Raw genomic sequence first — 71,776 nt, forward strand, 5'->3', positions numbered from 1 at the left:
ATTTTATGCTGTCCCTAATTTCCCTCGTTATCCACGGTTGAGTCACCTTTTTAGGTTTATTTTTATGCCAAACCGGTATAAACATGTTCTGGAATTCTTCCATTCTATCTTTGAATGCTTGCCATTGTCTATCCACTGTCAATCCCCCCAGAAACACCACCCAATCAATCTTACCCAATTCCCGTCTCATACCCTTGTAATTCCCTTTATTTAAGTTCTGGACCTTAGTCTCTGATTCAATTTCCTCACTCTCCATCTCGACTGAGAGCTCGATCATATTATGATCGCTCTGACCCAAGGGGCCTCGTACAAGAAGATTGGGTCCTTGGGACCCATGCAGACACGCAATTTATCAGTTTTCTTTGAATTGACGCAGACCATGGAATTTACCCAGTCAGTCGGTTCCTCAATCTTCTTTATGACAGCTAGTCTCTCCATGCGGTCTAGCTCTTTCCTCAGTTTTTCACGGAGAGCCACTGTAACTCTCCTGGGTGTGTGAATCACAGGTTGTGCATCCTCTCTCAGTTTTGATGGAGTATGTAAAGGGCAGTGCTCCAAAACCTTGAAATACATCTGCATGTTTGTGTGCTATAGTCTCATGAGTCAGATTTGTACTATCTTGGGGGGCACTCTGCACACAGTTCAGTTCATTGATAGTATAGACTCACTTTACCAAGCCCAAATCCACACAGGCCTTATCCCCCAACAGTGAATCATTTCCTTCAGGCACTATAACAAAGGTCAAAGGGTGAATGTAATTTTTTACCTTAACATTCAGCCTACACGTTCCTTTTGTTTCAATGCTTTGTCCATTGTATGCCTTCAAAGACACTGTCTTGTTCAGTATTTTAGGTCGCACCTTGAGATTCTGTGCATCACTCCAACTTATGAGGTTTGCCTTAGCACCTGTATCTAGCTTAAAGGGAACAATGGTGCCATTTACCAGCAAGGGAGCTATCCAAACTTCAGTCTTTGGTCCTACAGAGTGCACTTCATTAGCATTTTTGCCCTTTTTTGACTCATTTTGCACCATTCCAACAAACAAAGTCTCTGCTCCTGTCTCTTCAGTCTCAATAGCATGCACTGTCTTTTTACCTTCAGTTTTCTCTTCCCAAAAACACATCTTGGCAAAGTGATTCCTGCCTTTACATGTTGCACAGTTCTTCCCATAAGCAGGACACTGTCTGGCTACGTGTTTATTACCACACCGTCTGCATTCGTAAGGCATCATCGTCTTGAACTCCGTGGGCCCACTTGTGTCCCTTTTGTGTACCACATCCACCGGCAGGTTTTTCAGCCCCAGGGCGCTCCCGCCCGCTGCTGTGCTGCTCCCTTCGAAAGTTTTCATGTGCATGGCTGAGAGTTCACTAGCATGACATATTTTCACTGCTGCATCCAAATTTAGGTCATTGTCTCTAAGCATTCTCTCCCTCACCTTCTTGTCGAGTATTCCAAAAACGACTTGATCACGTATCATCGATTCCTTCAGGTCCCTAAAGTTACATGTTTGTGCTTTTATTTTCAAGTCCGTCAAAAAAACATCAAAGGATTCTCCTTGCTTTTGCACGCGGGAGCAAAACACGAATCTCTCATACGTTTCATTCTTTTTTGGAGTGCAGTATTCATCGAACCATTCTATCACCTTGTCCAGATCATTTTTATCATCTTTGGCTGCAAACGTAAATGTGTTAAACAGCTCGATTGCCTGCGAGCCAGCCACTGTTAGCAACAAAGCTACTTTACGTGTTCCAGAGCTAGTCGAAGCGTCAATCACTGTGAGGTAGAGAAGAAAGCATTGCTTGAAGACACGCCAATTTTCATCCACATTTCATTCTAGTTGCAGGCTAGCCGGAGGTTTTATTCCTTCCATTGTTGTAGTATGTCCTTATCGTGAGTTCTATAAATCCTGGTACCATGTAATGTTATCTTAATAACGTAATTACGAGTCTCCCAAGCAGTTGTAGTGGAGTGCCATTTATTCAGTCCTGACTCTGTGTCTCCTAGTACAGTACTTCAAGCATGGCCAAGATGGCGTCGGATCCTGCCCCCGGATATGACGTCAGCCGTCAACCAGCTGTCAATCAAACCCCGCTGTCTTTACGACAGCTACGGTTATCCGTACAGGGGCCACAGTCAGCACAGAGCTGGGGCTGGAATCTGGGAGAGGGGTCACAGTCAGCACAGAGCTGGGGCTGGAATCTGGGAGAGGGGCCACAGTCAGCGCAGAGCTGGGGCTGGAATCTGGGAGAGGGGCCACAGTCAGCACAGAGCTGGGGCTGGACTCTGGGAGAGGGGCCTCAGTCAGCACAGAGCTGGGGCTGGAATCTGGGAGAGGGGCCACAGTCAGCACAGAGCTGGGGCTGGAACCTGGGAGCGGGGCTACAGTCAGCACAGAGCTGGGGCTGGAATCTGGGAGAGGGGCCACAGTCAGCTGGCCTGGCAAAGGGCCAGTCACTGATTAAATGGTAGGGATAAGGGGGCACTAACCTAACATCATATCGATATATCTGTAACTTAAGTAGATAGAATTTTAAGCGGAATGATGGGGCCGATTGCTGCAGTTTCTGTGCCATGTGGGAACTCTTCATGTGTCCCAGATAACCGCGGGTGCAGGAAGTGCCTCCAGTGGCTGGAGCTCGAGCTCGGGGTTTCTGAGCTTGAGGAGCGGCTGGCGGCTGAGAATTTCCTGGGGTGCACGTTGCAGGAGGTGGTCACCCCGCAGCTACGGAGAGTTCATGGGAATTGTAACTGGGTGGCCGTCTGGCAGGGTAGGAAGAGGCAGGCAGTGCAGGAATTCTCCGGGAGCGTGGCACTCTCAAACCGGTTTTCAGTGAGGGTGACAACACCTCGGGGGAATGCACTCTAGAACGCATCCACTGCACTGTGGGGCAAATGACTGCACAGGGGGAGCACAGCAAAGTGTAGAAATGCAGTGGTCATAGGGGATTCGATAGGGGGTTAGACAGGCGTTTTTGCAACCCCGGATGTGAGTCCCGCCCAGTGTGTTGCCTCCTTGGTGCCAGGGTAAAGGACATCATGGAGAGGGTGCAGAACATTTTGACGGGGGGTGGGGAGTTGAACAGCTCGGAGTCATGGTCCATATGGGAACCAATGACACAGGAAAGAAAAGGGTTGCGGTCCTGCAGTCAGTGTTTCAGGAACTCAGGAGGAAATTTAAGAGCAGGACCTCAAAGGTAGCAATCTCTGGATTACTCCCAGTGCCATGCGCTAGTGAGTACAGCACTAGTCGGATAAGACAGGTTGACACGTGGCTGGAGAAATGAAGCAGGAAGGGGGACTTCCAGATTCCTGGGGCATTGGAACCAGTTCTGGGGCAGGAGGGACCTGTCCAAGGTGGACGGGTTGCACCTCAACAGAGCTGGGACCAACGTCCTCAAGGGAAGGTTAACTGGCGCTGTGGGGGAGTGTTTAAACTAATTTGGCAGGGGGTGGGCTCCAGGATGAAATATTAGAGAGGAGAAACAAGGTGCACAGAGGACATGGAGAGGCAAATAGCACTAGATTAAAGAATAGTTCAGAAATGGGAGGGATCAAACAGGGGGGGGACATATGCGAAGCAGTCTAAGATGGGTTTGGAGTGCTTGTGCGTAAATGCACGGAGCGTGGAAAATAAGGTTGGTGAGCCACAGGCACAAGTCACCACATGGGACAATGAAATAGTGGGAAGAACAGAGACCTGGCTCAAAGAAGGGGGGGATTGGGAACTTTATATTTCTGGCTACAAGGTATTCAGGAAAGAGAAGGAAGGAAAAAAAAGGAGGAGGTGGCAATACTGATCAATGAAACTATTATAGCACTGGAGAGGGATGATGTAGTTGAGAGAGTGAAAGACAGAATCTATTTGGTTTGAATTAAGGAACAATAGAGGAGCTATTACGCTACAGGGTGTATATTATAGGCCACCAAATAATGGGAAGGAGATAGAGGAGCAAATTTGCAGGCAAATTACAGAAAGATACACGAACTAGAGAGTAGTGATAATGGAGGACTTCAATTATCCTAATATAGTCTGGGATAGCAACAGTCTAAAGGGCAAAGAGGGGGAGTGTGGTAAACCACTAATCTGCCTGTACAGAACATGTCTGGGCATGCCTCAGCTGGCTCCGCCCCTGGCTCCACCCCTAAGCCCAGGTATAAAGGTGATTGACCTCCAGTCCCCCTGGTTTTAAGGATCGGTCTACCAGCAGAGGCATGCTCGTATTCTTTTGTTAATAAAAGCCTACTTGTTATAAGTTTAACTCTTAGTCTTCTGGAGTTATTGATGGCGCATCAATTTTATTAACAAAAGGTTTTGAAATGGAGCAAATCCTGAAACCGGAACGCCTGGAACTGGACCCTCAAACGGCGGATGCATCAAATAACTTCGAGCACTGGCTGAGCTGCTTCGAAGCATTCCTGCAGGCCTCCAGCACTACCGTCAGGACCGAAGCCGACAAACTGCTAGTACTGAACTCACGGGTGAGCCACCAAGTATATTCGATTATCCGAGACGCTGTATCCTACACGGCCGCTATCACGATACTAAAAGAACAATATACTAAGCCAGTCAACGAGGTCTACGCTAGACACCTCCTGGCTACCCGCAAACAGTGACCCGGGGAATCGGGTGACGAATACCTACGGGCACTGAGAGTCCTCGGCCGGGACTGCAAGTACAAATCGGTGACGGCCGCGGAAAATACTGATGACCTAATCAGAGACGCCTACGTCGCCGGCATCAGGTCCAGCTACACTCGACAGAGACTGCTAGAGCAAAGTGGGCTCAACCTGCAGAAGGCTGTGGCCCTTGCTAACTCGCTGGACGTGGCCCTCCGAAACATGGATGCCTACCCCCCTGACCATACGGCCCTCCCCGCCCCGTGGATGTCGCGGGGGCCGCCATCTTGGGACACGGTAAGGCCACAAGCCTGCGCCACGCCACCACCGCCACGGCCCCCCTGCAGCCCAACTACAGCTGCGATGTCCAGAGGCTCAAAGTGCTATTTTCTGTGGCCAGGCCAAGCACCCCAGACAACACTGCCCGGCGAAGGACGCGATCTGCTCCAAATGCGGAAAGAAGGGGCACTATGCCAAAGTGTGCAGGGCGAAACCGACCAACTTCAGTAGCGCCGCGTGTGAGCCGTGCAGGTCGCCATCTTGGACACCACCAGCCGCGTGTGAGCCGTGCGGGCCGCCATCTTGGACATCACCAGCCGCGTGTGAGCGGTGCGGGCCGCCATCTTGGACGTCACTTTGGGACCAGGCCCCTGATTCCCCCACTGCCTCGCGCGAGTACAACAGCGACCCACCGACCTCAACGATGGCCTCCATCATCCTGGACCAATCCAGGCCTCACCAACTGGCCAGGTCCACGATGGACATCAAGGTAAACGGTCACGCAACAAACTGCCTATTTGACTGCGGGAGCACGGAGAGCTTTATCCACCCCGACACGGTGCGACGCTACTCCCTATCAGTCATGCCCACGCGCCACCGGGTCTCTATGGCCTCCAAGTCCCAAACGGCGGACGTCGGCGGCTACTGTGTAGCGACCCTGACAGTAATGGGCACAGAGTACAAAGACTTTAAACTCCTTGTCCTGCCACAGCTCTGCGCTGCTGTGCTACTGGGACTGGATTTCCAGTGCCACCTAGAGAGTGTCACGATGGCGTACGGCGGGCCCCTGCCCCCACTTACAGTCTGCAGCCGGCAAAATTTAAAACAACCGCCGCGCACAATATGCAGCCTATCCACCCTGAAAGTCAGCCCCCCCCACCGTTGTTTGCTAATCTCGCCCACGACTGCAAGCCCATCGCAACAAAAAGCAGGCGGTACAGTGCCGGGGATAGAAGCTTCATTAAAATAGTAGTAGAGAGACTCCTGCGGGAGGGGATTATCGAGGGCAGCACCAGCCCATGGCGAGCCCAAGTAGTGGTCATGAAGACCGGTGAGAAACAGCGCCTGGTCATTGACTACAGTCAAACAATCAATAGGTATACCCAATTAGATGCATACCCCCTTCCCCGCATATCTGATATGGTCAATTAGATTGCACAGTACCGGGTATTCTCTACCATTGACCTGAAGTCGGCATACCACCAACTCCCTATCAGGCCTGAAGACCACCAGTATACTGCCTTCGAGGCAAACGGCCGCCTCTACCACTTCCTCAGAGTCCCCTTCGGCGTCACCAACGGGGTCTCAGTCTTCCAAAGGGAGATGGACCGGATGGTTGACCAGAACGCGCTGCACGCCACTTTTCCCTACCTGGACAATGTCACCATCTGCGGCCATGACCAGCAGGGCCATGACGCCAATCTAGAAAAATTCCTCCGAACAGCCCAGCGCTTAAATTTGACATACAACAAAGAAAAGTGTATGTTTCGCACCACCCGCCTCACTATCCTTGGCTGTGTAGTGGAAAACGGAGTCATCGGCCCCGACCCCGACCGAATGCGCCCCCTTCTGGAACTACCCCTGCCTCACTGCCTCAAAGCCCTGAAGAGATGTCTGGGGTTTTTCTCTTATTACGCCCAATGGGTGCCCAATTACGCGGACAAAGCCCGGCCCCTTATCAAGTCAACCTCCTTCCCCCTGGCGGCAGAGGCCCGTGCAGCCTTCACCCGCATGAAAGAGGACATTGCAAAGGCTACAATGCACGCCGTGGACGAGTCCATCCCTTTCCAAGTGGAGAGCGATGCGTCTGACTTCGCCCTGGCCGCAACCCTTAACCAGGCGGGGAGACCCGTGGCCTTCTTTTCACGAACCCTCCAGGGCCCCGAAATTAGACACTCCTCAGTCGAAAAGGAGGCCCAGGCTATAGTGGAGGCTGTACGGCATTGGAGGCATTACCTGGCCGGTAAACGCTTCACCCTGCTCACTGACCAACGATCAGTAGCATTTATGTTCAATAACAAGCAGAGGGGCAAAATCAAAAACGACAAGATATTGCGGTGGAGGATCGAATTATCCACCAACAATTATGATATCTTATACCGGCCCAGGAAACTTAATGAGCCCCCGGACGCCCTATCCCGTGGAACATGTGCCAACGCACAGGTCGATAGGCTACGGGCCCTCCACAACGATCTCTGCCACCCGGGGGTCACCAGGTTTTTCCACTTCATTAAGGCCCGCAACCTGCCTTACTCCATCGAGGAGGTCAGGACCATGACCAGGAACTGCCAAGTCTGTGCCGAATGCAAACCGCACTTTTATAGGCCAGACAGGGCACACCTGATAAAAGCCACCCGCCCCTTGGAGCGCCTAAGCGTAGATTTTAAAGGGCCCCTCCCCTCCTCTGACCGCAACACGTACTTCTTCAACATCATTGACGAGTACTCCCGTTTCCCGTTCGCTATCCCCTGCCCGGACATGACCAGCGCCACAGTCATCAAATGTCTCAATTACCTCTTCGCCATATTCGGTTTCCCCAGCTACATCCATAGTGACAGGGGCTCGTCGTTCATGAGCGACGAGCTGCGCCAGTACCTGCTCGAAAAAGGGATAGCCACGAGCAGGACCACCAGCTACAACCCCCGGGGTAACGGACAAGTAGAAAGGGAGAACGCGACAGTGTGGCAAACCGCCATGCTAGCCTTAAAGTCCAGAGGCCTCCCAACCTCCCGCTGGCAAGAAGTCCTCCCCGATACACTTCACTCCATATGGTCACTACTCTGTACTGCCACGAACGCCACCCCTCACGAGAAAATGTTCGTCTTCCCTAGGAAATCCACCTCGGGGACATCGCTACCGCCATGGCTGACGTCTCCAGGGCCCGTCTTGCTCAGGAAGCACGTGAGGAGCCATAAAACAGACCCCCTGGTCGAAAGGGTCCACCTCCTCCACGCCAACCCACAATATGCATACGTGGCGTATCCTGACGGGCGGGAGGACACGGTCTCCATACGAGACCTCGCACCCTCAGGTGCCACCGAAAACACCATTACCCACTACCATTACTCACAACACACCCCTAGAAGGGAATCCACATCTAACCCAAGTAGACGGCATGCCAGGGCCCTGTGACCCACCCTTATACACCCACCGACCCCGCACCCATGAAGACGACACGCCGGTGCTCCGGCCCACGCGGGAAACGGCTGCGGGAAAAGAACCGCCGAAGCCGGCACCACGACGATCACTACGGCAGACAAGACCCCCGGAGAGACTTGCCTATACAAACTTCTGAGACACTTCACCCCGCCGGACTCATTTTAAACAAGGGGTGAATGTGGTAAACCACTAATCTGCCTGTACAGAACATGTCTAGGCATGCCTCAGCTGGCTCCGCCCCTGGCTCCACCCCTAAGCCCAGGTATAAAGGTGATTGACCTCCAGTCCCCCTGGCTTTAAGGATCGGTCTACCAGCAGAGGCATGCTCGTATTCTTTTGTTAATAAAAGCCTACTTGTTATAAGTTTAACTCTTAGTCTTCTGGAGTTATTGATGGCGCATCAGGGAGGAATTCCTGAAATGCAAACAAGATCATTTTCTTCAACACTGTTTCCAGCCCAACGAGGAAGGAAGCAGAGCTGGATCTAGTTCTGGGGAATAAAGTGGGGCAAATGGAGCTTGTTTCAGTGGGGGAACATTTGGGGAACAGTGATCAGAACATCATCAGGTTAAAAATAGTTATGGAAAAGGAAAGTGTAAAAATATTTAGCTGGCGGAGGGCTAACTTCAGTGAGTTGAAAAGGGATCTGGCCCAGGTGGATTGGAATCAAAAGTTGGTAGGCAAAACAGTAATTGAACAATGGGAGGGCTTCAAAGAGGAGATGGTTTGTGTACAGAGTAGACACATTGCCATGAGGGGGAAAGAAAGGGCATCCAAAGCTAGAGCTCCCTGGATGGCTAAAGATATAGAGGTTAAAATAAGACAGAAAAAGGAGGCTTATGACAATTCTAAGGTTCATAAGATATGAAGTAATTAAAATGTATAATTAATATCATTAAGTTTTAGACATAGGACCTTGTTAAGGATGCATTCAAAGTAACTTGAGCTTGTTACAAAAACAGGAACTGTTATCTTCAGAAAACATGTTACTGAACAAATCATCTGGCCAGAGACAAAAGCGGTTGTTGACTAAGCCAAGGCCGCAGGCATAGAAGGTCCCGGAACCAACTGATAACAGAAATGTGATTAATGTCATGCTTTATATTTGCCATTCAGACGTTGATAGCTTTGCACCCGCCCCTAGGGCAGGGGTATGAATTTTTTGTATAATTGTGAATGTTGCTAGGGTATCGGTGGAGTCGAATCTGAGAAGGGTCTCAGAAGGTTCTCCCCAGGCTCTCCCCGGCCTGTGAAAATTAAAGGATCATTTTGAACCATCACTCGAAGTCTGTCATCTGTACCCAACTAAGCGTCGACCTTATATATCACTTGGTCCGCCTTTGGCTTACATCAATTGGCGTAGTCGGCAGGATCACACACCCTTGCCGGTCCATGAGTTAGATAGGGTGAATACATTTTAAATTACCACCCATAAATTAGAAAGCTCAGACTCGGAGACTAGGGTCCTCAATTTAAATAAAGGAAACTATGATGGTCTGAGGAGCGAGTTGGGTAGGATTGATTGGGGAATGGCACTCAAAGGGTTGACGGTGGATAGGCAATAGCAAACATTCAAAGACCGAATGGATGAACTACAGAATTTGTTCATCCCAGTTTGGCATTAAAATAAAACAAAAAAGGTGACCCAACCGTGGCTAACAAGGGAAATTAGGGATAGCATAAGGTCCAAGGAGAGGGCATATAAATTGGCCAGAAAAAGCAATAATCCTGAGGATTGGGAGCAGTTTAGGATTCAACAAAGGAGGACAAAGGGATTAATTAAGAAAGGGAAAATAGAATATGAGAGTAAGCTTGCAGAGAACATAAAAACTGACTGTAAAAGCTTTTATAGATATGTGAAGAGAAAAAGATTGGTGAAGTCAAGCGTAGGTCCCTTGCAGTCAGAATCGGGGGAATTTATAATGGGGAACAAAGAAATGGCAGACCAACTAATTATATATTTTGGTTCTGTCTTCACAAAGGAGGACACAAATAACCTCCCAGAGATGCCGGGGAACATAGGGTCTGATGAAAGGGTGGAACTGAAAGAAATCAGTATTTGTAGGGAAATGGTGTTAGGAAAATTGATGGGACTGAAGGCCGATAAATCCCCAGGGCCTGATAATCTACATCCCAGGGTACTTAAGGAAGTGGCCCTAGAAATAGTAGATGCATTGCTGGTCATCTTCCAGAACTCGATAGACTCTGGAACGGTACCCATGGATTGGCGGGTAGGTAATGTCACCCCACTATCCAAAGAAGGTGGTAGAGAAAAGGTGGGGAATTATAGACCAGTAAGCTTGACATCGGTAGTGGGGAAAATGCTAGAGTCCATTATAAAAGATGTAATAGCAGAGCACTTGGAAAGCAGTGACTGGATCGGACAAAGTCAACATGGATTTACAAAAGGTAAATCATGCTTGACTAATCTACTGGAATTTTTTGAGGATATAACTGGTAAAATAGATAAGGGAGAACCAGTGGATGTGGTGTATTTGGACTTTCAGAAGGCTTTCGATAAGGCCCCGCATAAGAGATTAGCGTGCAAAATTAAGGCACATGGGATTGGGGGCAAGGTATTGACTTGGATAAAGAACTGGTTGCCGGACAGAAAGCAAAGAGTTGGAATAAATGGGTCGTTTTCCGAGTGGCTGGCAGTGACTAGTGGGGTACCGCAAGGATCGGTCCTAGGACCCCAGCTGTTCACAATATATATTAATGATCTGGACGAGGGAATTGGATGTAATATCTCCAAATTTGCAGATGACACAAAGCTGGGTGGGAGGGTATGCTGTGAGGAGGATGTCGTGAAACTCCAGCATGATTTGGACAGGTTGGGTGATTGGGCAGAAACATGCCAAATGCACTATAATGTGGATAAATGTGAGGTTATCCACTTTGGTGGCAATAACAGGAAGACAGATTATTATTTGAATGATAATAGATTGGGAGAAGGGGAAGTGCAAAGAGACCTGGGTGTTCTTGTACACCAGTCGTGGAAGGTAAGCATGCAGGTGCAGCAGGCGATTAAGAAGGCAAATGGTATGTTGGCCTTCGTAGCAAGAGGGTTCGAGTACAAGAACAAGGATGTCTTGCTGCAGTTGTACAGGGCCTTGGTGAGACCACACCTTGAGTATTGTGTGCAGTTTTGGTCACCTTACCTGAGGAAGGACGTTCTTGCCATGGAAGGAGTGCAGCGAAGATTCACCAGGCTGATACCTGGGATGGCAGGAATGACATATGAGGAGAGATTGTGTCAATTGGGCTTATACTCACTGGAGTTTAGAAGATTGAGAGGGGATCTCATCGAAACCTATAAAATTCTGTCAGGCCTGGACAGGCTAGATGCAGGAAGGATGTTTCTGATGGCTGGGGAGTCCAGAACCAGGGGTCATAGTCTAAGGATAAGGGGTAAGCCATTTAGGACTGAAATGAGGAGGAATTTCTTCACCCAGAGAGTGGTGAACCTATGGAATTCTCTGCCACAGAGGGCGGTGGAGGCCAGTTCATTAAGTATATTCAAGAAAGAGTTGGATATATTTCTTAAGGGTAAAGGGATCAAGGGATATGGGGAGAAGGCAGGGACCGGGTGCTGAATTTGGATGATCGGCCATGATCTCATTGAATGGCGGAGCAGGCTCGAAGGGCCAAATGGCCTACTCCTGCTCCTATCTTCTATGTTTCTATGTTTCTATACTGTGAGATCGGATAAAGCTGTGGCGTTGCCACATTGGGGAAACACTGTGTGTATGTAGATAAACCTGTTTTATCCCCTTTTAACTGCTGTATTCCCCTCCCCCCACAAGACAGTTGCAAGCTGAGAGGAATAAGGCACGTTCAGACTTGCCTGCTGTTGAGAGAAGGAAAACCAATCAGGTTCCAGCAGGTGACCAATCCGTGAGTCATCACAGGTTCGCGGGCTTCACGAATTCAGTACTGTATTGTGAGAGTTGGAGTAAAGACCTATTTCTTGTAGCTCGCTGTGTTGCCTATTTCTTTATGCGGGAGACCGTAGTCCCCCACATTGGTGACCCCGAATGTCGGCGGCCGAAGCCCCCGACTCACGCAGCCCTACAGAGGCCAGCAACGACCCGATGGCAACCAGCAGCAGCCTGATGTCGGCCGGCGCCGCGTCCTTGAAGCTGTGCACCTTCTGGGAACACCAAGCACCAGCTTGGTTCGCGCACTCGGAGGCCCAATTCTCCCTTCGCAGGGTTCAAGACGATGAAGAAAGGTACCTCCACGTAGTCTCAGCACTAGCAAGCTCTACCGCCGCTGAAGTTCTCGACCTGCTGGGGAACCCACCACAGACCGGCAAGTACTCAACCATTAAGGGCCGCTTGCTGCAGGCTTACGGCCTGTCCAGGGAGGAGAGGGCCCACAGGCTTCTCTCACTACCAGGCCTCGGCGATTCTACCCCGACCCAGTTGTTGAGCCGGATGCTTGCGCTCCTGGGCTCTGAACCGCAGTGCTTCTTGTTTCGGGCCCTTTTCCTCAGCCTGCTTCCTCAGCAGGTACAGACTGCCCTCGTGGGGTCCCCAATCACGGACTGCGGACAACTGGCAGCCGCCGCGGACAAAGTCTTCGCCATCGCCCAACTCGGCTGTGCAGCTGCGAGGCTCCCCGACACCACCGAGCACGCGCCGCCACGCCAGGCCGCAGAACTATGCTACTACCACGCGCGTTTCGGCCACAAGGCCCAACGCTGCAGAGCACCCTGCTCTTTTGATCAAACCAAGATGGCCACCCGGCCCAACGCACCAGCTCCGCGCCGCCGCCTAGGCCCGCTCGACCGCACCCCCGCCGCCACAATGGCCATCGGCACTGCAGGTAAACTGCTGTACATAACCGACTCTCTTTCAGGGCGCAGATTCCTTTGTGACACAGGAGCCCAATGCAGCATAATTCCTGCCTCCCAGCTCGACATCCAGGCAGGCCGCAGCGGCCCACCCCTCGTGGCGGCAAATGGCGCAGCCATCACTACTTTCGGAAAGCGACGGGCTGAGGTTTGTTTCAACGGCCAGCAATTTACGTGGGATTTCGTGACGGCCTCGGTGGCACATCCCTTGTTGGGCGCCGATTTTGTTTGCACCCACGGACTCCTGGTCGACGTTCGTGACAGGCGCCTGATCGACGCAGCAACTTTCGCTTCACTGGCCTGCCAGCAGAGCAACAGCCCGGCGCTCGTCGGGTCCTGCTCCGCCCCGGCGCATGACGACTACGCCCGCCTACTCGCAGATTTCCCGAGGCTCACACAACCGACCTTCTCAGCTGCGGCAGCCAAGCATGGGGTCGAGCACCACATCGCCACTACGGGACCACCAGTGTTCGCTCGAGCCAGATGCCTGGACCCAGCCAAGATGGCGGTGGCCAAGGAAGAATTCGCCACGATGGAAAAACTGGGCATCATCCGCCGCTCGAACAGCCCTTTGTCGTCCCCCCTCCACATTGTGCCCAAGCCGGGCGGTGGCTGGCGCCCCTGCGGTGACTACAGACGGCTCAACGACGCCACCACGCCCGATAGATACCCCATTCCGCACATCTAAGACTTCTCGGCACACCTAGCAGGAAAGTCCATCTTTTCCAAGGTCGACCTGATTCACGGCTACCATCAGGTCCCCGTCCACCATGCAGACGTCCAGAAGACGGTGGTCATCACCCCCTTCGGACTGTTCGAGTTCCTGCGCATGCCCTTCGGGCTTAAGAACGCCACACAGGCCTTCCAACGGCTCATGGACTCCGTCCTACGGGACCTGAGCTTCCTGTTCGTCTATCTGGACGATATCCTCATGGCCAGCACCAGCAAGGCCGAGCACATCGCGCATTTGCGCTCCCTTTTCCAGCGCCTCAGCCAACACGGGCTAATCATCAACCCGGCCAAATGCCAGTTTGGAGCAGCCCAAATTGACTTTCTCGGCCACAGAATCTCGCCAAGGGGAGCCATTCCCCTACCTTCCAAGGTGCAGGCGGTGGCGGACTTTCCCCAGCCCACCTCGGTCAAGGCGCTGCAGGAATTTTTGGGGATGGTCAATTTCTATCACCTGTTCGTGCCCAAGGCCGCCGCACTCATGCGCCCCCTCTACGAAGCCACCAGGGGCAAAACGGGCAAAAAGCAACTCACCTGGTCCAGTGAGATGGCGACAGCCTTCCACCAGACCAAAAGCGCCTTGGCCAACGCCACACTACTGGCCCACCCCATCCCGGGTGCCAAGACCGCCCTCACCACGGACGCCTCGGATTACACCGTTGGCGCCGTCCAGCAACAGTGGGTCGAAGGCGCGTGGCAGCCACTGGCATTTTTCAGCCGACAGCTGCGCAAGAATGAGCAGGCCTACAGCACGTTCGACAGAGAGCTCCTGGCCCTATTCCTGGCAATCCGGCACTTCTGTTTCCTCCTGGAAGGCCGGCACTTCTGTTTCCTCCTGGAAGGCCAGCCGTTCACCGCATTCGTGGACCACAAGCCGCTCACTTTCGCCATGGCCAAAGTAACCGAACCCTGGTCCGCGCGCCAACAGCGCCAACTCAACTTCATCTCGGAGTTCACCACGGACATCCGCCACGTCGCCGGCAAGGACAATTTGGTGGCCGACTGCCTCTCAAGACCCTCGCTCCACGCAGTGCACCTGGGCGTCGACTACGCCAGCATGGCGAGAGACCAGGCTGCCGATGCGGAGATCCAGGCCGTCAGGACGTCAACTACCAGCCTCACCCTGGCTGCCATCCACATCCACGCAGCCGGCACAACCCTCCTGTGCGACATCTCAGTCCCCTCGCCTAGGCCGGTCGTCCCATCCACCTGGCGCAAGCGAGTTTTCGACATCATCCACGGCCTCTCACATCCAGGGATGCGTGCATCTCAGAAACTTATGTCCGCCAAGTTCATCTGGCCTGGACTCCACAAGGATGTGAGAGACTGGACCAACACATGCGTGGCGTGTCAGTGCGCTAAGGTCCAGCAGCACACCAAGGCGCCATTGGAGTGTTTCCCGGTGTCCGAGAGGCGTTTCGACCACGTCCACGTCGATCTGTTAGGCCCCTTGCCGCCGTCGCATGGTTTTACACACCTGCTCACGACCGTCGACCGCACCACCAGATGGCCCGAGGTGGTTCCCCTCGCCTCCACCACCACGAACGACGTCGCGCGAGCATTCGTCTCGACATGCGTGGCCCGGTTCGGCGTGCCGACCGACATATCCTCGGACAGAGGCCCCCAGTTCACCTCCCACTTGTGGAATGCCATCATCGCTGGCCTCAGCACCAAGTTGCACAGGACAACAGCTTACCACCCGCAGGCCAACGGGCTCTGCGAGCGCTTTCATCATTCTTTGAAAGCCTCCCTCCACGCCAGCCTGGCCGACACCAGCTGGATCGACAAACTACCCTGGGTTCTCCTGGGATTGCGCACCGCACCCAAAGAGGACCTCTGCGCCTCCGTGGCCGAGATGGTCTACGGCCAACCGCTCAGAGTACCAGGCGACTTCCTCCCCCTGACAACGGAGCCGTGGTCGGCCGCCAGACAGCTTTCCCTGCACCAGGACACGGCCCAGCAATTCCATCCAGTGCCCACTTCGCAACACGGCCCGCAGCCGTCCTACGTGCCTCGAGACTTACGACATGCGGAGTTTGTCTTTGTGCACCGGGACGCGCACAGAGGCCCGCTGCAGGCACCATACACCGGCCCCTTCCCAGTATTGGAGACGGGGGACAAAGCTTTTCTTATCGACGTCGGCGGGAAGCCGGACCTTATTTCAGTAGTCCACCTCAAACCAGTGCACCTGGACCTCAGCTTCCCGTTTCGGCCGGCTCTTCCCCCACGGCGGGGCAGGCCTCCCGCGTTGGCGGCGGCCCCACAAGAGAACCAAGACACGCCAGAACCTTACTTCCCGGCCGCCGCCCCACCTTCGCCGGCAGCCCGTCCAGCCAGCCCACCGGCAGACCAGCCGCCAGACCAGCCGACAAACCAACCGGCTGACCTCCCAGACAGCCCTCCTCACACGCCAGATGGCTACTACAGCCGCTACGGCCGCTTGGTCAAACCTCCGCAAAAACTGACTTTTACAGTTAATGAGGATTCTGGGGGGGGGGGGCGTTGCCACATTGGGGAAACACTGTGTGTATGTAAATAAACCTGTATAATCCCCTTTTAACTGCTGTATTCCCCTCCCCCCACAAGACAGTTGCAAGCTGAGAGGAATAAGGCACGTTCAGACTTGCCTGCTGCTGAGAGAAGGAAAACCAATCAGGTTCCAGCAGGTGACCAATCCGTGAGTCATCACAGGTTCGCGGGCTTCATGAATTCAGTACTGTATTGTGAGAGTTGGAGTAAAGACCTATTTCTTGTAGCTCGCTGTGTTGCCTATTTCTTTACGCGGGAGACCGTAGTCCCCCACAAGGCTGTGATTAAAAGAACTAAAAAAGAGACAGACTCGAGAAAGGGGTTTGGTCCAGTTAGCCGGGAAGGCGGCAAAATCCTCTAATCCGGGAAGGCGGCAAAATCTTCTAAGCCGGATAGGCGGCAAAACCCTTTAAATAGGCACGAAGTAAAAATAAGAATTCTTAGAAGTACAGACAGAAGGGAAACTACCCATGGAAGGTAGAAATCCAGAATGTCAAAGAAAGGCTCAAACATAAAGGAGGAGGGACCTTCCCCTTGGGGAGATCCCGACTCCGTCACCCGCTATTTAGCGGACAAAAATCAGAAACTCATTGGAACTATGAAAAAGAAAGGATGGGATCCCGCAGACAGTGCAGAGAGCCAAAGGGCTTGGTGGAGGGGACAAACCAAAGATAAAGAGAGAAAAGGGGGAATGGTAATCTTAGCTTGTTACCAGAAACAAAGTAAGGAGTTGAAACAGAAGGAAGAGGAAGAAAGGGAAGAGAAAGAAGTAACAACTCCCAAACCAAGAGGGAAGGGGCACCCGGTGGCAGCGGCCGGCTCCAGCAGTACGCCCGTATACCCAAAACTACCAGAAGAAGGTAATATAGATGGGGGTGGGTTAGAAAAGGAAACAGCAAAATACACTGGAGAGAGGGACTGGCTGGAGCCACCGCCCTGGCCAAAAGAAAATAATCTCTCACCACCTTACAATCCAGCACACCGCGAAGTGAAAGCGGCCCCAATAAAGACTGAAGTAACCCCGGAACACCTGCAGTCCCGGCAGTTCCAGCGGTCCCAGCAGGGCCTGGCGGACAACTAGCGGCAGTTCCGGCAGTTCCAGTGATTCCGCAAGGGCCCCAAGTAATTCGAACTACGTATCAACCTTTTAAACCCTTAGAGAGACAAATGTTGGTGGATAAATTACCCCAATTACAGGTACGAGAAAATAACTACCCGTTTTGGCAAAAAATGAGGGAATTAAGAATAAGTCACAATCTGCACAATAAAGATGTGGATCAGTTAGTGCAAGCAAAAATTCCGAATGATCACTGGGAACAATTAGGTCAGAATTTTAAAGACGGAACCTAGTGTCGAACGTTGACTATTACACACAACCAGTCGGAAATTGACTATGACCCCTTTAAATTTGCAGTGGAGGGAGTGATGGGGCAAGCTCCAGTAGATTGGGCAGCTATAACCAATATAACTCAAGACAAGGGAGAATCTGCTGTAGACTACAGCAAACGGAAATGGGGAAGATTTGTGGGATGCTCCGGCATTATTAACCCCACAAGGGATAATCAGTGTTTTCTACAATCATTTAAGGCCAGATTAGGTCCCGCACATCAAGCAGCTATACAATTAGGAATCATTACAATGAACACCTATGATGATTTAATTAGGTGGGCGACTGAAGTAGATAACATGCAAAAGGCTAAGATAGCTGCAGCCGAAGAGTTGGAAGGACAGGAGGAAGCAGTAAGGATAGCAAGCTGCTATGCTTGCGGTGGAGAGGGACATTTCGCTAAAGAATGCAAACAGAAGCAGGGAGGGGTTGTACGACCAGCATCGGATCCAAGACCAACCTGCCACAATTGTAACAAGCCAGGACATAAGAAAGCGGACTGTTGGAATAAAGGAGGAGGGAGAGAAGGTCAGGGGCCGAGACAAAAGGGGGGTCCCCAAAGAGGACAGCCAGGAGGAAATAGGGCAAAGGGGAACTTCAAAAGATGGATGAGGGAAGAGAAAGGAGAGCAGGAGGATAGAGATAGAGAGAGGCAATGCCAGAGGGAGTATAGGGAATATAGCAACTGGACAAATACCCGGGGTGAGAGGCGACACGGGTATGATTCAGGGGACGGGGAAGAAGGTGATGTGTGCACTACGAGGCAAATGACAGACATGATGAAAAATACCCGAGGTGAGAGGCGATATGGGTCTGATTCAGAGACGGGGAAGAAGGCGATGTGTGCACTACGAGGCAAAGGAGAGACATGATGAAATATACCCGGGGTGAGAGGCGATATGGGTCTGATTCAGAGACGGGGAAGAAGGTGATGTGTGCACTATGAGGCAAATGAGAGACCTGATGAAATATACCCGGGGTGAGAGGCGATATGGGTCTGATTCAGAGATGGGGAAGAAGGTGATGTGTGCACTATGAGGCAAATGACAGACATGCTGAAATATACCCGAGGTGAGAGGCGATATGGGTCTGATTCAGAGACGGGGAAGAAGGTGATGTGTGCAACACGAGGCAAAGGAGAGACATGATGAAATATACCCGGGGTGAGAGGCGATATGGGTCTGATTCAGAGATGGGGAAGAAGGTGATGTGTGCACTATGAGGCAAATGACAGACATGATGAAATATACTCGAGGTGAGAGGCGATATGGGTCTGATTCAGAGACGGGGAAGAAGGTGATGTGTGCACTACGAGGCAAAGGAGATACATGATGAAATATACCCGAGGTGAGAGGCGATATGGGTCTGATTCAAAGATGGGGGAGAAGGTGATGTGTGCAACACGAGGCAAAGGAGAGACATGATGAAATATACCCGAGGTGAGAGGCGATATGGGTCTGATTCAAAGACGGGGAAGAAGGCGATGTGTGCACCATGAGGCAAAGGAGAGACACGATGAAGAATACCCGAGGTGAGAGGCGATATGGGTCTGATTCCGAGATGGGGAAGAAGGTGATGTGTGCACTACGAGGCAAAGGAGAGACATGATGAAATATACCCGAGGTGAGAGGCGATATGGGTCTGATTCAGAGATGGGGGAGAAGGCGATGTGTGCACCATGAGGCAAAGGAGAGACATGATGAAATATACCCGAGGTGAGAGGCGATATGGGTCTGATTCAGAGATGGGGGAGAAGGTGATGTGTGCACCATGAGGCAAAGGAGAGACATGATGAAATATACCCGAGGTGAGAGGCGATATGGGTCTGATTCAGAGGACGGGGAAGAAGGTGATGTGTGCACCATGAGGCAAAGGAGAGACATGATGAAATATACCCGAGGTGAGAGGCGATATGGGTCTGATTCAGAGGACGGGGAAGCAGACGATGTGTGCACCATGAGGCAAAGGAGAGACATGATGAAATATACCCGAGGTGAGAGGCGATATGCGTCTGATTCAGAGACGGGGAAGAAGGTGATGTGTGCACCATGAGGCAAAGGAGAGACATGATGAAATATACCCGAGGTGAGAGGCGATATGCGTCTGATTCAGAGACGGGGAAGAAGGTGATGTGTGCACCATGAGGCAAAGGAGAGACATGATGAAATATACCCGAGGTGAGAGGCGATATGCGTCTGATTCAGAGACGGGGAAGAAGGTGATGTGTGCACCATGAGGCAAAGGAGAGACACGGTGAAGAATACCCGGGGTGAGAGGCGATATGGGTCTGATTCAGAGGACGGGGAAGAAGGCGATGTGTGCACCATGAGGCAAAGGAGAGACATGATGAAATATACCCGAGGTGAGAGGCGGTATGCGTCTGATTCAGAGACGGGGTAGAAGGTGATGTGTGCACTACGAGGCAAAGGACAGACATGATGAAATATACCCGAGGTGAGAGGCGACATGGGTCTGATTCAGAGACGGGGGAGAAGGTGATGTGTGCACTACGAGGCAAAGGACAGACATGATGAAATATACCCGAGGTGAGAGACGACATGGATCTGATTCAGAGGACGGGGAAGAAGGCAATGTGTGCACCATGAGGCAAAGGAGAGACACGATGAAGAATACCCGAGGTCAGAGGCGATATGGGTCTGATTCAGAGGATGGGGAAGAAGGCGATGTGTGCACCATGAGGCAAAGGAGAGACATGATGAAGAATACCCGAGGTGAGAGGCGATATGGGTCTGATTCAAAGGATGGGGAAGAAGGCGATGTGTGCACCATGAGGCAAAGGAGAGATACAATGAAGAATACTCGAGGTGAGAGGCGATATGGGTCTGATTCAGAGGACGGGGAAGAAGGCGATGTGTGGACCATGAGGCAAAGGAGAGACACGATGAAGAATACCCGATGTGAGAGGCGATATGGGTCTGATTCAGAGACGGGAAAGAAGGCGATGTGTGCACTACGAGGCAAATGACAGACATGAGGAAGAAGTTGAATATTAAATTAAAGATAGCGGCCCTCGGGGAGAATGGTGAGGAGGATCGAAGGATGTTTGTTAACGCATTGTTAGGGGGCCGGCAGTGCAAAATGTTAATAGACACCGGAGCCTCAATCTCACTGACATATTTGCCCTCGCCCCAAACTAAACTTTCAATTAATGTGGCGGGAATAGGGGGCAGAAGACTTAAGGCTTATAAGAGCGAAACAATTTTATTAGAAATTGGCTATCTAATAATACCTACAGATTTGTGGGTATGCGAGAATACTGAAGGAACAATCCTAGGGATAGACTTACTGCGGGAAGTAGGAGCTTTAATCGACCCTAAAGCGAATAAAGTGATCTGGCCACCAGATCATAAGTCGAACAAACAAATGGCCCCGGGAAACAAAACAGATCGGGTAGGAGCAATTAAGATTATAGACCCGGAATGGGATAAGAAGGGACTACGGGCGATCCCATGCAGAGAGTATCTTGGGGTGTGGGCAACACATAAACAAGATTGTGGATTAGTCCAAACCCCTCCGGTAAAAATACCGGGACCAATGCATCGCCCAATATCCTTTAAAGGAGGAAGCCAAAGCAGCAGTATGGGACATCGTGTTGGAATTAACCAAACAGGGAATCTTACAAGAAACTGTATCCGAAACTAATTCCCCGGTATGGCCAGTAAGGAAACCAGCTGCATCATATCGATTGACAATAGATTATACGGCACTAAATAAGGTGACCCCAAAGGAATGCCCGATAGTAGCAAGCCCTGCTACAATTTTTAATAGGCTAAACCCAGAACACAAAATGCTATATGCCATAGTCTGTGTCTTCAAATATGTCTGGAGACAGAGCCACAGACCAAGAAATGAACCAGATGTACAGCATTTTGAACTGATAGAACGGATAGAAACACAGAAGATAGGAGCAGGAGTAGGCCATTCGGCCCCTCGAGCCTGCTCCGCCATTCAATGAGATCATGGCTGATCATCCAGATTCAGTACCCTGTCCCTGCCTTCTCCCCATATCCCTTGATCCCTTTAGCCTTAAGAAATACATCCAACTCCTTCTTGAATATATTTAATGAATTGGCCTCAACTGCCCTCTGTGGCAGAGAATTCCACAGGATCACCACTCTTTGGTGAAGAAATTCCTCCTCATCTCTGTCCTAAATGGCTTACCCCTTATCCTTAGACTGTGACCCCTGGGGATCTCATTGAAAATTATAAAATTCTAACAAGACTAGATAGACTAGATGCAGGAAGGATGTTCCCGATGGTCGGGGAGTCCAGAACCAGGGGTCACAGTCTAAGGATAAGGGGTAAGCCATTTAGGACAGAGATGAGGAGGAATTTCTTCACCCAGAGAGTGGTGAACCTGTGGAATTCTCTACCACAGAAGGCAGTAGAGGCCAATTCATTAAATATATTCAAGGAGTTGGATATATTTCTTAAAGCTAAAGGGATCAAGGGATATGGGGAGAAGGCAGGGACTGGGTACTGAATTTGGATGATCAGTCATGGTCTCATTGAATGCCAGAGCAGGCTCGAGGGGCCGAATGGCCTGCTCCTGCTCCTATCTTCTATGTTTCTATGTTTAAGATCAGCTCTCATACTTCTAAACTCCAATGAGTATAGGCCCAACCTGCTCAACCTTTTCTCATAAGACAACCCCTTCATCCCAGGAATCAACCGAGTGAAGCTTCTCTGAACTGCATCCAATGTAAGTATATTGTTCCTTAAATAAGGAGAGCAAAACCGTACGCAGTTCTCCAGTTGTGGTCTCACCACGCCCTGTACAGTGGTTCCCAGCAGTTACTTTTCTTCAGTAATGTTCTCATTATCACTAAACTACCCTGCCTGCTGTTAATTATGTTATTTCTTATAGTTTCACAGTCATAGGTATAAACATCACACATTATAATATAATCTATTCTATTACTCACTCTGCTTTAAGCTTATATTGTGGTTAATAACAGACAAAACCTGTTCTTTCCCCTGATCTGATTACAGTTTCCAACCAGTCGATTCAGTGAATGGAATGTATTATCAGTGTTGCCATGGCGACCTGCCTGCAGTGAAATGCCTGTTTAAGTTTCTAACTCAGACTAAACTTCTCTTTCCCATAATACACATTATATCAGACATTTGATGTCAATGTATTTTAGCCATGTTATGTTAATATCTCTAAAATCTACAGGGAGATCAGATACACAAATCTTTAAAAGTTGGAGGGCAAGTTTATGAAGTGGTTTAAAAATGTTAACCAAGGTTTTTTATAAATGGGGCGTAGAAAACAAAATCATCGGTTCGGCTGCAGTTAGAATAAGTTTTGGGCATCTTACAGCAGGAAGGATGCCGGGGCCACAGAGAGGCTGCAGAATAAACTCACTGAGGTTATACCACGGATGAGAGGCTTTAGTTATCAGAGAATCCTAGAATGAAACAGCACAAAAGGTGGCCATTTGACCCATCATGCTTGTGCCAGCTCTTTGGGAGAGCTATCCAATTAGTCCCACTCCCTTGCTCTTTCCCCATATCCCGGTAAATATTTTCCTTTCAAATATTTATCCAATTCCCTTTTGAAAGTTACTCTTGAATCTGCTTCCACCACCCTTTCAGGCAGTGCATTTCAGATCATAATAACTCGCTGGGTAAAGAAATGTTTCCTCATGATGGCCTGTCTGCAGTGAAGCACCTGTTTGAGTTTCTAACTGAGGTGAACTTCTCTTTCCCAGGAGGAGAGACAAGAGAAACTGGGGCACTTCTCATTAGAACAAAGCAGGGTGAGAGGAGATGTGACCGAGGTATTTAAACTTGATCAACGAAACCGACCAAAATATCAGAGACACTCCCTGTCCCTCAGGACCTGTGTCCAGGGGAGAAGCTTATCAGATCATCTTTGGGTTAAATGTTGTGCTCGTGGAGCTGAGCCCCAATTGTCAGCATCAAACACTCTCCAGTCGGGTACAGCACGGGTTAGATACAGAGTAAACCCATCAGCCGCTCCCCGACACAGATACCGAGGGACAGGGAGTGTCTGGGACAATGACATTTCTCACTCAATAAGGTATAAATTGATCCTGTACCTCTCCCCATTAATCCTGGGCTCCACACGAGACGAATCCTGCTCCTGTTTCCCTCCCTGTAACAGCACTGAGCTAAACCCAGCCCATAATGAGCAGGGCTCAGGGAGGTTGGTTGCTAGGCATTGCAGTGATGTCATAAAGCAGGGCCATTCAGCCCAGCTGGTCATCTCCTTGTCCCTTTTAAGGTGGAGAGCTGGGACACCCTGTCTCCAAACACATCCCACCTGTTCATACTGAGAATCCCCGGGGAAGGCCCAAGGCCCAGAGTGTGGAACACAACCAAGGGGGAAAGAGGAGGAGAGAAGGGGAGGTAAATCAAGGAGTCGGGACTGAGGTACACCAAGCTTCAGTTTCAGAGCCTGTAGTCTTCAGGAGGGGAAGAGTGAGTTCAGTAGATTTAGGATCCAGGGAGAGAACAAGGAGCAGATGGGAAGACTGGTGTTGATTCCAGCACAGTGAGGATGTAGGGGGAGGGAGATTGTGTCGGGCCGTGTATTAGGGGTGTAGGAGGGACAAGAGAGGAAAGGTCAGAGGAGCAATTACTGCAGCAGTGCCCATAAATAGTGAGAGAGAAGGTGGGGGTTCGAGTGGACCAGGGACAGTCTGTTAAACTCTCTGTTTGCTGTGACCAGTTTTCCTTCAGTTAAAAATGGCCTCCTGTAGCCCAGTGACACAAACAGCCCATTAAACTCCACCAATGGCCTTTGGTCTGGTGAGGTCTCCCTTTGTGAAACATCGGCTGTTGTTAAAGCTTTTCATTCTGACACGCTCACACTGAGAAATGAGCTGCAGAACTGCCGACACCGTCAGCTTTAAGGAGACATTTCCCTTTGGAGATCGGATTGCCCATTGAGTTTGATTAAATTGATGTTAAAGTAACAAGGCTGCTTTGCCCTGTGACAATAACAGATTATCAGAATATTTCCCATAGGTTAAAATCCAATATTACAGGGACTCACTGCCCTGGAGGGTTGAAGTGGACCCTGTGATATAATAGAATTTTCTGTCCTGTCAGACTTGGACATCTTGTAGATCCATCTTCTAACAAGTTGTGGCAACTCAGTTCTCAGATGGATTCCACTCAGTTTGTAACAAGTCCTCAATCAGCTCGTCTTATTGTCGAGATAGCAAGGACTCGACACACTGCGTGTGTGGGAAACAAAGCTCATTTATTTGACGTCGATACAGATTAAACTCCAGCCCAGTTATAGGGGTTACTAACATCAGCTGAAACAAACCCCAACTGTCAGAATGAACATGGTTCAGTCCTGGATGTGATTAACAGCAGCAATAACAGCAGAATCCAACCCCCGCAGTCACATGTGAACTCGCTGGTGTCTCAGCAGGTTGGATGATAGACTGAATCCCTCCCCACACACGGAGCAGTTGAACGGTCTCTCTCCAGTGTGAGTGTGTTGGTGTGTCCGCAGGTTGGATGATAGACTGAATCCCTTCCCACACACAGAGCAGGTGAATGGCCTCTCCCCAGTGTGAGTGTGTTGGTGTGTCAACAGGTTGGATGATAGACTGAATCTCTTCCCACACACAGAGCAGGTGAACGGCCTCTCCCCAGTGTGAGTGTGCTGGTGTGTCAGCAGGTTGGATGATATACTGAACCCCTCCCCACACACGGAGCAGGTGAACGGCCTCTCCACTGTGTGAGTGTCCTGGTGTTTCAGCAGGTTGGATGATAGACTGAATCCCTTCCCACACATGGCGCAGGTGAATGGCCTCTCCCCAGTGTGAACTCACTGGTGTCTCAGCAGGTTGGATGATAGACTGAATCCCTTCCCACACACAGAGCAGGTGAACGGCCTCTCCCCAGTGTGAACTCGCTGGTGTGTCAGCAGGTTGGATGATAGACTGAATCCCTTCCCACACACAGAGCAGGTGAACGGCTTCTCCCCAGTGTGAGTGTGTTGGTCTGTCAGCAGATACTTTGCACTTTCAAGAAATCAAACAGGCGCTTCACTGCAGACAGATCGCCATGGCAACACTGATAGAACATTCCACTGAATCGACTGGTTGGAAACTCTAATCAGATCGGGAGAAACAACAGAGTTTGCCGTTATTAACCACAATATAAGCTTAAACCAGAGTGAGTAATACATTAGATTATAATGTGTGATGAAAGGTTCTGACGGAAGGGCAGTGACCTGAACCGTGAACTCTGTTTCTCTCTCCACAGATGCTGCTTGACCTGAGGATTTCCAGCATTTTCTCTCTTTATTTCAGATTTCCAGCATCCGCAGTATTTTGGATTTTGTATTTGGATGGATCTTTCAGAGAGCCGCACAGGCACGATGAGCCGAATGGCCTCCTTCTCTGCTGTATCATTCTAGGATTCTGTGACGTGTCGGTTAATGCAATTTAAGAAGCATCAAAGGGTTTGTGTCAGAATTTAACTGAGTATCGAGCCAACATGTCCAGGTTATGTAAACTGGGCCTGTTCACACTGGAAAGAGAAGGTCGAGAGGTGATAGGATTGCTCTTTTTAGGATTCTAAAGGGACTGGATAATGTAGAGCATGACAAGTTATTTCACCCTGTCCAGAACAGTAGAACCAGAGGAAACGGCCTGCGCTTGAAGGGGGTAAATTCAAATCCAATCTGTGGAAACAATATTTCAGTGAGTGAGTGGTCAATCTATGGGACAGGCTCCCTAGGGAGACGGTAGAAGCAGTTAGTGTTGATTCATTCAAATGTAAATTGGACCAATTTCATTCATAGAATAAGATTTTGGGACACAGTGTGTGAGCAATTTGAGACATGACGTGTGGTCAGTGTAGAATGCTCGGGAGGAAGAGGTGACTGGTCCGATGGCTCCTAAAGCTCTCCACCACTGGGGTTTTCCTCACCTCATGTCTGGGTCTGTTGTAGACTCATTGATAGAGATTGATCGCTGTGATTAGTCAACAACTCCATTACCATTGTATCATGGGACTCCCAGGATGGTTGAAGGCCAATTAGATCAGAACCAAAATAATCCAGAGTAAGAAAGGAGAAACGGCCCAAAAATGGAGCAGTCAGCAACAGGACATCAATTAGTCTCCTCTTATCATGGAGACAGCACAGACTCGACACAAAGTGTGTTTGAAACAAAGCTGATTTATTAGACATTTATACAAAATAATAACCCCTATAACTGGGATGGAGTTTATTAACATCAGCAGAAACAAACCCCAACTGTCAGAATGAACATGGTTCAGTCCCGGATGTGATTAACAGCAGCAATAACAGCAGAATCCAACCCCTGCAGTCACTTGTGAACTTGCTGGTGTGTCAGCAGGTTGCATGACTGACTGAATCCCTTCCCACAGATGGAGCATGTGAACAGTCTCTCCCCAGTGTGAACTCGCTGGTGTATCAGTAGGCTGGATGAACAAGTGAATCCCTTCCCACACACAGAGCAAGTGAACGGTCTCTCCCCAGTATGTGTGCGTTGGTGTCTCAACAGATCCTTTTTGCATTTAAAACTCTTCTCGCAGTCAAAACATTTAAATGGTCGCTTATCAGAGTGAACAAGTTGATGTTCAATAAAGCTGCATGAATAAGTGAATCCCTTCCCACAAATCAGGCAAGTGAACGGTCTCTCATTTGTGTGAACTCGCTGGTGTGTTACCAGGTGGGAGGACTGAGCAAATCCCTTCCCACACACGGAGCAGGTGAACGGACTCTCTCCAGTGTGAACTCGCTGATGTGTCTGGAGGCTGGATGACTGAGTGAATCCCTTCTCACACACGGAGCAGGTGAACGGTCTATCCCCAGTGTGAACTCGTTGATGTGTCTGGAGGCTGGATGACTGAGTGAATCCCTTCCCACACACGGAGCAGGTGAATGGTCTCTCCCCAGTGTGAGTGCGCCAATGAATTTCCAGCTCAGACAGGTAAGTGAGTCCCTTCCCACAGTCCCCACATTTCCACGGTTTCTCCATGGTGCGGGTGTCCTTGTGTTTCTCCAGGTTGGACGACTGGTTGAAGTCTTGTCCACACACAGAACACGTGTACGGTTTCTCCCCGCTGTGAATGGTGCGATGTTTTTTCAGGCTGTGTAACTGGTTAAAGCTCTTTCCACAGTCAGTATAGGAGGAGGGTGAGCCATGTGGCACAGAGCTGGAGAATCTACTAAACGGAGGGGCTTGCTAAATAGGGTGGTAAGTGGAATTTGGTGAGAATGGGAATTGGATGCTGAGGGGGAAGGAGGTGCTCAGTAATTTAAACCAAGGAGCAACAGTAAATAATAAATAATCACACCGGAGAACACAGAAAAAGTGACATCATAATCAACACACATCAGAGCAAATTAACCTGAGTATAATCGGTAAGAGCAGCGATGTCCCTTTGTGTGTTTAGTCTCTTTAGTAGTTAGTGTTAAGCTTGACTTAGTAAGGATTTATTAGTGCAAGTAACTGTAAGTCAAAGGAAAACGAGGTAAGTGATTAAATTCTAACTGCTTTTAAAGACGCTCATAACTGATAAATAGCGAAGTAATTAATCACAGTTCAAGAAGTAAACTACAGATAACAAAAAATAAATTCATTCATTTATTAATAAAGACCAGGCAGTGTGTGGGGATTGTAGGATGTGGGAGTTTGTGAACAACGAGACTGTCCCAGACTGGTTAGAATGTGGAACTTGCTGCCGCAGGAAGTGGTAAATAGCGCAGATGATTTCAAAAGGAAAGGAGACGAGTCCAGGAGAGAGAAGGGAATAGAAAGATATGCTGAAAGGCTGAGATGAGGCAGACAGAATGGGAGGAGACTCGTGTGGAGGATTAGCAGCAGCACCAGAGACTAGTGGGGCCGAATGGCCTGTATCTGGGCTGTATATTCCATGTAATTCGATCACTAAAGTCAATGAAACTTTAACCCTGTGATTCCAGGCCCCAGACAGCTGGAGCCACGCATGCTGGGATCCTCAGGAGCAACACTCGGATACACTCACAGCGCAGGCCCACCATTACAATTATACACAGCTTCAGAAAATCAATACATTCACAGCGCAGGCCCACCATTACAATTTTACACAGCTTCAGAAAATAAATACACTCACAGCACAGGCCGACCATTACAATTTTACACAGCTTCAGAAAATAAATACACTCACAGCACAGGCCCACCATTACAATTTTACACAGCTTCAGAAAATAAATACACTCACAGCACAGGCCCACTATTACAATTATACACAGCTTCAGAAAATAAATACACTCACAGCGCAGGGCCAGCATTACAATTATACACAGCTTCAGAAAATCAATACACTCACAGCGCAGGCCCACCATTACAATTATACACAGCTTCAGAAAAATCAATACTGAACTGAAACAGTTTATTATTCAGTTCAACAAATTGAGTGGCTGATTAGCACGAGTTAGATACAGAGTAAAGCTCCCTCTACACTGTCCCATCAAACACTCCCAGGGCAGGTAGAGCACGGGTTAGATACAGAGTAAAGCTCCCTCTACACTGCCCCATCAAACACTCCCAGGACAGGTACAGCACGGGTTAGATATAGAGTAAAGCTCCCTCTACACTGTCCCATCAAACACTCCCAGGGCAGGCACAGCATGGGTTAGATACAGAGTAAAGCTCGATCTACAGGGTACCTCTCCTCCCCTGAAGGTGCTGACTCTGGCTGGGTTCAGTTCTACACTCACTGGTTCCCCTCTCTCTCCTCCCCTGAAGGTGCTGACTCTGGTTGGGTTCAGTTCTACACTCACTGGTTCTCCTCCCTCTCCTCCCCTGAAGGTGCTGACTCTGGTTGGGTTCAGTTCTACACTCACTGGTTCCCCTCTCTCTCCTCCGCTGAAGGTGCTGAGTCTGGCTGGGTTCAGTTCTACTCACTGGTTCCCCTCCCCTGAAGGTGCTGACTCTGGCTGGGTTCAGTTCTACACTCACTGGTTTCCCTCCCTCTCCTCCCCTGAAGGTGCTGACTCTGGCTGGGTTCAGTTGTACAATCACTGGTTCCTCTCCCTCTCCTGAATATTCAGTTTTAGATTCGGGCCTGGGGCCGTACTCGGTGTTTGTAAAGCCCGTGTCCTCCCTAGATCCCAGGGCTCGGTGAAAGGTAATAACGGATATGTGGCAAAGGCAGTTATGTGGAGTTCACTCACAGATCAGCCGTGATCGCACTGAATGGCGGAACAGGCTCGAGGGGCTAAATGGCCTCCTTCTGTTCGTATAACTGACAGAATGATCATGGTTCTGTCCTGGATGTGATTAACAGCAGCAATAACAGCAGAATCCAACCCCTGCAGTCACTTGTGAACTCGCTGGTGTTTCAGCAGGTTGCATGATAGACTGAATCCCTTCCCACACTCAGAGCAGGTAAAAGGCCTCTCCCCAGTGTGAACTCGCTGGTGTGTCAGCAGGTTGGATGACTGAGTGAATCCCTTCCCACACACGGAGCAGGTGAACGGCCTCTCCCCAGTGTGAACTCGCTGGTGTATTGGAAGCTCGGATGAACGAGTGAATCCCTTCCCACACATGGAACAGGTGAACGGCTTTGCCCCAGTGTGAACTCGCTGGTGTATCAGAAGCTCGGATGAATTAGCGAATCCCTTCCCACACTCAGAGCAGCTGAATGGCCTCTCCCCGGTGTGAACTCGCTGGTGTCTCTGAAGGTGCAATAACTGAGCGAATCCCTTCCCACATTCAGAGCAGGAGAACGGCCTCTCCCCAGTGTGAACTCGCTGGTGTGTCAGCAGGTTGGATGACCATGTGAATCCCTTCCCACACGTGGAGCAGTTGAACGGCCTCTCCCCAGTGTGAATATGTTGGTGTGTCAGCAGTTTGTTTCTGTTTTTAAAACTCTTCTCACAGTCAGGACATTTAAAAGGTCTCTTATCTGTGTGAATACCCTGGTGGTTCAACAGGTTCGATAAAGTAGTGAATCCCTTCCCACATTGAATGCAGGTGAACGGCCTCTCCCCGGTGTGAACTCTCAGGTGTATCTGGAGGTTGGACGACTGAGTGAATCCCTTCCCACACACGGAGCAGGTGAATGGCCTCTCCCCAGTGTGACTGCGTCGATGAGTTTCCAGCAGGGATGGGTAATTGAATCCCTTCCCACAGTCCCCACATTTCCACGGTTTCTCCATGGTGCGGGTGTCCTTGTGTCTCTCCAGATTGGACGATCAGTTGAAGTCTCATCCACACACAGAACACGTGTACAGTTTCTCCCCGCTGTGAATGGTGCAATGTTTTTTCAGGCTGTGTAACTGGTTAAAGCTCTTTCCACAATCAGTGCACTGGAACATTCTCACTCCGGTGTATGTGTCTCGGTGCTTTTCCAGTCACACTGATGTTTGAAATCTTTTCCCACAGACAGAACAGGCAAACATTTCTCCTTCCACATTCAAAGGCTGAGGATATTCAGATCCTGATAAAGCAAGTGACTCTGTCAGATTTTGATGTGATGTCTGGTTTGAGCTTCCTGCCTGCAAATCCTCCATTCTAATATCCTGCAAAAGGAGTTTATATAGAATTATATAGAATATACAGCACAGGCCATTCGGCCCAACTAGTCTGTGCTGTGTGTTTATACACCACACAAGTGTCCTCCCACTCCATCTACCTCATCTCAGCCTTTCAGCATATGTTTCTATTCCGTTATCTCATGTACTCATCTCATTTGCTTTGAAAGCACAAGCTATTTGCCTCAACCACTTCCCATATTAGCGATCCCACCACCAAACATATCTTTCCCTCTCCTCCCCTTTCAGCATTCCGAAGGGACCACTCACTCCGCATCACCCCAGTTCACTCCTCTATCACCACAACACCCCTTCCCTTTTGCCCGGCACCTTCCAGTGTAAGCGCAGGAGGTGGAACAACTGCCCTTTTACCCTTCCCACTGTCCAGGGCCCCAAACACCCCTTCCAGGTGAAACAACGATTTACTTGTACTTCTTGCAATTTATTGTACTGTATTCGCTGCTCACGATACGGTCTCCTCTACATTGGGGAGACCAAACGCAGATTGGGTGACCGCTTTGCGGAACACCTCCGTTCAGTCCGTAAGGGTGACCCCAAGCTTCCGGTTAGCTGGCACTTTAATTCTTCGCTCCACTCCCACTCTGATCTCTCTGTCCTCGGCCTCTTACACTGTTCCAATGAAGCTCAATGTAAGCTTGAAGATTAACACCTCATCTTTCAATTAGGCACTTTACAGCCTTCTGGACTCAACATTGAGTTCAACAATTTCAGACTATAACCTCTGCCCCAACCATTTTTTTCTCTCTCTCACATGGCAGCTGTTGACCATCCTGCCATTACCATTTACACTTCATCTAGAGTCATCTTTTGTTTCTTAACTTGTCCCATTACCATCTCCTTTTGCCTTGCACCATCATCCCTTTTGTCTCTACATCTCTCCTGCCTTCCATCCTGTCAGACCTTCCCTTTTGTTCTTTCCTCCCCTCCCCCCTCTTCCTGCCCCTACACTTGCTTAAAAACCTGTTACATCTCCAACTTTTTCCAGTTCTGACGAAGGGTCATTGACCTGAAACGTTAACTCTGTTTCTCTCTCCACAGATGCTGCCTGACCTGCTGAGTATTTCCAGCATTTTCTGTTTTTATTCCTGTATTAGCGAGTTCCACATCCTAACCACTCTCTGAGTAAAGACATTTCTCCTCATTTCCCTGTTGGATTTATTAGTAACTATCTTGTATTTATGGCCCCTAGTTTTGAATTCTCTCCACATCTATCCTGTCCAAGCCATTTATAATTTTAAAGACCTCTATCAGGTCTCCTCTAAGTCTTCCCTTTTCTGAAGAAAAAATCCCCAACCTGTTCAATCTTTCCCGATAGCTGCAGACTCCCAGTTTACAAACGCCATCACTGAGTCCAGGATAGAAATTGAGAACATTCTCTCTTCCTGGTTCCTGTCCCAAGGTGGCTGCGCATGCGCCCTGCTGTGACTTTAAATCTCTGGGTAACCCGGGCGACTCACTGACCAATCAAACCCGCAGCTGGACACGCACGTGACACACAATCCACCAATGGTTTTCACCCCCGAGGCACTTGGATCAGTTTGTGAACAGGGCCCGTGAAGCCCCGCCCACTCGTTGTCCCTGCACCAAGATGGCCGCCCAGTGAAGCTTCCCACTCTCCTTTACCAGGATGGCGGCCGTTAACCTGGGCCTATGAGCGGGAAAAAGCCCCGCAGCAGCAATCGCGGGACCATTAGGTTATTAATCGGGGCTTGCGGCCTACACCAGGTGTTTATGAAGCCTATCCGCCCACATGCCGGGTTCATTACTCCCCCGAGCCCCGCCATCCATTACCCGCTGCCGATGCGACTCTCCAGCCTTTGTCCTTTTACACCACTCGCACTGCGCATGCTCCATCTCTATCCGGTGCTGCGCCTGCGCACTGGGCTCCTGTAGTGTGGATAGGGCACATTCGCCCACGCGGGGAATGTTGGGTAAAAGCCTCGCCATTGAAGGACCGTATTAACATATAGAAAATTATTATCTGTGATAGGCGTGAGATTGGGGCCGGAGGGCCAAGCAATAAAATTAGGACGCAAATTATACAGAAACTCAAGTGCACGGGCCATCCGCTATAGTTCTGTCCTGGATGTGATTAACATCAGCAACAGTAGAATCCAACCCCTGCAGGCATTTGTGAACTCGCTGGTGTTTCAGCAGGTGGGTAAACGAGTGAATTTCTTCCCACACACACACATTTAAACAGCTTTTCTTCAGTATTGTGTCTCAAATCCTTTCATCTTTTAACGCTGGGGTGTTAATAGGTGGGAAACTGAGTAAATTCCTTCACACACGTGAAGTATCTAACCGATCTCTCTCTAGTATGATTGTGCTGGTGTCAGTAAATGGGATGACCGAGTGAAACCCTTTCCACACACACAGCTGCTGAACAGCCTCTCCCTTGTGTGAACATGCTATTGTGTCTGTAGGCTAGGGTGTACCTGTAGGATTTAGTAAACATTATTAAGATTCTATAACCATTTTAATATAACTATAATATGTGAAATTGTATGTTAAAAGCCTAAAAGCCTGTATAAAATGGCGAATGGCTGAGAGCAAAGCAGGATGGGAAATATGCCAACCTGATTTTAAAAAACTGCTGTGTTTCCAATTACTGAAGTAATGGAATGTAGTGCTAAGTTTATGGAGATGAGGAATTCAGCAAGATTATGCTTAAAGAGATCAAAACTAGAGAAAGAGATAGGTGTTGGAGACATCCTTCATTGGTACAGCTATAGGATGGACTGACTATTCAGAAAACATTCTAGGAAATGTTCTGTGAAAAGTGAAGATCTGAGATAAGGGTACTTTGTTATGCATAGAGAAAAAGTCAGAAGGACCAACAAGGTCATAAGATGGCTAACAAGGGAAGCAAGACTTTTTACCAGGTGTCAGAGGTTTAATTACTGCCACGTCAGCAAAATGAGAGGGAAAATGGGTATAATGATACAGGTTTAGAACATCGAAAGCAGCGCACCGTGTAACCAGAGATTGATAGGAGCTTTGGTCAACAGAACATAGCAAGATCCCAAGTAAGCCAGCTTCGGTCAACAGAACACAGCAACATACATCAGGAGACTTGCGCCCCAGTCACTCGAATGAACTGACTGCGATGATCTTCTTGTTAAGTATTACTTCTTTGTACTGGATGTTTAATGCTTAATAAACCTGTTTTACTGATACACAATATACCCGTACCCAGAGTGGTTTGTGTAGTCATGGACTGTTTTACTGATACACAATATACCTGTACCCAGAGTGGTTTGCGTAGTCATGGACTGTTTTACTGATACACAATATACCTGTACCCAGAGCGGTTTGCGTAGTCACAGACTGTTTTACTGATTCACAAGATACCTGTACCCAGAGTTGTTTGTGTAGTCACGGACTGTTTTACTGATACACAATATACCTGTACCCAGTGTGGTTTGTGTAGTCATGGACTGTTTTACTGATACACAATATACCTGTACCCTGAGTGGTTTGTGTAGTCATGGACTGTTTTACTGATACACAATATACCTGTACCCAGAGTGGTTTGTGTAGTCACGGACTGTTTTACTGATACACAATATACCTGTACCCAGAGTGGTTTGCGTAGTCATGGACTGTTTTACTGATACACAATATACCTGTACCCAGAGCGGTTTGCGTAGTCACAGACTGTTTTACTGATTCACAAGATACCTGTACCCAGAGTTGTTTGTGTAGTCACGGACTGTTTTACTGATACACAATATACCTGTACCCAGTGTGGTTTGTGTAGTCATGGACTGTTTTACTGATACACAATATACCTGTACCCTGAGTGGTTTGTGTAGTCACGGACTGTTTTACTGATACACAATATACCTGTACCCAGAGTGGTTTGTGTAGTCACGGACTGTTTTACTGATACACAATATACCTGTACCCAGAGTGGTTTGTGTAGTCACAGACAAATTATTATCAGAGCTTATTAAAGCTACATGTCAGTAGGTGGGATGAGCGAGTGAATCTCTTTTTAAACTCAGCTGGTGTGCAGCCTCTCCCCGGTGTGACTGTATCCATGAGTTTCCACCTCAGACGGGCAACTGAATCCGTTCCCACTGTCAACAACAACAACAACAACAACCACTTGCATTTATATAGCATGTATAATGTAGAAAAAACGTGCCAAGGCCTTCAGAATTATCCCCAGTGTCCTGACCAATATTTATCCCTGAATCAACATCACAAAAATAGATTATCTGGTCATTATCACATTGCTGTTGTGGGAGCTTGCTGTGCACAATTTGGCTGCTGTGTTTCTTACATTAAAACCGTGACTACACTTCAAAAGTACTTCATTGGCTGTAAAGCGATTTGGGAAGTCCTGAGGTTGTGAAAGGCGCTATGTAAATGCAAGTCTTTCTTTCTTTCACATGAGCGTTAACAGTCCCCACATTAACACTGTAGATTCCCGGCACGTCTGTGCTTCTGTCTCGAATTTGGTCTCCCAATCACTGCTATAATTTCCATGCAATAAACATGGAAATGCACATATTTTGCCAACGTAAATCAGTGGCTCTGATAAATGGTCCGTTACATCGTGTAACACCCTACAGTTGTAAAACAGCAGATCCTCTGGCCCAGGATGAGCTGTGCCTTGGTAGATCTGCTGGTGATGTAATACAAACGGTCATTGTTTGTGTATTCCATGTTTGATGCATCACACCAATTTATTTTAGTCAATTTTCTCACAACTGATTGTCTCATAGGTAAACTTACTCCAACAATCTTAATAATGCGTGTTCCTTTTACCAAGGTGTTTACCAAGGAAGGCGACTTCGCCAAAGCCAAGGTAAACGAGGAGGTTGCTGGGATACTGGATGATATAAAGGTAGATATAGAGGAGGTACGAGAAAGGCTGGCAGTACTTAAAGTGGATAAGTCACCCGGTCCGGATGGGAGACATCCTAGTTTGCTGAGGTAAGTAAGGGTAGAAATTGTGGAGGTGCTGACCACAATTTTCCAATCCTCCTTAGATACAGGGGTGATCGCAGAGGACTGGAGGATTGAAAATGTTACACACTTGTTTGAAAAAGGGGAGAAAGATAAATCTGGCAATTACAGGGCAGTCAGTTTAACGTCGGTGATGGGGAAGCTTTTAGAAGCAATAAGCCGGGAGAAAGTTAACAGCCATTCAGACAAGCATGGACTGAAAGGCGAGCCAGCATGGATTTGTTAAGGGCAAGTCGTGTTTGACGAACTGGATTGAGTTTTTTGATGCGGTAACATAGAGGGTGGATAAGGGCGGAGCAATTGATGTTGTGTATATGAATTTTCAAAAGGCATTTGATAAAGTACCACATAGCAAAACTGAAGCCCATGGGATAAAGGGAGAAGTAGCAGCATGGATACAAAAGTGGCTACGGGATAGAAAACGGAGAGTTGTGGTGAATGGTTATTTTTCGGACTGGAGGGAGGTATATAGTGGTGTTAGAACATAAGAACATAAGAAATAAGAGCAGGAGTAGGCCATACAGCCCCTCGAGCCTGCTCCGCCATTCAATAAGATCATGGCTGATCATCGACCTCAACACTTTCCTGCCCGATCTCCATATCCCTTGATTCCCCTAGAGTTCAAAAATCTATCTATGTCAGCCTTGAATATACTCAAAGACTCAGCATCCACATCCCTCTGGGGCAGAGAATTCCAAAGATTCACAACCCTTTGAGTGAAGAAATTCCTCCTCATCTTGGTCTTAAATGGCCGACCCCTTATCCTGAGACTGTGACCCCTGGTTCTAGACACTCCAGCCGGGGGAAACATTCTCCTTGCATCTACCCTGTCAATCCCCCTCAGAATCTTGTATGTTTCAATGAGATTGCCTCTCATTCTTCTAAACTCCAGAGAGTATCGGCCCATTCTACACAATATCTCCTCATAGGACAGTCCTCTCATCCCAGGAATCAATCTAGTGAACCTTCGTTGCACCGCCTCCAAGGCAAGTATATCCTTCCTTAGATAAGGAGACCAAAACTGTGCACAGTACTCCAGGTGTGGTCTCACCAAGGCCCTGTACAATTGTAGCTATACTTCCTTACCCTTATACTCCAACCCCCTTGCAATAAAGGCCAACATGCCATTTGCCTTCCTTATTGCTTGCTGTATCTGCATGCTAGCTTTCTGTGTTTCTTGCATGAGGGCACCCAAATCTCTCTGAACACCAACATTTGAAAGTTTCTCACCATTTAAAAAATATTCAGTTTTTCTATTCTTCCTACCAAAGTGAATAACCTCACATTTCCCCACATTATACTCCATCTGCCACCTTACTGCCCACTCACTCAGTCTATCTATATCCCTTTGCAGACTCTTTGTGTTCTCCTCATAGTTTACTGTCCCATCTAGCTTTGTAAATCAGCAAACTTGGATACATTACACACGGTCCCTTCATCTAGGTCATTTATATAGATTGTAAATAGCTGAGGCCCCAACACTGATCCTTGTGGCACCCCACTAGTTACAGCCTGTCAACCTGAAAAAGATCCCTTTATCCCTACTCTCTGTTTTCTGTCCATTAACCAACCCTCTATCCATGTTACTATATTACCCCCAGGGTTCAGTAGTAGGACCTCTGCTTTTTGATAGACATTAATGACTTGGACTTGTGGGTAGAGGGCACAATTTTGAAATTTGCAGATGACACGAAACTTGGAACTGTAGTAAACAGTGAGGAAGATAGTGATAGATTTCAAGAGGACATAGACAGGCTGGTGGAATGGGCGGACACACGGCACATGAAATTCAACACAGTAAAGTGTGAGGTGATACATTTTGGTAGGAAGAATGAGGAGAGACAACACAAAGTAAATGGACAATTTTATAGGGGGTGCAAGAAGAGAGAGACCTGGGGGTGTTTGTGCACAAATCTTCGAAGGTGGCAGGACAAGTTAACAAGGCTGATAATAAAGCAATTGGGATCCTGGGCTTTATAAATAGAGGCATTGAGTACAAAAGCCAGGAAGTTACGCTGAACCAGTATAAAACACTAGTTCGGCCTCAGCTGGAGTATTCGGTCCAATCCTGGGCCCCACACTTTAGGAAGGATGTGAAGGCTTTGGAGAGGGTGCAGAAGAAATTTACTAGATTGGTTCCAGGGATGAGGGATTACAGTTACGTGGGGAGACTGGAGAAGCTGGGGTTGTTCTCCTTGGAGCAGAGAAGGTTAAGGGGAGATTTGATAGAGGTGTTTTAATAGAGTAAATGAGCAGAAACTGCTTTGAGTGGCAGAAGGGTCAGTAACCTGAGAACACAGATTAAAGTTCTGATGAAGGGTCATCGACCTGAAACGTTAACTCTGTTTCTCTCTCCACAGATGCTGCCTGACCTGCTGAGTATTTCCTGCATTTTCTGTTTTTATTTCAGATTTCCAGCATCCGCAGCATTTTGCTTTTGTAACACAGATTAAACACAGAGGCGACTTGAGGAAATTTTTTTTTTTACACAGCGAGTAGTTAGGCCACAGCTCTAGAGTACTGTGTGCAGTTCTGGTCACCGCATTACAGGAAAGATGTGATTGCGCTCGAGAGGGTAGAGAGGAGATTTACGAGGATGTTGCCTGGACTGGGGAATTTTAGCTGCGAGGAAAGATTGGATCGGCTGGGGTTGTTTTCCTTGGAACAGTGGAGGCTGAGGAGAGACCTTATTGAGGTGTATAAAAATATGAGGGGCCTAGATAGAGTGGACAGGAAGATCCTATTCCCTTAGCAGAGGGGTCAACAACAAGGGGGCATAGATTTAAAGTAATTGGTAGGCGGTTTAGAGGGGATTTGAGGGGAAATTTCTTCACCCAGAGGGTGGTGGGGGTCTGGAACTCACTGCCTGTAAGAGTGGTGGAGGCAGAACCCTCACCACATTTAAAAAGTGCTTGGATGTACACTTGAAGTGCCGTAACCTACAGGGCTACGGACCAAGAGCTGGAAAGTGGGATTAGGCTGGAGAGCTCTTTGTCGGCCGGCACAGACACGATGGGTTGAAATGGCCTCCTTCTGTGCTGTAACTTTCTATGATTCTGCTGATATTAATAACCCCTATAACTGGGCTGGAGTTTAATATTCTGGATATATAGCCGATTGTATTCTCGGGGCTGCAGTGTCCCTTTAAGAATCGCTGTCTGTGATCTTTCCCCTTAATTCAGGGACTCTCATCAGAAATTATTTTACAATAAAATTATGAACTTTTACTTCAATCCTAAATTGATTTTTGGTACAAAATCTACAATTCAGCATCTGAAAGGTTCCACTGATTAACATCTCCAATTAGAAAGTGCTGATTAATCCTCGCGGACAATTCTTACTGACTTGCACATTACACACAGTGGCACCTCCATTATCCACCAGAAAGAAGGCGAATGGGAATTGGTAGAGAATCGAGAGTCCCCAAATGTTTCCCCTCCCGTCTGGTACAGCAATCCCCTCAGCACGGGAATGGAGACAAGTCCAGTTATAGTGACGGGATGAGCTAAAGGTATTTACTCAGACGGGCGGAAGGTGGGAAGTGGTGTTCTACGGGGATCGGTGCTGGGACTACTGCTGTTCACCATTTACATGAATGATTGGGACTTGGGAATCAGAAGTACAATTTCAAAATTTGCAGATGACACTAAATTGGGGGGTGTAGTTAATACTGAGGAAGACTGCGATAACATCCTTGTAGAATTATTCAGTTGTGTTCAGTAAATAGCAGCACCTTTTAATTTGCTTTGACTGATCACATCACTATATAGTTACGTGAAAAACAGAAATCATTAACAGCTCCCAATTTCAGAATTGTCAGATTCAAACTCAACTTCTTCCAAGTACAATCTAACATTTCAAAAATTGTAATGGATGTAGGTGAGATATTAGGACTGTTGTCTGACACAATCCAAACACAGTTACACACAGACAGATGAGCAGGTGTAGCTTCACAGCAAATCCTTTCAAGCCTCACTAAAAAGTGGCAGACTGGCAATCCATTGTTCACTAATGGAGTTGTGAACTTTGTAAATTAAGAAAGGAAATGCATGGAAATGTGTCAAAGAATTGATTGACAGAGTGGGGCATCATCTCCCTTTGATTTCTATTTCTGACACCAGGCAACAGAAAAAGGGCATTCCAACACGACATAAACAGACTCTTCAGGTGTTAGACATCAGACTTCAGAACAACATGTCTGCCAGCTCTGGCCACAAACCTCAGTACAGTCAACCTTTCAGCAGCTGCAGCCCTGATTAAATAACTAGTAGTTTAACATGTCTAGTAGAGCTTTTGTGTCAAAATAGAAGAAATGTATTTGTGATACACACACAATTAATAATTAAATCACAATATGATCCCGAGGATCGATTATCACCTCTTGATACATTCCGTGCCCACCAGTCAAGGAAGGTATCAAGTGAACCGGTGGACACCGCCTGCTCCCTCTCCAGGGCCACCTGGGCAGGGACAAGACCGCGGGAGAGAGGCAGGCAGCCAGAGTGACCCCCTCATGGGCCCCGCCCATCCTGGTCCTACAAATTGCTGTTTTCGCCAGGCCCAAGAGCAGGTCCAGGAGAAGATCCTCCGACTTACCCATCCCCCTCCACCCTGGGCGGGCAAAGATTAGGAGTGTGGGGCTAAAGTGTAACCAAGAGTTGAGGAGCAGCCCCTTCAGGTAACTATACAGTGGCTGCAACCTCTCACGCTGAATATATACATGGCCCATGGACTCCTCTAGGCCGCAAAAAACATATCTGGCCTTGGAGTCCGGAAAGGAGTTTAAAAACTGTTGCACACGACAGCTCCCTGCAACAGTCTCCACCCCAGATCCCCAATGGTGCAGGGAAGGACCCCCGTGTAGAGAGCCCTCCATTGGGGAACCTCGCCTCCGCCAGATGGCAAGATGACCCGCCAGTCTGATTGAGATTGGGTAATAAACTAAATGAATCAATAGATGACACAGAAACCCGAGTGCCCGGGTCCTCAGCCCTGGTGTGAAGTACGCTGGCCACCAATTTTCTGTTACTAACTCACATCTCATGCCCCGCCCAGTCTGGTTTAATTACTAAATGTTTTCTAACTCGGGCTCAGGCCTGTCATTGTGAGGGAAACAAGGCCTCATTTATTGGTGTGTCCCACCCGAGCGGCTGTTAATGGCTTTAATAAACTGGCAGCAAGGTTTGTTTTAAAGGTGGAAAGTGGTGAAAAACGCCACTAGCGATGCCTCAAAACTCACGGACAGAGAAATCCACTTCATCAGCGCCCCTGCCACAGGACTCAATATCCACCCCCTCCACCACTGGTGCACTGTGTCTGCAGTATGTACGGTCCACAAGATGACCACGGTCAGGCCCTGTGGAGTCAAAGGTCAGGCAGCAGAATGGATGGAAAGATCGCAACAAACTTCCCTTAACTCCAACCCTCTGATTTCTGTTTTGTAGCCAGCTTTCCATCCATTCTGCTGCCGGGCCCTTCACTGCACACAGCCTTGGTCATCTTGTCGATCTTACAAACTGTTTATGGATAGCAAGCTGGTTAGAAAACAGGAAACAGAGAGTAGGGGTTGTGAGTAGCTACTCAGACTGGCAAAAGGTGGGAAGTGGTGTTCCACAGGGATTGGTGCTGGGACCACTGTTGTTCACCATTTACATAAACGATTTGGACTCGGGAATCAGAAGAACAATTTCAAAATTTGTCGATAACACCAAATTGGGAGGTAGAGTTAATACTGAGGAAGACAAAATGCAAAAAAGACATTAATAAATTTCAGAATGTGCGTGTAATTGGCAAATGAATTTCACTGTAGATCAGTGTGAGGTGGTGTGTTTTGGTGGGATGAATAAGGAGGCCACACACTACTTGGACAAGGGGGAGAAATTGGGTTGCTTTCTGCCTCCCGCGATACTCAGCGGGAGGTTAGCAGCGGCGGTAGTCAGTAGCGCCCCGCGGCACTGCACCACCGGCAATGACGTCATCGCCGTGCGCAGCACCCCGGCTGCAACCTTGGGTTGCGACCCCTGACCCATCGCCGGACGATATGTCCGACAGGGTCAGGGGTCATTCCTGCAGCCGCGGCGACGCCACTTAAAGGGCAGGTGTCGGGCGGCAACTTTTTATTTTGGCCGACTGCCAGCACCTGCCCCCTTCCCCTTTCTTCTTCAGGGTGCCGGCCGTGATCGCTCAGCCCGGCGCTCCTCTTGATCCGACACCCCACTCCCCGGTGGTCCAGCAGGGCCCTGGTGCGCTCAGTGCTAGGCCCCTCCCCTTTAATCAGGGAGGGAGGTCTGCTGTGATGCGGAGCTATGAGCCGACGGGCGTGGCGCTGTTACACGAAGCACCGCGAAATTCATTGGTAGCGCCTCAAGAGGGAGGGAAGCACTTCCAGTAGCACCCCGTCTCCTGCCTGGGGCGCTACCACTGAATTTAATGCACAGGGGCGCTAACTTTTTCGGGGGGCTAAAATTAGCCCCAGCGACGTTAGCGACCCAAAGGGGGCATCACCGAATTTTCCCCCTAAGAGTCTAAATGGGCTGGAGGAGCAGAGGGATCCAGGGATACAGATACACAAATCACTAAAAGTAACGACACAGGTTAATAAGGCCATTAAAAAAAAAGAACTGGGGTACATTCCTAAAGGAGCCTTCTGTTCCGTGCCGAGGAGCTCTGAACCATGGCAGAGAGCAGCTGGGACACATTTGTTACAGGCCTCGAGATTAACCCCCACGGAGCCTTTGCTGTCAGTGAAGAGAGACGAGAAAGACCAAAGTGCCGTTTGCCCCTCTCAGTGTGGCCCTGAAGGACTGTGTCCAGGCTGAAGTTCTGTTCCCGCCGTACGATCCTCCCCCAGATTGTCCTTTCTGAGCTCCAGCCAGGTGAGGCTAAACACTCAGGTGGGAAAGAAGAAAATCTACAACAATGTGTTTAAAACAAAGCTGATTTGTGTGACATCTATCCAGAATATTAAACTCTAGCCAGGTTACAGGACTTATTAACATCAGCAGAAACAAAACCCAACTGTCAGAATGAACATGGTTCAACCTGGATGTGATTAACAGCAGCAATAACAGCAGAATCCAACCCCTGCAGTCACTTGTGAACTCGCTGGTGTTTCAGCAGGTTGGATGACTGAGTGAATCCCTTCCCACACACGGAGCAGGTGAACTGCCTCTCCCCAGTGTGAACTCGCTGGTGTCTCAACAGGTTAGATGACCGAGTGAATCCTTTCCCACACTCAGAGCATCTGAACGGTCTCTCGTCAGTGTGAACTCGTTGATGGCATGTCAGTTCCCCAGAACTTTTATAGCACTTCCCGCAGTCCGAGCATTTAAAAGGTCTCTCGTCAGTGTGAACTCGCTGGTGTGTCAGCAGGTTGGATGACTGAGTGAATCCTTTCCCACACTCGGAGCAGGTGAATGGCCTCTCCCCAGTGTGAGTGTGCTGGTGTTTCAGCAGGTCGGATGACTGAGTGAATCCTTTCCCACACTCGGAGCAGGTGAACGGCCTCTCCCCAGTGTGAAATCGCTGGTGGCCAGTGAGTTCTGATGATTGCTTGAATCCAGTCCCACAGTGAGAGCACCTGAACGGTCTCTCCCCAGTGTGAACACGTTGATGCCGTGTCAGTTCCCCAGAACTTTTATAGCACTTCCTGCAGTCCGGGCATTTAAAAGGTCTCCTGTCAGTGTGAACTCGCTGGTGATGCAACAGGTGGGATGACTGAGTGAATCTCTTCCCACACACGGAGCAGGTGAACGGCCTCTTCCCAGTGTGAACTCGCTGGTGACTCAGCAGGGTGGATGATTGAGCGAATCCCTTCCCACATACGGAGCAGGTGAAAGGCCTCTCCCCAGTGTGAGTGTGCTGGTGTGTCAGCAGGTCAGATGACTGAGTGAATCCCTTCCCACACACAGAGCAGGTGAACGGCCTCTCCCCGGTGTGAAAGCGCTTGTGTGTCGATAGGCTAGAGGATTGGCTGAAGCCTCGTCCACACACAGAACACGTGTACGGTTTCTCCCCACTGTGAACGGTGCTTTTTGCTTCCATGTTCAGAGGCCGATGATATTCAGTTCCTGATGAATCGAGTGACTGTCAGATCTTGACGTGATGTGTGGTTTGAGTTTCCCGTCTGCAAATTCTCCCCTTCTAATACCCTATAAAATTAATTTAAAACAGGGAGCGTGAGAGAGAACCCACTAAAGAGGCAGGTTGTGAAATTGAGCTCAATGAATCTGGTCATTTGTGGGGCTGGCACCAGAAAAAAGTGACCATGAAAGCTGCCGGATTGTTGTAAAATCCCACTGGTTCACTAATGTCCTTCAGGGAAGGGAATCTGCCACCTGGTCCGGGCCTACACACGACTCTGGCCTCTATGGGAGGAGAGAGAGAGGTGGGAGTGGGAGTGGGAGGGGGAGGGGGCGAAGGAAAGGAACTTTATACATCTGCAACTCGACCAGAACTTTGACAGAACATCCAAAACCCACAACCTTCACCACCTAGAAGGACAAAGGCAGAAGGTGCATGGGAGCACTATCATCTCCAAGTTCCCCAAGTCACACACCATCCTGACTTGGACATATATCGCCGTTGCTACATCACCACTGGGTCAAAATCCTGGAACTCCTTACACAACAGCATTGTGGGTGTACCTTCACCACACGGACTGCAGCGGTTCAAGAAGAAGGCTCACCACCCCCTTCTCAACGGGAAGCTGGGGATTGGCAATATATTCTGGTCTTGTGAGCGACGCCCACATCCCAAGAATGAATTAAAACAAATCTGTATGTGTAAACTGGATTAAAAGCCTCCACAGAAATACTTGTTCCTAAAACAATACTATTTTACATTGTAGGGACAGTGTCTGTTTAACAACCTAATCTCCCCCAGAATCCACCTCCCTTGACAGTCTCACATTGGAAATTGTTGGGTCCTCCTGGGCTCAGAAGTACTGGGGGTTAAACCCAGCAGCTCCTCCTCCATCTCCACTCCAGCTCAAACTGAAGCAACAAAAAGACCTACACAGGCGGCCAGGGACCTACCTTCCGTCAGCCTTCAATAAAACACTTCCCCACAGCCACTGACTAATGGCGGCCGCAGCACCCACAATTCCCCGCGCCCCAGAAACCGCTCTATCCAAGGCGCTGATTTCCCTGCTGAGAGTGCGCATGCTCCCCGGGGCCGCGGGCCATTCTGGGAGCCTGGCTCCTGTCCTTTGTCCCGATTCAGACTCGGTGGAACCGGCTGAAGAAACCAGGAAGCAGCGGCTCGGATGGGGGAGGTGCTGCACCCTGGGTTTCCTGGTGCCGGGGCTCTGGCTGCACATCCGCTGGGCCCAGCCGCTCTGATTCTGATTGAGTTTTTTGATGAGGTAACAGAGAGGGTTGATGCGGGCAATGCGGTTAACATGGTGTACATGGATTTCCAAAAGGTGTTCGACAAGTGCCACATAATACATTTTCCAGCAAAGTTGAGGCCCATGGAATAAAAGGGACAGTGGCAGCATGGATACAAAATTGGCTAAGTGACAGAAAACAGAGAATAGTGGTGAACGGTTGTTTTTCGGACTGGAGGAAGGTACACAGTGGTGTTCCCCAGGTGTCAGTACTAGGACCACTGCTTTACTTGATATATATATATATATATATATTAATTAATGACTTGGCATGGATGAACTACAAAATTTGTTCATCCCAGTTTGGCATAAAAATAAAACAAAAAGTGACTCAACCGTGGCTAACAAGGGAAATTAGGGATAGCATAAGATCCAAGGAGAGGACATATAAATTGGCCAGAAAAAGCAGTAAACCTGAGGATTGGGAGCTGTTTAGGATTCAACAAAGGAGGACAAAGGGATTAATTAAGAAGGGGAAAATAGAATATGAGAGTAAGCTTTCAGTGAGCATAACAACTGACTGTAAAAGCTTTTATAGATATGTGAAGAGAAAAAGATTGGTGAAGTCAAGCGTAGGTCCCTTGCAGTCAGTATCAGGGGAATTTATAATGGGGAACAAAGAAATGGCGCACCAATTAAATACGTATTTTGGTTCTGTCTTCACAAAGGAGGACACAAATAACCTCCCAGAGATGTCGGGAATCAAAAGGGAATTGGATAAGTACCTGAAGTAAAGAAATGTGCAGGGTTACAGGGAAAGGGCGGGGGAGTGGGACTCGCTGAAGTGGTCTTGCAGAGAGCCGGCATGGGCTCGACGGGCCGAATGGCCTCCTTCTGTGCTGTAACCATTCTATGATTCTATAAAATATTAGAAAGTTTGTCCCACAGAAGCACGGGGTTTATCTGCTTTTATTGATGAATTTAAAAAGTCTCTATTAAAACCTGAGCCAGTGTGTTGTGAGACAAAGAGCCTTGTGTCCAATAAGGGGAATAAAGGCCCACAGCCTCCCCTGGCCCCGGGCCCTGAACAAGGGACTGGAGAAACTCGCTGCCCTGCGGATCAGACACTCAGCCGGCGCTAGTCCCGCCCCTCGGGCTCCCCGATTGGTTGGAGGACTCGCCGCCGGCTCGCTCCTCCAGCCCCGCCCCGCTCGCTCCCTATTGGTCGGAAGCTCCGGTCAATCAGGCCGTGGGCCCGGGTCACGTGTCCCCGAGGAGATCATGTGCTCCGTCCAACTGACGCCGCTCGGTCTGGGGCCTCGCGGACTCTCAGGTTTTTCTATTTCTCTTTATTCTCTTCCGATCCACCCCTCCCCCTGACCCCGCGCGATTCTCCACCCAATCGGAGCGGGGAAAACTCACTTTGCGTCACCGATCGCGACTCTGTAACCGACACCAAGGAATGCCCGGCGCCGACTCCGTCCGACAGGATCCGAGTGCACAGGCATAGCTCCAAGTGGGGGAGGGGGGTTGGTCTCCTCTGGGCATGCGCCGTTATTACCCTTGGTGACCGGGAGGGGTCGCTGTGCCGGACTCGACCCAAACCGCCGGCCCGTGTGCGCATGCGCGGACTCTCGGCTGTCAATCAACTAACAGCCAGTAGAGGTCGCTGGTGAGACCAGTGAAGAAAGAAAGACTTGCATTTATATCGCACCTTTCACCACCACTGGACGACCCAAAGCGCTTTGCAGTCAATGAAGTACTTTTTCAGGTGTAGTCACTGTTGTAATGTAGGAAAGGCGGAAGTCAATAAGTGCAAAGCAAGCTCCCACAAACAGCAATGGGGTAATAGAAACATAGAAGATAGGAGCAGGAGTAGGGCATTCGGCCCCTCGAGCCTGCTCCGCCATTCAATGCGATCATGGCTGATCATCCAAATTCAGTACCCTGTTCCTGCCATCTCCCCATATCCCTTGATCCCTTTAGCTTTAAGAAATGTATCCAACTCCTTCTTGAATATATTTAATGAATTGGCCTCCACTGCCTTCTGCGGTAGAGAATTCCACAGTTCACCACTCTCTGGGTGAAGTAATTCCTCCTCATCTCTGTCCTAAATGGCTAACCCCTTATCCTTAGACTGTGACCCCTGGTTCTCGACTCCCCGGCTATCGGGAACATCCTTCCTGCATCTAGTCTGTCTAGTCCTGTTAGAATTTTATAAGGTTCAATGAGATCCCCTCTCATTCTTCTAAACTTCAGCGAGTATAAGCCCAATCGACCCAATCTCTCCTCATACGTCATTCCTGCCATCCCAGGTATCAGTCTGGTGAATCTTCGCTGCACTCCCTCCATGGCAAGAACATCCTTCCTCAGATAAGGCGACCAAAACTGCACACAATACTCAAGATGTGGTCTCACCAAGGCCCTGTACAACTGCAGCAAGACATCCTTGTTCCTGTACTCAAATCCTCTCGCTACGAAGGCCAACATACCATTTTCCTTCTTAACCGCCTGCTGCACCTGCATGCTTACCTTCAGCGACTGGTGCACAAGGACACCCAGGTCTCATTGCACTTCCCCTTCTCCCAATCTATTACCGTTCAGATAATAATCTGCCTTCCTGTTTTTGCCACCAATGTGGATAACCTCGCATTTATCCACATTATACTGCATCTGCCATGCTTCTGTCCAATCACCCAACCTGTCCAAATCATACTGGAGTTTCTCGGCATCCTCCTCACAGCACACACGCCCACCCAGCTTTGTGTCATCTGCAAACTTGGAGATATTACATCTAGTGACCTCATCTAGATCATTAATATATATTGTGAATAGCTGGGGTCCAGTGGCTCAGTTGGTAGCACTCTCGCCTCTGAGTCAGAAAGTTGTGGGTTCAAGTCCCACTCCAGAGACTTGAGCACAAAATTCCAGGTTGGCACTCCAGTGCAGTACTGAGGGAGTGCAGCACTGTCAGAGGTGTCGATTTTTGCATGAGACGCTAAACTGAGGCCCTGTATAATTACCAGATAATCTATCTTTTTGTTATGTTAATTGAGGGATAAACATTGGCTAGGACACTGGCGGATAACTCCCCTGCTCTTTCCCACATTACAGCAGTGACTACACTCCAAAACTACCTCATTTGCTGTAAAGCACTTCAAGACATCTGCTGGTCATGAAAGGCACTATATAAATGCAAGCCTATCTTTCTCGAAATAGTGCCATGGGATCTTTTATATCCACCTGAGAGGGCAGACAGGGCCTCAGTTTAACGTCTCATCCAAAAGACAGCACCTCCGACTGTGCCGCACTCCCTCAGCACTGCACTGGAGTGTCAGCCTGGATTTTTGAGCTCAAGTCTCTGGAGTGGGACTTGAACCCACAACTTTCTGACTCAGAGGTGAGAGTGCTACCCACTGAGCCACTGGTTGACACTAAAGAACAAGCAGCTCTGACGAAAGGTCATCGACCTGAAACGTTAACTCTGTTTCTGTCTCCACAGATGCTGCCTGACCTGCTGAGTATTTCCAGCATTTTCTGTTTTTATTAAAGAAACGAGGGAGTGATTGCTGATTGGGTCGTCCTGCGCATGTGCACCTCCCTGGCGGCTGAGGTGAAACACCGACTCGCCCCCACCTGAGCCGCGCACGCGTACCAGATGTTGCGGCTCCACATGCGCGCCCGATGTTCCAACCGCGGGGGTTTTGTGTGCTGAGCATGCGCGTTGTGGACCGATCGGGACGGGCGATTGTGAAGCAGGAGGGAGAGTGCGGGGGCCATGAGCACATGTGCGGGACTCAGAGTCAACAGAGCACTTTCTGGAGCGCCAGGGCTTGTGGGTATTACAGCCGCCATTACTGTTGATCCTTTCAACCAACCTGTGCAGCAGCTGGGGCCTGAAATTCAGCTTCACTGCCCCTAGTGTCGGAAAGGGGAAAGTTAAACAACAGTTTGCCTCTGATCCTTTTCTGAACTCAATTTACAGGGTTATAGAAGTGGAGCAGTTACAGGCGGGAAGCTTAAACTAAACATCACGTCAAGAACTGACAGAGTCGCTCGATTCATCAGGACATGAATATCATTGGCCTTTGCACATGGAAGGAGAAAGCAGCGATCGGAGCGATGACAAACCGCACACGTGTTTGGTGTGTGGACGCGGATTTAGCCGATCACCTGACCTGGTGAGACACATGCACCGTCACACCGGGGAGAAACCGGGTAAAGGTGGGGACGGCGGGAAGGGATTCAGTTCCCCGTCTGCAATAGAAGTTCAACGGCGCAATCACACCAGGGACAGTCCGTTCACCTGATCTGTGTGTGGAAAGGAATTTGTTTGTTTATCCCACCTGCAAACACACCAGCGAGTTCACACTGGGGAGAGACCGTTTAACTGTTCTGACTGTGGGAAGAGCTTTAAAAGCCCCGGGGAACTGAAGGGACACCAGCTTGTTCACACTGACGAGAGACCATTTCAGTGTCCTGACTGTGGGAAGAGCTTTAAAAGCTCCGGGGATCTGAAGGGACACCAGCTTGTTCACACTGCGGAGAAGTGTTAGTAGGTGAGCACTTTGGTGACAGTGACCATAATTCGGTGAGATTTAAGGTAGTCATGGAAAAGGACAAGGATGGACCGGAAATAAAGGTTCTAAATTGGGGGAAGGCCGATTTTAATATGATAAGGCAGGATCTGCCCATGTAGACTGGGATCAGCTACTTGAAGGAAAATCCACATCGGAGCAATGGAAGTCTTTCAGAAAAGAAATTGAGAGAGTACAATGGCAACATGTTCCCGTAAAGGTCAAGGGTGGGACCAACAAGCCCAGGGAACCTTGGATGTCAAGGGATATACGAGAATGGATTAGGAAAAAAAGGGGTCTTTTGGCAGATACAAAGGACTAAAGACAGAGGAAGCCCGAGAGGAGTATAAAAAGTGCAGGGGGGTACCTAAAAAAGAAATTAGGAGAGCGAGGAGGGGCCATGAAATAACACTGGCGAGCAAAATAAAGGAAAATCCTAAGGTGTTTTATAAGTATATTAAGGGCAAGAGGATAACTAGGGAAAGAGTAGGGCCCATTAGGGACCAAAGTGGCAAGCTGTGTGTAGAGCCAAATGATGTAGGTGCGGTTTTAAATTATTTTTTTGCATCTGTGTTCACTATGGAGAAGGACGATGTAGACATAGAAATCGGGCAGGGGGACTGTGATATACTTGAACATATTAGCATCAAGAGGGAGGAGGTACTAGCGGTTTTAGCGGCCTTAAAAGTGGATAAATCCCCAGGCCTGGACGAGGTGTATCCCAGGCTACTATGTGAGGCAAAGGAGGAGATTGCAAGGGCTCTGACACAAATTTTCAGAACCTCTCCGGCCACAGGGGATGTGCCAGAGGACTGGAGAACAGCTAACGTAGTACCATTAATCAAGAAGGGTAGTAGGGATAAACCAGGGAATTACAGGCCAGTGAGCCTAACATCAGCGGTAGGGAAATTATTGGAAAAAATTCTGAGGGACAGAATTAGTCTCCACTTGGAGAGGCAAGGATTAATTAGGGATAGCCAGCATGGCTTTGTCAAGGTAAGATCATGTCTGACCAATTTGATTGAATTTTTTGAGGGGGTGACTAGGTGTGTGGATGAGGGTAGTGCATTGGATGTGGTTTACATGGATTTCAGTAAGGCTTTTGATAAAGTCCCGCATAGGAGACTGGTCAGGAAGGTAAGAGTCCATGGGATCCAGGGTGCCTTGGCAGATTGGATCCAAAACTGGCTTAGTGGCAGAAGGCAGAGGGTGATGGTGGAAGGTTGTTTTTGTGACTGGAAGCCTGTGTCCAGTGGGGTACCGCAGGGATCGGTGCTGGGTCCCTTGCTGTTTGTGGTCTACATTAATGATTTGGATGTGAATGTAAAGGGTACGATCAGTAAGTTCGCAGATGACACGAAAATTGGTGGGGTGGTAAATAGCGAGGAGGGAAGCCTCAGGCTACAGCATGATATAGATGGGTTGGTCAGATGGGCGGAACAGTGGCAAATGGAATTTAACCCTGAAAAGTGTGAGGTGATGCATTTTGGACGGACTACAAGGCAAGGGAATACACAATGAATGGTAAGACCCTAGGAAAGACAGAGGATTAGAGGGACCTTGGTGTGCATGTACATAGATCCCTGAAGGCAGCAGAACAGGTGGATAAGGTGGTTAAAAAGGCATATGGGATACTTGTCTTCATTAGCCGAGGCATAGAATATAAGAGCAGGGAGGTTATGATGGAGCTGTACAAAATGCTGGTAAGGCCACAGCTGGAGTACTGTGTGCATTTCTGGTCGCCACACTATAGGAAGGATGTGATTGCTTTGGAGAGGGTGCAGAGGAGATTTACCAGGATGTTACCTGGGCTGGAGCGCTTCAGCTATGAAGAAAGACTGGACAGGCTGGGGTTGTTTTCCTTGGAGCAGAGAAGGCTGAGGGGGGACCTGATTGAGGTGTACAAAATTATGAGGGGCATAGATAGGGTAGATAGAAAGGAACTTTTCCCCTTAGTAGAGGGGTCAATAACAAGGGGGCATAGATTCAAGGTAAGGGGCAGGAAGTTTAGAGGGGATTTGAGGAAAAACTTTTTCACCCAGAGGGTGGTTGGAATCTGGAACTCACTGCCTGAAAGGGTGGTAGAAGCAGGAACCCTCACAACATTCAAGAAGCATTTGGATGAGCACTTGAAATGTCATAGCATACAAGGCTACGGACCAAATGCTGGAAAATGGGATTAGATTAGACAGGGCTTGATGGCCGGCGCGGATGCGATGGGCCGAAGGGCCTCTTTCTGTGCTGTATAACTCTATGACTCTATGACCTGCTCCGTGTGTGGGAAGGGATTCGCTCAGCCCTCCAACCTGCTGGTACACCAGCGAGTTCACACTGACGAGAGACCCTTAAATGTTCTGACTGTGGGAAGAGATTTAAAAGCTCCGGGGAGCAGAAGAGTCACCAACACCTACACACTGGTGAGAGACCGTTCACCTGCTCCATGTGTGGGAAGGGATTCACTCAATCATCCCACCTGCTGGAACATCAGCTTGTTCACACTGACGAGAGACCCTTTAAATGTTCTGACTGTGGGAAGAGCTTTAAAAGCTCTAAGATCCTTAAGAGACACCAGCGTGTTCACACTGATCATAGAATCTAACAGCACAGAAGGAGGTGATTCGGCCCATCGTGTCTCTTTGAAAGAGCTGTCCAATTTAGTCCCAAACCCCAGCTTTATCCCCAGAACTCTGCACACTAGTCCTCTTCAAGGACATGTCCAATTGCCGTTTGAAAGTTCCTGTGGAACCTGATTCCAGCATCCTTTCAGATGGTGCGTTCCAGATCTTAACAACCCTCTGTGTGAAAACAATTCTCCTCATTCCCCTCTAGTTCTTTTAGCAACTATTTTAAATCTGTGACCTTTGGTTACCGACCCACTTGCCAGAGTGAACAGTTTCTCCCTACTTGCTCGATCAAAACCCCTCATCATTTTGAACACCTCTATTAAGTCTCCTCTTAACCTTCTCTGCTCTAAGGGGAACACCAGCTTCTCGAATCTCTCCACATAACTGAAGTCCCTCATCCCTGGTACCATCCTGGTCAACCTCCTCTGTACCCTCTCCAAGGCCTTGACATCCTTCCTAAAGTGTGGTGCCCAGAACTATACACAAGACTCCAGCTGAGGCCAAAATCCTGCAGCTGTACAAAACCCTGGTTAGACCACACCTGGAGTACTGTGAGCAGTTCTGGGCACCACACCTTAGGAAGGATATATTGGCCTTGGAGGGAGTGCAGCGTAGGTTTACCAGAATGATACCCGGACTTCAAGGGTTAAGTTACAGGGAGAGATTACACAAATTAGGGTTGTATTCCCTGGAATTTATAAGGTTAAGGTGTGATCTGATCGAAGTTTTCAGGATATTAAGGGGAACAGATAGGGTAGATAGAGAGAAACTATTTCCGCTGGTTGGGGATTCTAGGACTGGGGACATAGTCTAAAAATTAGAGCCAGACCTTTCAGGAGTGAAATTAGGAAACACTTCTACACACAAAGGGTGGTAGAAGTTTGGAACTCTCTTCCGCAATCGGTCATTGATGCGAGATCAATTGTTAATTTTAAATCTGAGATTGATAGGTTTTTGTTACCCAAAGATATTAAGGGATATGGGCCACAGGCAGGTGTATGGAGTTAGGGCGCAGATCAGCCATGATCTCATTGAATGGCGGAACAGGCTCAAGGGGCTGAATGGCCTCCTCCTGTCCTATGTTTCTAACTATTGATTTGTAAAGGTTTAGTGTAACTTCCTTGTTTTTGTATTCAATGGCCCTATTTGCAAAGTCAAGTATCCCATATGCTTTCTGAACCGCCTCACCAACTTGCTGTGGCACATTCAAAGATTTGTGAATATGGACCCCCAGGTCCCTCTGCTCTTGCACCCCCTCAAAATAGTCCCATTTAGATTATACGGCCTCTCCCTGTTGTTTCTCCCAAAGTGCATCACTTCACACTTATCCTCATTAAATTTAATCTGCCTTGTGTCTGCTCATTTCACAGTCTGTCTCTGTCCTTCTGAAGTCTGCTGTTACTATGCTCACTATTTACTACGTTGCCAAGTTTTCTATCATCCGTAAACTTCAAACTTGTACACCTATACCCAAGTCCAGGTCAGTTATATTTCACAAGAAAAGCAATGGTCCTAATCCTGGGGGAACCCACTGTATACTTCCCTCCAGTCAGAAAAACATCCCTCAGCACTGCTCACTGTCTCCTCTCCCTTAGCCAATTATATACCCAAATTACCATCAGCTCTTTAATTCCCTGTGCTTCTATTTTCCGAGTAAGTCTCTTATGTGGTACTTTATCAAAAGCCTTTTGGAAGTCCATATATACATCTGCTGCACTACCTTCATCAACCCTCTACAAAGAACTCAATCAGTTTAGTCAGACACGATTTACCTTTAACAAATCCATACTGGCTGCCCCTTATTAACCCATGCTTCTCCATGTGAGAATTAATTTTGTCCTTGACAATGGTCTCTAGTCGTTCACCCATCACTGACATTGTTCACCCATCACTGACATTAGACTGATTGGCCTGTAGTTACCAGGTTTATCCCTCTCCCCTTTTTTAAACAGGGGTGTAACATATGCAATCCTCCAGTCTTCAGGCACCACTCCCATATATCTGAGGGAGATTGAAAGATTGTGGTCGGAGCTTCTGCTGTCTCCACCCTAGCTTCCCTCAGCAATCTAGGATGCATCCCCCTGGACCGAGTGATGACAACCTCTTTAGCACCTCCTTTCTATCCATTTTTATCTAATTTCTCTACTCCCCCCTCCTCTACTGCGACATTAACTTCATCCTCTTCTTTTGTGAAGACAGATGCTAAGTACTCATTCAGTACCTCAGCCACGCCCTCTGCCTCCATATGATGAGCTCCTATTTGGTCCCTAATCGTCCCCACCATTCCTTAAACTAACCTTTTACTTTTCATATGTTTATAAAAGATTTTTGGGTTCCCTTTTACGTTACCCACTAATCTTTTCTTGTATTCTCTCCCTTGTGTCAGCTGTGGCTCAGTGGGTAGCACACTCGCCTCTGAGTCAGAAAGTTGTGGGTTCTAGTCCCACTCCACGGACTTGAGCACATAAAGCTAGGCTGACACTCCAGGGGAGTGCTGCACTGTTGGAGGTTCTGTCTTTCTGATGAGACTTTAAACTGAGGTCCCGTCTGCTCTCAGGTGGATGTAAAAGATCCCATGGCACTATTTTGAAGAAGAGTAGGGGCGTTATCCCCGGTATCCTGGCCAATATTTATCCCTCAACCAACAGAACAAAAACAGATAATCTGGTTATTATCACATTGCTGTTGGTGGGAGCTAGCTGAGCACAAATTGGCTGCCGTGTTTCCCACATTACAACAGTGGCTCCACTTCAAAAGTACTTCATTGGCTGTAAAGAGCTTTGAGATGTCTGGTGGTTGTGAAAGGCGCTATATAAATGCAAGTCTTTCATATATCCTTTTTCAATTTCCCCCGCACTCTCTGTATTCTCCTGGTTTTTGACTGTATTCTGTACCTGACATTTGTCGTAAACCTCCTTTTTCTGTTTTATTCTAACCTCTACATCCTTTGTCATCCAGGGAGCTCAAACTTTGGACGCCCCATCTTTCCTCCTTATGGGAATATGCTTGGTTTGTACCCGGTGTCAAATTTTGTTTTATAACGTTCCCGTGAAGGGCGTTGGGACATTTTACTACATTAAAGGTGTTATATAAATACAAAACGTTGTTCTTGTCTGAAACTAACAAATTCCACAGAGGAAAAATAACAGTATTTTTACTCCCAAATATTAAATATTTTGTTCCACGGGGTTTATCTGTTTTCATTGATGAATTTAAAAAGTCTCCATTAAAACCTGAGCCAGTGTGTTGTGAGACAAAGAGCCTTGTGTCCAATAAGGGGAATAAAGGCCCACAGCCTCCCCTGGACCCGGGCCCTGAACAAGGGACTGGAGAAACTCGCTGCCCTGCGGATCAGACAATCAGCCGGCCCTAGTCCCGCCCCTCGGGCTCCCCGATTGGTTGGAAGACCCGCCGCCGGCTCGCTCCTCACAGCCCCGCCCCGCTCGCTCCCTATTGGTCGGAAGCTCCCGTCAATCAGGCCGCAGGCCCCGGTTACGTGTCGCTGAGGAAGTCTGACTCGCTCCTCGAGGCTGAATCGGCTCCGCTAGCTTCCCGGGACCCTCGAACTCCGCTCGTCCGTCCAGCTGAGAAAAATCGCTTTCCGCCGGTAATTCCGACTCTTCAACCGTTAACGACCGTTACCCAGAATAACAACAATAAATGCTGGAAAAACTCAGCAGGCCAGGCAACATCCGTGGAGAGAAATTAGAGTTCCGGAGAAAACTCACTTTCCGTCACCGATCGCGACTCTGTAACCAACACCAAGGCCTTTCCCCGGAATCCCCGCGCCGACTCCGTCCGACAGCACCCCAGTGCGCAGGCGCAGCTCCGAGTTTTTGGGGGGGGCATGTCCTCTGGGCATGCGCGATTATTAGCCTTGGTGCCCAGGAGGGGTCGCTGTGCCGGATTGGTTGGAGGACACGCGCCCCGCTCTTCCTATTGGTCCGAGCTCCCGTCAATCACCCGGGCAAGTGTGAGCTGAGCATGCGCGGATCTTGGCAGCAGCCGCTGACACATCAGGTGAGAGAGCTCAGGGAGCGGGTTCATGAACCCCGGGGGGACGCGGGCCGCTCACACCCCGAGCTCAGGGAGCGGGTTCATGAACCCGGGGGGACGCGGGCCGCTCACCCCCCGAGCTCAGGGAGCGGGTTCATGAACCCGGGGGGACGCGGGCCGCTCACCCCCCCCCCCCCCGAGCTCAGGGAGCGGGTTCATGAACCCCGGGGGGACGCGGGCCGCTCACACCCCGAGCTCAGGGAGCGGGTTCATGAACCCCGGGGGGACACGGGCCGCTCACCCCCCCCCCGAGCTCAGGGAGCGGGTTCATGAACCCCGGGAGGACGCGGGTTGCTCACACCCCGAGTGCGGCCCCAGGCCCCATTATTAAAACACTCAACATTATCCGCCCGCCGCTTCCCGGTTTCTACCGATTTGCTCAGCAAAGGGGCCCCGCGCCAATCTCCGGGACAGACAGGAAGTCAGGGAGCGTCTGTAAATGGAGGAGGAATGGTGACTGGTCAGGGAGCATCTGCAAATGGAGGAGAAATGGAGACTGGTCAGGGAGCGTCTGTAAATGGAGGAGAAATGGAGACTGGTCAGGGCGCATCTGTAAATGATGGAGAAGTTACTATTAATTAAAAAATATACATGACTGATTTTAATTAAACTCTTATCCATGTCCCAGCTCCTGTAAATACTGGCTGTAAAGGGGCCAGACTCTCGGGAGGCTCCACACCGCTGGCTGCTTGTGTGAAAGTGATCGCGCATCAATTAATGTGCTTCTGCTGTGTGTGTTTAACAATGTGCCCGAAGCTGTTTACGAAATGTGGGGAATCAGTGAGTGTAGAACTGAACCCAGCCAGAGTCAGCACCTTCAGGGTAGGAGAGAGAGTAGAACCAGTGAGTGCAGAACTGAACCCAGCCAGAGTCAGCACCTTCAGCGGAGAAGAGGGAGGGGAACCAGTGAGTGTAGAAATGAACCCAGCAGAGACAGCACCTTCAGAGGAGGAGAGGGAGGAGAACCAGTGAGTGTAGAACTGAACCCAGCCAGAGTCAGCACCTTCAGGGGAGGGGAACCAGTGAGTGTAGAACTGAACCCAGCCAGAGTCAGCACCTTCAGCGGAGAAGAGGGAGGGGAACCAGTGAGTGTAGAAATGAACCTAGACAGAGTCAGCACATTCAGGGGAGGAGAGGGAGGAGAACCAGTGAGTGTAGAACTGAACCCAGCCAGAGTCAGCGCCTTGAGAGGGAGGGGAACCAGTGTGTGTAGAACTGAACCCAGCAGAGACAGCACCTTCAGAGGAGGAGAGGGAGGGGAGCCAGTGAATGTCGAACTGAACCCAGCCAGAGTCAGCACCTTCAGGGGAGGGGAACCAGTGAGTGTAGAACTGAACCCAGCCAGAGTCAGCACCTTCAGGGGAGGAGAGGGAGGGGGACCAGTGAGTGTAGAACTGAACCCAGCCAGAGTCAGCACCTTCAGGGGAGGAGAGGGAGGGGAACCAGTGAGTGTAGAACTGAACCCAGCCAGAGTCAGCACCTTCAGGGGAGGGGAACCAGTGAGTGTAGAACTGAACCCAGCCAGAGTCAGCACCTTCAGGGGAGGCGAGGAAGGGGAACCAGTGAATGTAGAACTGAACCCAGCCAGAGTCAGCACCTTCAGAGGAGGAGAGGGAGGGGAGCCAGTGAATGTAGAACTGAACCCAGCCAGAGTCAGCACCTTCAGGGGAGGAGAGTGAGGGGAACCAGTGAATGTAGAACTGAACCCAGCCAGAGTCAGCACCTTCAGGGGAGGGGAACCAGTGAGTAGAACTGAACCCAGCCTGAGTCAGCACCTTCAGGGGAGGAGGAAAACTGGGAGCAGAGGAAAAAGTGTTGGCGATTTTGCGATGGGTTTGGATTTCAGCACAGGGAGGAGGGAGAGTGTGTGGGACGGGAATTTACAGCTTTTGGGGAACGAGAGGATAAAATGTGTCATAGAAACTAGAATAGTCTGTTCTGAATTTCTATCCTGTACTTACAGTGATGACTTTCGTAAACTCCTTTTACAGGGTATTAGAAGGGGAGGATTTACAGACGGGAAACTCAAACCAAACATCACATCAAGATCTGACAGTCACTCCATTCATCAGGACCTGAATATCATTGGCCTTTGAATGTGGAAGGAGAAATGTTTGTCTGTTCTGTGGGGAAAGATTTCAAACATCAGTGTGACTGGAAAAGCACAGAGACACACACACCTGAGTGAGAGTGTTCCAGTGCACTGACTGTGGAAAGAGCTTTAACCAGTTACACAGCCTGAAAAAACATCGCACCGTTCACAGCGGGGAGAAACCGTACACGTGTTCTGTGTGTGGACGAGGCTTCAACCGATCGTCCAACCTGGAGAGACACAAGGACACCCGCACCATGGAGAAACCATGGAAATGTGGGGACTGTGGGAAGGGATTCAATTACCCATCCCAGCTGGAAACTCATCGACGCAGTCACACCGGGGAGAGGCCGTTCACCTGCTCCGAGTGTGGGAAGTGATTCACTATCTCCTCCAGTCTCACTGCGCACCAACTTGTTCACACTAATAAGAGACCATTTAAATGTTCTGACTGAGAAGAGCTTTAAAAGCAGAATGCATCTGCTCCGTGTGTGGGAACAGTTTCACAAATTCATCCAACCTGCGGACACACCAGTCTGTTCACACTGAAGCGAGGCCGTTTACCTGCTCCACGTGTGGGAAGGGATTCACTCAGTCATCCCACCTGCTGAGACACCAGTGAGTTCACAGGTGACTGCAGGGGTTGGATTCTGCTGCTGTTGTTGCTGCTGTTAATCACATCCAGGACTGAACCATGTTCATTCTGACAGTTGGGGTTTGTTTCTACTGATCTTAAACTCCAGCCCAGTTATTGGAGTTATTAATATTCTGGATATCTGTCAGAGTCATAACGGCACAGAAGGAGGCCATTCGGCCCATCGAGTCCGTGCCCGCTCTCTGTAGAGCAATCCAGTCAGTCCCATTGCCCCGCTCTATCCCCATAGCCCTGCAAGTTTATTTCCCACAAGTGCCTATCCAGTCTCCCCTTGAAAACCTTGAGTGTCTCCGCTTCCATCACGTCCGTCGGCAGCAAATTTCAGGTCATCACCACTCGCTGCGAAAAAGTTTTTCCTCACATCCCCCCTGTATCTCTTGCCCAAAACCTTAAATCTGTGTTCCCTGGTCCCTGTACCATCAACTAGTGGGAACAGCCTTTCCCCGTCTAACCTATCCAAACCCGTCATAATCTTGGTCACCTCTATCAAATCACCCCTCAACCTCCTTTGCTCTAATGAAAACAAATCCAACTTCTCCAACCTGCCCTTGTAGCTAAGATCTCCCATCCCCGGAACCATTCTGGTACATCTCCTCTGCACCCTCTCAAGGGCCTTCACATCCTTCCTAAAGTGTGGTGACCAGAACTGGACGCAATACTCCAGTTGTGGCCTAACCAGTGCTTTTTAAAGGTTCAGCATAACTTCTCTACTTTTGTACTCAATACCTCTATTTATGAAGCTCAAGATCCCATATGCTTTATTAACCACTCTCTCAATATGTCCTGCCACCTTCAGGGACCTATGCACATTAACTCCCAGGTCCCTCTGTCCCTGCACACTCTTTAAAACTGTGCCATTAAGTGTATATTGCCTTTCCCTGTTCCTTCTGCCAAAATGCATCACCTCACACTTCTCTGTATTAAACTCCATCTGCCACTTGTCTGCTAGCCTTTCTATGTCCCGTTGCAGTCGATTGGTATCATCCTCACTGTTTGCCACACCCCCAAGTTTGGTGTCATCAGCAAATTTAGAAATTCTACTCTGTATTCCAATATCCAGGTCATTTATATATATCAAAAAAAGCAGTGGCCCCAGCACTGACCCTTGGGGATCACCACTGTCTGCCATCCTCCAGTCTGAATAACAGCCATTTACCACAACTTGCTGTTTTCTGTCCTTAAGCCAATTGTTTATCCAAGCTACCACTGACCCACCTATTCCATGAGCCTCAATTTTGTTAACCAGTGGTACTTTGTCAAATGCTTTCCGAAAATCCATGTAGACAACATCCATTGCATTCCCTTCATCAATCCTCCCTTTTACCACATCAAAAAATTCAATTAGGTTACTCGAACACAATCTGCCTTTTACAAATCCATGTTGGCTCTCAATTAGCTTAAACCTCTCCAAGTGCCCGTTAATTTTTTCCTTGATTATTGTTTCGAAAACTTTACACACCACCGATGTTAAACTGACCGGCCTGTAGTTACGAGGATTGTCCTCACACCCTTTCTTGAACAATGGTGTCACATTTGCCACTTTCCAATCCTCAGCCACCTCCCCCGCATCTAGGGAAGATTGGAAAATTATGGCAAGCCCTTCCGCTATCTCTTCCCCCAATTCCCTTAGCAACCTGGGATGCAAGCCATCTGGACCAGGCGACTTATCCACTCTAAGCATACCCAGCCTTTCTAGTACATCCTGTCTATCAATTTTCACGCCTTCCTTTGCTTGTACCTTTTCCATTTCTACCGATATTTTGTCAGCATCCACCTCCTCAGTAAACACCGATACAAAGTACTCATTGAGTATTCTAGCCTTGCCCTGCGTCTCTAAGCATATATCACCTTCTTTGTCTCTAATAGGCCCCACCCCGCCTCTTACTACCCGCTTACTGTTTACATGCCAGTAGAAGATTTTTGGGTTCCCTTTAATGTTAACCACCATTCTACTCTCATATTCTCTCTCTGCTAATCTCATTTTCATACATAGTGTAGGGGGTGGCGTGTGCCCAGTCAGCTCTGCCCCTGACTGTCTCTGAGCGGTTCGAATTGCTCCCACACCCCTGGGTTCTAGACACCGGGCTTAGGTACAGGCGGCGATACAGAAATAGAGTAGATAACTGGTTTGGTGCAAGAAAACCGTAATTTTATTAAAGGCACAATAAAATCACAACACTGAAAATCACTCTAATAATTACAGGCATATAAAAGTACACTTATTTGGGAATGGGGAACACACGAGGGAACAAACGAATTAATAATCCCCCTACCCTTGTCCCACCACCAATACCTAACTAGATTGAGCTACGAGGGGCCAGGGATTTATGCTCACCAATGGGGTTCCTTTTTACGGCTCGAGACATGTCGATTTAAGCCGGTTGTGGTTTTGGGGTTCGCTCTTTGTGTCCTTTGGGGCCTGCCGTCATCACGTGGTCCCAGGGCGCAGCAGTGGAGTCATAGAAACATAGAAGATAGGAGCAGGAGCAGGCCATTCGGCCCCTCGAGCCTGCTCTGCCATTCAATAAGATCATGGCTGATCATCCAAATTCAGTACCCTGTTCCTGCCTTCTCTCCATATCCCTTGATCCCTTTAGCCTTAAGAAATATATCTAACTCCTTGAATATATTTAATGAATTGGCCTCAACTGCCTTCTGTGGTAGAGAATTCCACAGCTTCACCACTCTCTGAGTGAAGAAATTCCTCCGCATCTCTGTCCTAAATGGCTTACCCCTTACCCTTAGACTGTGACCCCTGGTTCTGGACACCCCCACCATCAGGAACATCCTTCCTGTGTCTAGTCCTGTTAGAATTTTATAAGTTTCAATGAGATCCCCTCTCATTCTTCTAAACTCTAGCGAATATAAGCCTAATCGACCCAATCTCTCCTCGTATGTCATTGCTGCCATCCCAGGTATCAGTCTGGTGAATCTTCGCTGCACTCCCTCCATGGCAAGAACATCCTTCCTCAGATAAGATGACCAAAACTGCACACAATACTCAAGGTGTGGTCTCATCAAGGCCCTGTACAACTGCAGCAAGACATCCTTGCTCCTGTACTCGAATCCTCTTGCTATGAAGGCCAACATACCATTTGCCTTCTTAACCGCCTGCTGCACCTGCATGCTTACCTTCAGCGACTGGTGCACAAGGACATCCAGGTCTCGTTGCACTTCCCCTTCTCCCAATCTATTGCCATTCAGATAATAATCTGTCTTCCTGTTTTTTGCCACCAAAGTGGATAACCTCGCATTTATCCACATTGGGCAGATGCATGGCAAATGCAGTATAATCACCCAACCTGTCCAAATCATACTGGAGTTTCTCTGCATCCTCCTCACAGCACACACACCCACCCAGCTTTGTGTCATCTGCAAACTTGGAGATATTACATCTAGTTCCCTCATCTAGATCATTTATATATATATTGTGAATAGCTGGGGTCCTAGCACCGATCCCTGCGGTACCCCAGTAGTCACTGCCTGCCACTCGGAAAAGGACCCGTTTATTCCAACTCTTTGCGTCTTGTCTGGCAACCAGTTCTCTATCCAAGACAGTACCTTACCACCAATCCTGTGTGCTTTAACTTTGCACACTAATCTCTTATGCGGGACATTATCGAAAGCCTTCTGAAAGTCCAAATACACCGCATCCACTGGTTGTCCCTTATCTATTATACCAGTTACATCCTCAAAAAATTCCAGTAGATTAGTCAAGCATGATTTACCTTTTGTAAATCCATCTTGACTTTGTCCGATCCTGTCACTGTTTTCCAAGTGCTCTGCTATTACATCTTTTATAATGGACTCTAGCATTTTCTCCACTACCGATGTCAGGCTTACCGGTCTATAATTCCCCGTTTTCTCTCTACCACCTTTTTTAAATAGTGGGGTAACATTAGCTACCCTCCAATCCATGGGAGATGTGCCCGAGTCTATAGAATTTTGGAAGATGACCAACAATGCATCTACTATTTCTAGGGCCACTTAAGTACCCTAGGATGTCGATTATCAGACCCTGGGGATTTATCGGCCTTCAATCCCGTCAATTTCTCTAACACCATTTCCCTACAAATACTGATTTCATTCAGTTCCTCCCTCTCATTAGACCCTATGTTCCCCGACATCTCTGGGAGGTTATTTGTGTCCTTCACACCCCCCTCTCTGGTCTGGTTCTCCCTTGAAGAATTCACCTGACATTCATCATACACCCTCTCTTTTTGTTTCATCATCTTCTCTGTCTCCCTCATTATCCAATGAGCCCTTGCTTTGGTTCCCTTACCCTTCCCTCTTGTTGGAATGTACCTAGCCTGTACTTGGAACATTTCCTCCTTAAAGATCACCCATTGTTCTGTTGCAGTTTTTCCTGTCAGTCTTTGGTTCCATTTTATCCTGGCTAGATCCTTTTGCATCCCATTGAAGTTAGCCCTATTCCAGTTTAGAAGTTCCACTCTAGATTGTTCCTTGCTCCTCTCCATTGCTAATCTAAATCTTATGATACGATGATCACTCGTACCCAAGTGTTCTCCCACAGACACTTGGTCGACCTGGCCCACCTCATTCCCCAGCACCAGATCCAGCAATGCCTCCTTCCTAGTTGGGCAAAGAACATATTGGTCAAGGAAATTCTCCTGAACACATTTTAGAAATTCCTCCCCCTCCTTTCTCTTTACCCTAGCATTATTCCAATCGATATTTGGGTAATTAAAGTCCCCCAATATCACCAATCTATAGCTCTTGCATATCTCTGCAATTTCCCTGTAGATTTGCTCCTCTACCTCCCTCTCACAATTTGGAGGCCTATAAAATACCCCCAATAGCGTGATCATATTCTTTTTGCTCCTCAACTCTAACCAAATGGATTCTGTCCTTGTCCCCTCAAGAACATCCTCCCTTTCCAACACTACAATGTCTTCCTTAATCAGCACTGCCACCCCACCTCCCTTTTTTCCTTCCCTATCTTTTCAGAACACCTTGTACCCTTATACTAAGTGACCAATCCTCACCATTTTTAAGCCACGTTTCCATTATTGCCACAACATCATATTGCCACACAGCTAATTGTGCTTGTAGCTCACCAACCTTATTCACCACACTTTGTGCACTTACGTACAGGCATTCTAAACCCATTTTTGAATTTTTCATAGTCTGCTCCTATCTAATATGGTTCTACTACCGCCTCTAGTACTATCCAACACACTCACTCTTTTATGCACCTTATTCCTTTTCTACTCCTATAGAACAGATGAATGCGTGGCTAAAGAGTTGGTGCAGGAGGGAGGGTTTTAGTTTCCTGGATCACTGGGCCTGCTTCTGGGAAAGGTGGGACTTGTACAAGTCGGACGGGTTGCACCTGAACCAGAGTGGGACAAATATCCTTGCGGGGAGGTTTGCTAGCACTGCTGGGGGGGGTTTAAACTAACTTGGCAGGGGGATGGGATACAGAGGGGAGCTGAAATAGGGGGTGATGTGCTGCCAATTATAGAGAAAAAAACAAGTCAGCTTGGCAGACAGGGCAAATATACAAGGGCAAGGCTGGATGGCATCTATTTTAAAGCAAGGAGTCTTGCAAATAAGCTGGATGAACTGAAGGTGTTGATAAACACATGGGAGTATGATATTGTTGCTATCACGGAGACATGGTTGAGGGAGGGGCAAGACTGGCAGCTCAATATTCCGGGGTACAGAATCTTCAGGCGAGACAGAGGGGGAGGTATAAGAGGAGGGGGTGTCGCAATATTAATTAAGGAGTCAATTACTGCAGTAAGGAGGGATGACATATTAGCAGGTTCCTCTAATGAGGCCATATGGGTGGAGCTTAAAAACAAAAAGGGGGCAAGCACTTTGCTGGGAGTGTACTATAGGCCTCCAAACAGTCAGGGGGAGATAGAGGAACAGATATGTAGGCAAATCTCAGAGAAATGTGCAAATAATAGGGTAATAATAATGGGGGATTTCAACTTCCCCAATATTAACTGGGATAGTCAGAGTGTGAAGGGCACAGAGGGTGTAGAATTCTTAAAGTGCATCCAGGAGAGCTTTTTGAGCCAGCATGTAGAAGGTCCTACAAGAGAGGGGGCGGTACTGGACCTAATTCTAGGGAATGTGGCCGGCCAAGTGGAAGAAGTGCTAGTAGGTGAGCACTTTGGTGACAGTGACCATAATATGGTGAGATTTAAGGTGGTCATGGAAAAGGACAGGGATGGGCCGGAAATAAAGGTTCTAAATTGGGGGAAGGCCGATTTTAATAGGATAAGGCAGGATCTGGCCAAAATGGACTGGGATCAGCTACTTGTAGGAAAATCCGCATCGGAGCAATGGGAGGCTTTCAGAAGGGAGATTGAGATCATACAATGGCAACATGTTCCTGTAAAGGTCAAGGGTGGTTCCAAAAACCACAGGGAACCTTGGATGTCAGGGGATATACGAGAATGGATTAGAAAAAAAAGGAGGGCTTTTGGCAGATACAAAAGGCAAAAGACGGAGGAAGCCCTAGAGGAGTACAAAAAGTGCAGGGGGATACTTAAAAAAGAAATTAGGAGATCAAGGAGGGGCCATGAAATAACACCGGCGAGCAAAATAAAGGAAAATCCTAAGATGTTTTATAAGTATACTAGCTGGGGAGCCCCGCGTTGCGAGGGCAATTTTGGGGCGCGAGGGCAATTTTGGGGCGCTTGGTCTCCCTGCCCCTGTGTGTCCCCCCCTCTCCCTGTCATGTTCTCTCCCTGTCCTATCCCTCCCTCCCCTCCCCTCCTCTCCCTCCCCTGTCTCCCTCCCTCCCCTCGCCCACCCCCACTCCCCCACTCCCCTCTGTCCCTCTCTCCGGCCCCTCCCCCTGCCTAGCGCCTGAGGTCCGGAGCTGAGGTCCCCCGCGTATCGCGCAGCTGATGGACGGCCGCTGTGGGCGGGCGGCGCATGCGCGGTCAGTGCGGGCGGCGCGAGCGCCCCGCGATTTCCCGAGGCTCTTCCCCCCCCCCCCCCACGATTTCCCGAGGCTCCCCCCCCCCTGTTAAATTGTTATTTAATTCCCTAACATCATTAAAATATTTAACTTAGTTCCCTAACACACACACAGTGTGGGGGAAAAAATTGTGAAAAATCAAGATGGCGGCCACTCACCTCGGTTCAGAAGGATAAGGCCCGCCCACACACGCACCGATTGGTCGACCGGTCAGGTCACCGAAGCGTAGGATTGGTCAATCGTCGAGTCACTCGACACTCAACTGTAGGAAGGAACCCGCCGTCCGATTGGTGGACCTCGACGTCACACGGTCGCTAATGAGATGCTAATGAGCGGAACGCTGAACGTTTTTGGTATACCGCGGGCGGGATTTTTGTCCGGCCGAAACGTAAATACGCCTATGACCGGTCCGGAATCGCAAGCTTTCTTTTGAGGCGATGCGCGCGTCGGTACGCTCTGTAACTTTCAAACGTATAGAGAACGGACAGACAGACATCAGGACAGACAGAAGAGCCGCTTTATATATATAGATTAAGGGTAAGAGGATAACTAGGGGAAAAAATAGGGCCCATTAGGGACAAAAGTGGCAATCTGTGTGTGGAGCTGGAAGATGTAGGAGGGGTTCTAAATGAATTTTTTGCATCTGTTTTCACTATGGAGAGGGACGATGTAGACATAGAAATAGGGCGGGGGGACTGTGATATGCTCGAACATATTAACATCGAGAGGGAGGAGGTATTGGCGGTTTTAGCAGGCCTAAAAATGGATAAATCCCCAGGCCCGGACGAAATGTATCCCAGGCTGCTGTGTGAGGCAAAGGAAGAGATTGCGGGGGCTCTAACACATATTCAGAACCTCTCTGGCCACAGGGGATGTGCCAGAGGACTGGAGAACCACTAATGTAGTACCATTATTCAAGAAGGGGAATAGGGAAAAACCGGGGAACTACAGGCCAGTGAGCCTAACATCAGTGGTAGGAAAATTATTGGAAAAAATTCTGAGGGACAAAATTAGTCTCCACTTGGAGAGGCAAGGATTAATCAGGGATAGTCAACATGGCTTTGTCAAGGGAAGATCATGTCTGACTAATTTGATTGAATTTTTTGAGGGGGTGACTAGGTGTGTGGATGAGGGTAGCGCAGTGGATGTGGTATACATGGATTTCAGTAAGGCCTTCGATAAAGTCCCGCACAGGAGACTGGTCAAGAAGGTAAGAGCCCATGGAATCCAGGGTGCCTTGGCACATTGGATACAAAACTGGCTTAGTGGCAGAAGGCAGAGGGTGATGGTCGAAGGTTGTTTTTGTGACTGGAAGCCAGTGGGGTGCCACAGGGATCGGTGCTGGGTCCCTTGCTGTTTGTGGTCTACATTAATGACTTGGATATGAATGTAAAAGGTATGATCAGTAAGTTCGCGGATGATACAAAAATTGGTAGGGTGGTAAATAGCGAGGAGGGTAGTCTCAGTCTGCAGGACGATATAGATGGGTTGGTCATGGGCGGAACAGTGGCAAATGGAATTTAACCCGGAAAAGTGCGAGGTGATGCACTTTGGGGGGGACTAACAAGGCAGGGGAATACACAATGAATGGTAAGACCCTAGGCAAGACGGAGGGTCAGAGGGATCTGGGTGTGCAAGTACACAGATCCCTGAAGGCGGCGGAACAGGTGGATAAGGTGGTAAAAAAGGCATATGGGATACTTGCCTTCATTAGCCGAGGCATAGAATATAAGAGCAAGGAGGTTATGATGGAGCTGTATAAAACACTGGTTAGGCCACAGCTGGAATACTGTGTGCAGTTCTGGTCGCCACACTACAGGAAGGATGTGATAGCTTTGGAGAGGGTGCAGAGGAGATTCACCAGGATGTTACCAGGGCTGGAGCGCTTCAGCTGTGAAGAGAGACTGGGCAGATTGGGTTTGTTTTCCTTGGAGCAGAGGAGGCTGAGGAGGGACATGATTGAGGTGTACAAAATTATGAGGGGCATAGATAGGATGGATACTGAGGAGCTTTTTCCCTTAGTAGAAGGGTCAATAACTAGGGGGCATAGATTCATGGTAAAGGGCGGGAGGTTTAGAGGGGATTTGAGAGAGAACTTTTTCACCCAGAGGGTGGTTGGAGTCTGGAACTCACTGCCTGAAAGGGTTGTGGAGGCTGGAACCCTCACAACATTCAAGAAGCATTTGGATGAGCACTTGAAATGCCATAGCATACAAGGCTACGGACCAAATGCTGGAATATGGGATTAGATTAGACAGGGCTTGATGGCCGGCGCGGACACGATGGGCCGAAGGGCCTCTATCCGTGCTGTATAACTCTATGACCCTATGCTGGTGCCCATGCCCCTGTCAAGCTAGTTTAAACCCTCCCCAACAGCACTAACAAACCTCCCCACGAGAATATTGGTCCCAGCTCTGTTGATGTGTGACCCGTCCGACTTGTACAGGTCTCACCTGTAAGGGATTTTAGATCGCTGAGGTTTCTCTCTCTAGAGGCCTCTCTCTCTCTTGCACAGTAATTTTCCGAGTAGTTTGACCCACTCACCCCTTAGGTTCTATACACTGGACTTTGAGGCAGGAACTACAATGTAGAGAATACTCTATAGACCAGGTTTAATGAAAACGAAATGAAATTTTATTGTACAAGGAAAAATAATTGAATGTAAACCAATAAAGGTACATGGGAGGGAAAAACTAATCACAATACAGTACTAACTAATATATATATATTATACTTTTCAAAGGTCACCTCGGAATGGGGAAACACACGGAACATCGAGGGACAACAACTCATTATTAATTATCCCCTGAAATGCCCACCCCCTAAACCTATCTAGATCAGATTGAGGGGCCAGAAACATGCTCACCAATCCAGTTAAAAAGTATAGGGTTTTGAAAAGTCTGCGTTTTGATCCTCTCCGGCGTCCTGTCTCCACGTGGTCAGCGGAACGCAGCGGGCTGCGACACACTCTTTCCTCCCTCGAGGTGAAGGTCACGGACAGGCTGGATGTTAGCAGGCCTGGACGTCGGCACGGAGAGAGACTAACTGCTTGACCATGTTCATATGGGTTTCGTCGCAAAGCCCAGCTGTTTCACCATACTCATATGGGTCTCTTCGTGGAGGGTCACTGTCCTTTGTCTCGTCAACGGCCCGGGGTTTATCGATGATCTCCCGATGGCTACCCCGGGGCGGGACGCAGACTCTACTCGAACCACCTTCTTGACCGTCCCCGGATCGACGTCCCTCAAAGGCCGATCTACGAAGCTCTCCAAATCGCTATCGACTCTTCGCTCTCTTCCCGCTACCGAAAGGCCCACCGATAGCTATCCCGGGTCCCCAATTATACTTCTCATTGAGGCCTTTATCTCCCGCCACATCAAGGTTAGTCTTTGTTTAACTTTTGGCGGGCTTGTAGGTCAGCGGGGTAGTTATTATGTTTAGTACTTTCGGGATGGCCGGTAACGGCCATCTCTGGTCTGGAATGACCTTGTATTGTCTTTAATGTCCTCTTGATGTCTTTAATGGGTCTTGATGTTCCCCCTATGAATTTGAAGCTGTTCTCCTTTTGTCTGGGTAAACATTTAGATGGCCTTTATCTACATGCCGATCTGACTGGATCTACATCCAATCCATATGTATGGGGTTCTGCCAATAGACCCTTATAGGACAATGTTCAATTTTGCAAATCCTACAGTCCCCCCTGATACTATAACTTGCTTGAAGTATCATAATTCTGGGTGAGCAAAATTTTCTGACTCTCCATAATCAAACCACCCCCTGTATTTACCTATCTATGACCCCACGACACATGCATTTCCCATTTCAGAAAAAACCCACAGTGTACATTAAGCATCTATAGATGGCAATACATTGGAATTAAAATCTGACACACACATTTCCAGGCGTGGAGGGGGCCTAATACCCCGACACCACCTGTTTCATACACATTATCTTTGTTAACAACAACAACACATAATAAACTTCAGTAATAAAAAAAAGAAAAATACACACAAAATCACACATGAATAATATCAAACATAGAGGAGGGAGGGAAACTTTAACTCTATACATAGCAGCAAAATTTAAACGGGTGTCTCCTCGTCTACCCGCACATAATGCTCCCTCCATTCTCCTCTGTTCTCATACTTCTGGAAACGTTTCTCCCTCTTACAATGTACAAAAAGTAAATAAATCACAATAAAAATCTGACACACAACGAGGATGTGGGAGGCTATCCTAATCCATGAAGGGACTTCTATATTAGTGAACAGGTCCCACCACTGTGGGATCACTATATCTAATATGTCTACCCCTATGTCTAATGTCTTATGCTCCAGCGTGTAAAAATGTTTCTGTGAAACGGCAACGGCTTTTAGTATCTTGGTGAGGTGTTCAGGGAGAGGGGGAATGATGTAGCCAAAATGCGCAATGAATCGTTGCAGATCGGTGAAATTTTCTTTGACAGTGAAGTGAACAGTGGAAGGTTCAGGAATAGGGACAATTCGCTCTTGGGCCACTTGAACTTCTGCCTTGGGTTTGAAGCAGAAACTGCTGTCACTGACCGGACACCAGCCGTGCTGTCCATGTTGGTAGTGGGGCGCTGCAGTGGTGACACAGTATGTCCCACCTCCTATATATGCCACCTGTGGGGGCACATGGCCTCGTGCCATTGCCCCCATGGTGCAATTTATAGGCTTCGTGCCAGCAGTTCTGAACCCGCACTGTGGTTTCGAATAGGCATTCAAGTGCTGGGGACACAGGATGATGTGTGCTCCCCGGCTCCGGCACCCCGAGAGGTCGGTACCCATCATTGCATGCTCCCATCAAATGATGTAAGGTGGGACCGCTGTGTAGCGAATGTGTGCACCCCCTTGAATGACTCCAATGTTCTCCACCCTGTATACCGGGGCGGGTTTAGCTGTCTTTCCCATAACTGGCATTCTTACCACTATACCCATAATGGTGTGATTAGACCGCCCACAGTCCACTGGGACTGGGTAGGCCTCTGAAGCTAGTCTGAGCTGGCACGGACTTAATGCGTTCTCAAAAGGGTGGAGGGCTGCGAGGTGCTTATTGCTGATCCAGGAGGGGACCAAACCTTGTTTTAAATCCTCCAGATTACTGCGGCCCTCGCCCAGTAACCACGCCCCGTACAGCACGCAAGCTTCATTCTGCGCAGCCTGATCTGACTCATTCCGATCCTCTCTGATGAGAGCATTTACCATTTTAGCGTGTTTCTCCAGCTCAGCTATGATTTCTTTTAAGTGTAGTGTCATGGCCTGGTCCTCATGTAACTCAGAACCCACTACCTTATTCTCGTCCGTCAGTATCTTTCTTAACTGCTCCTTTAAACCATTGAT

General features: G+C 48.8%; 2 protein-coding genes across 5 annotated transcripts; both read right to left on the minus strand.

The window, feature by feature from the left end:
* Positions 1-24,963: 24,963 nt before the first annotated feature.
* LOC147118402 (uncharacterized) lies at positions 24,964-31,107 on the minus strand. Of its 3 annotated transcripts, XM_085984418.1 has the most exons (6): positions 30,589-30,800; positions 29,984-30,171; positions 27,269-27,488; positions 26,946-27,106; positions 25,463-25,591; positions 24,964-25,294 (listed from the first exon to the last, which is right to left on the minus strand). In XM_085984418.1, exons 1-6 carry the CDS (start codon positions 30,745-30,747, stop codon positions 24,964-24,966), a joined length of 1,188 nt encoding a protein of 395 aa, XP_085840544.1. In that variant the 5' UTR covers positions 30,748-30,800. The 3 variants fall into 3 exon arrangements, with proteins under 3 accessions (XP_085840544.1, XP_085840543.1, XP_085840545.1); XM_085984417.1 differs by lacking the exons at positions 24,964-25,294; positions 25,463-25,591 and having other exon boundaries at positions 26,855-27,523; positions 29,917-30,487; positions 30,572-31,107; XM_085984419.1 differs by lacking the exons at positions 24,964-25,294; positions 25,463-25,591; positions 27,269-27,488; positions 29,984-30,171 and having other exon boundaries at positions 26,855-27,122; positions 30,281-31,107.
* Positions 31,108-43,046: 11,939 nt separating this feature from the next.
* LOC147118403 (uncharacterized) lies at positions 43,047-56,654 on the minus strand. 2 transcript variants are annotated; one of them, XM_085984422.1, is made up of 2 exons: positions 56,381-56,654; positions 43,047-44,273 (listed from the first exon to the last, which is right to left on the minus strand). In XM_085984422.1, the coding sequence occupies exon 2, from the start codon at positions 44,164-44,166 to the stop codon at positions 43,213-43,215; it is 954 nt and encodes a 317-aa protein (XP_085840548.1). In that variant the 5' UTR covers positions 44,167-44,273; positions 56,381-56,654; the 3' UTR covers positions 43,047-43,212. The 2 variants fall into 2 exon arrangements, with proteins under 2 accessions (XP_085840548.1, XP_085840549.1); XM_085984423.1 differs by lacking the exon at positions 56,381-56,654 and adding an exon at positions 46,874-47,396.
* Positions 56,655-71,776: the final 15,122 nt, after the last annotated feature.

This window comes from Somniosus microcephalus, chromosome 4 (genome assembly GCF_052327205.1).
Source record: "Somniosus microcephalus isolate GS21.2 chromosome 4, FLI_Smic_1.0, whole genome shotgun sequence".
Taxonomy (NCBI): domain Eukaryota; kingdom Metazoa; phylum Chordata; class Chondrichthyes; order Squaliformes; family Somniosidae; genus Somniosus; species Somniosus microcephalus.

Coding starts and splice junctions, on each gene's coding strand:
- LOC147118403 (XM_085984422.1), bottom strand. CDS start 44,166: ATGGAAGCAAAAAGCACCGTTCACAGTGGGGAGAAACCGTACACGTGT.
- LOC147118402 (XM_085984417.1), bottom strand. CDS start 30,747: ATGGAGAAACCGTGGAAATGTGGGGACTGTGGGAAGGGATTCAATTAC. Junction 30,488..30,571: donor AGAGTTCACACCGGGGAGAG/GCCGTTCACCTG, acceptor CACAGATAAGAG/ACCTTTTAAATGTCCTGACT. Junction 27,524..29,916: donor ACCTGCTGAAACACCAGCGA/GTTCACAAGTGA, acceptor TACCTGTCTGAG/CTGGAAATTCATTGGCGCAC.